The 72,089-nt window shown below is 34.0% G+C and overlaps 4 protein-coding genes across 4 annotated transcripts; all 4 read left to right on the top strand.

Annotated features, from left to right (window-relative positions):
- Positions 1 to 4,487: 4,487 nt before the first annotated feature.
- On the top strand, positions 4,488 to 6,111 carry LOC149260152 (bidirectional sugar transporter SWEET3b-like). Its single transcript, XM_089456970.1, has 7 exons — positions 4,488 to 4,524; positions 4,703 to 4,737; positions 4,901 to 5,125; positions 5,265 to 5,426; positions 5,548 to 5,670; positions 5,772 to 5,966; positions 6,052 to 6,111. Exons 1-7 carry the CDS (start codon positions 4,488 to 4,490, stop codon positions 6,109 to 6,111), a joined length of 837 nt encoding a protein of 278 aa, XP_089313096.1.
- A 9,727-nt stretch (positions 6,112 to 15,838) lies between these two features.
- LOC149260151 (bidirectional sugar transporter SWEET3b-like) lies at positions 15,839 to 17,450 on the top strand. Its single transcript, XM_089456961.1, has 7 exons — positions 15,839 to 15,875; positions 16,042 to 16,078; positions 16,242 to 16,464; positions 16,604 to 16,765; positions 16,887 to 17,009; positions 17,111 to 17,305; positions 17,391 to 17,450. The coding sequence occupies exons 1-7, from the start codon at positions 15,839 to 15,841 to the stop codon at positions 17,448 to 17,450; spliced, it is 837 nt and encodes a 278-aa protein (XP_089313087.1).
- Positions 17,451 to 26,826: 9,376 nt separating this feature from the next.
- Positions 26,827 to 28,302, top strand: LOC149260150 (bidirectional sugar transporter SWEET3b-like). Its single transcript, XM_089456952.1, has 6 exons — positions 26,827 to 26,863; positions 27,042 to 27,078; positions 27,242 to 27,464; positions 27,604 to 27,765; positions 27,887 to 28,009; positions 28,111 to 28,302. Exons 1-6 carry the CDS (start codon positions 26,827 to 26,829, stop codon positions 28,300 to 28,302), a joined length of 774 nt encoding a protein of 257 aa, XP_089313078.1.
- Positions 28,303 to 38,218: 9,916 nt separating this feature from the next.
- Positions 38,219 to 39,694, top strand: LOC149260149 (bidirectional sugar transporter SWEET3b-like). The gene is made up of 6 exons (XM_089456945.1): positions 38,219 to 38,255; positions 38,434 to 38,470; positions 38,634 to 38,856; positions 38,996 to 39,157; positions 39,279 to 39,401; positions 39,503 to 39,694. Exons 1-6 carry the CDS (start codon positions 38,219 to 38,221, stop codon positions 39,692 to 39,694), a joined length of 774 nt encoding a protein of 257 aa, XP_089313071.1.
- Positions 39,695 to 72,089: the final 32,395 nt, after the last annotated feature.

Here is a 72,089-nt window from a genome sequence, read left to right as displayed (position 1 = left end):
CTGAGGATAGTTTCTGTTTTCCGAAAGAGGTTGAACTGTAAGGCGCTGGAGTAAGGACCCGTGGAGAAAGGTGGTGGAAGACTCGTGCGTGTTCCCTGAGGAGAAGAACTAGAGAGTCAGACTTTTATTTCTAGAAAGCTGCGAGAATTTAAGAAGTAAGTTCTGTATACCCATAGCTTTCTGTATACCCATAGCTTTATCTTGTTTATCTGCTGAATTGCTCTGTTTGAACGGTCATCACAAGATGAAGATGCAGATCTCGGAGGAAGTTTAAATAAGATGATAGGTCAACCTAACGGTTAGAGGAAAACGACTATATTTGAGTGGGGAGCGAAATTTATATATATATAATATTATAAACCAACCAAAATTCTATTTACATTAAATTTCTTAAATAATTAATAAATAATAATTTAATTATTTGAAATAAATATTTAATATATTAATTAGCTTATTCATTCCTTATTTATTAATGTATTTATTTATTTGATTATCCAAATAGGAAATATTGTGTAAAATAAAATAAAATAAAAATATATAAATAACTAAACTAAACTAAATAAAATATAAATAAATAAATAATAAAGAGGATAAATAAATATATAAAAATAAAAAGTGAGGGTGTGCATTAAAAAGAATAAAAAAAAAATATAACCAATATAATATATATATATATAATATATATATATATATATATATATATATATATATACACACACACAAAATAAATAATAAAAGGGGATAAAAAAACAATAATAAAATGAAAACTATTTAAAATTATATAGAAAATAAAAAAGTCGGTGTTAAGAAAAAAACATATTATTAATAATAATAACAAATGTTAATAGTAATAATTGAAATTCATCACAAATACACAATATTACTAAAAAACAATAAAAATAAATAATAAGAGAGAGTGAATCCTCTATAAAACAAAAAGGGATAAAAAGCTCAGAAAAAGAGGGGAAAGAGTAAGAGGAGAGGGAAGAAATCCAACAGTTACTAATTTTCAAGTCATCATCCCTACTAACGTTATTAGAGGATCCCTCAATTCCAATGGCTTCCCTAAACTTGCATTGATGAAATGAGAAATTTTTGCGAAGAGCTTAACCTCCACAATGCATATGTGATGCTTGGTCTTCACTGCATGTTCCGCTAAAGCCCAGGATTTGGTCCTCCCAAGTTTGTTAGCAAAAACATGTTCTTTAACCCTTTGGTCAATAGACCAACCCATTTCTCCTATGTATGAGGACCCACACGAACATGTGATGACAGAAACACATTTCAAAATCCATAGGGTTCACCTGGTCTTTAACCGATTTTAGGGAGCCTCTAATGGTGTTGAGGGGTCTAAAGGTCGAGGGAACATTATGTTTCCTCAGGATTCTCACAATATTTTTTGTCGTCCCTTGGATGAAGCGGAGGTGAGCTCTTGAATGTCGATCAAATGTGTCAGTCTTAACCTTACGACCCTTACCATGTTTTACGAAAGCTTTAACAAACCTCTCTTCCTTGGGCTATTTTTAACAATTATAAATAATAAGTCAAAATTCGATAACTTCAATTCAAATTAAAAAATTAATTTCTATAACATGCAAATATTTACTATTATAATAATATTATTTACTATTTTAGGAAATTAAATTATTCAATTGTTTGAAAATAGAAAAATAAATAAACACAAAATTTCATGGAAACATTCTTTAAAATTTTATGAAAAGATTCTTTCAAATCTTTCAAATCACTCTAAATTGTTTTTTTAATATATTTCTAGGCTTTTATGAATCACATTTACAAAATTAAAGGGTTTATAATACTAATCCTATTAATATTATCAACATTTAATATATTAATCCTAGTGTTTAATATTCATGTTAGGGTTTACCATGAATATGTATAATATTAATATTCCCTCTAGTTTATAATATTAATACCTTGTGTTCTCAATATTAATCTCTTGAATTTTTAATATTAGACTATTGGATTTATTAATCTCTTAGATTTTCTATAATAATTGGTTAGATTGATAATATTAATCCTTTAGATTTAATATTATTACATGGGTTTATAATGCATTGGATTTATATTGATATAGATAATATTATCATATTATTATAATATAATAATTATTATTATAAATTGCAATTATAATTATTATAATTATTTCATTAATATTATAATATTATTTTATTATTATGGATATAATAATATAATTATTATTATTAAATTTATATCATTAATATCTATCAATATTTCAACCAAATTTATTAATATAATTGATATAATATATCAATTACATTTATCATAGTATGTATCACATGAAAAAGTGTATTGTTTGTGTAATAGCTTTTACGATTGTTCATGGAATAGCTTTTACTTTGTTAGTGGGTAACATGATGGTAACATAAAACTGATTCAGAATGAAATATAATATAATATACTATATATTACCATTGATATTATTTACATGTTTAAGGTGGACTCCTTAATTTCATAAGCATATACTTATATTATTCTTTATTATCCCATAACTATTTTCTCAAAATACGGGGGTGACGCAAATCAAATATTCTGGGCTATTACCCTACCCATTTCGCGAACTATGCTACCTCGCCTTCTTTCTCACTACCCTGAATCCCATGCCTACCTTGGAGAATAGAGAACTTAGTTATAATTTTTATAGCCACATAAGAGCTAAGTTAGTTATAATTCCCAGATAAGAGCTCACTTACTCTCTCACCACCTTAACTTGGATATAATTCCCAGATAAGAGCTCAATTACACTCTCGCGACCTTACCTTTTTCAATGACATCAGGGAACACAAACTATGTGATTTTAGAATTTTATATCCTTTCATGCTTTACATTTCATGTTGTTTGAGTGTTGCATGTACAATACTTAAAGGGTAATTAGATTTTATGATTTAGGAAAATTAGATTTTATGATTTAGGAAATGATGATTTTTATGATTAGGAATATTTGTTTTCGGGATAATGAGAGGACTACGTAAATTTTTAGGTTTATAATAACATGCTTTTTAATAGTTTTATGCTGAGTGTTTAAAATAACCCATTTTACTTGGTAGTTGTATATCACGAGTAAAATACATTTCAATGTTTTAGGCTATGTTCTAAAAAAATAATATGTAAACAATTTAATTTAAATGTAGCATAATGTTGAAACTAATTGGACGACATAGAAAATTTATAGTTATGATGATTTTAAATTTAAAGTGGATTAGTTTAAGATTTTAAGTCAAATTGATATTTCATCAAGAATGAGGAAGACATATATACTTAATTTGAGCTACATAAATTTTATTTCAAAAAATTTAAATGTAAACTAATTAAATTTTTTGATCTATATTTCTTATTTTTATCATCAATAAATTTTATTATTTACAATATAATATAGGGGATATCATACTACTCAAAACCTTAGTTTTATTGATTTCTATATTTTTAATTGGGATTATAAGCTTATAAGGTAAAAAACCATACATAAAGGCACCAAAATAATAAAAATGAATAGAAAACATTTTTAAACTCCCAATTGAATGAAAATAATGCTTATGCGTACCTAGGCAGAATGACGTAAAGAAAAGCCACGGGAAATTAAAAGGCAACAACCATCAAAGCATTCCTAAAGGCAGCACTCAGTGGCATTTCCAAACTAGAGCAAACCCTAGACAATAAACTAAAATCTGGGACACTAAACCCTAGACATTTGTAAAATTGTGGAGTTTGATATCATAAACTCTTGGCCACCAAAATTTTAGAGTTTCTAATTGTTTTTATGTGAAAAATGGATTTAGTATTATTGAAAACTTTGGGCGACCAAAATTTGGAGTTTGACATCAAAAATTCTTGGCCATGAAAATTTTGGAATTTGACATAAAAAATTCATGGCCACCTAAATTTTAAAGCTTTCTAATTGTGTTTTTGATAATGTAAATGGATTTAGTATCATCAAAAGTCATGAGCCACCAAAATCTTAGAGCTAGATATCAAAAACTTTGGGCGGCCAAAATTTCAGAGCTGGAAAACTCTAACCTATATTTACGAAAAAATTTGCCTAATTTTACCAAAATCATATGGAAATTTTCATAATTTTCTAGGTGGGAAAATTGGAAACCTAATTAGTCTAAACAAAACCGAACCAAACCAGATGAACCTAACCTAGTGGGATATCATAATCGATGCGGATCTATGTTTTCTTACCTTACTGTACTCGTATATTTACCCAGCATTTGTGATATTTTTATGCTACCATCTCGTCTTTTGCTCTGTTGTCGAATAGGTGAGAATATACGTGCAGGGACCCGCAGAGATCACGTTCCCGGAACCCTTCAACGAATGGAAGTAAAATTTACACCAGAGCTATAAGTATGCACCCCACACTATAGTATCTTCACCCCCTCGTTTTTCGCTTTTAAGTTTAACCATCCCGCAGACACAGAGTTTCGCGTTTCCAGAACATAGAAACGATGAATAACTTTGTACGTCTAGGGGCTGGCATTTTAGGTTCGTCAACGCTACCGTACTCCGCAATATTATGTTAGCTCTCTTTTTTCTGTTATTATAAACGTCATAGTTTTCAAGTTGGACGTATAGATTGAATGTTTAGATTCTAGTTCCTGTTAAACTGTAGCTGAACTATATAGTAACGTCAGCGTCTGGTTAATCTTACATGACTTTACAGGAAGTGCCATTGCTCTTCTTATGTACGGAGCATCAATGTAAGTGTAATAGTTATCACCGCATAACCCATATTATTAATTTCTGATATTATTTTAGTGTAATCGCCCTGAATAGTACTAGGTTGAAGCGAGTTATTCAAATGAGAAAGGCAGAGAGGCTCATGGTATTAATAAACGATGATAATATTTTAACCCTGAACAAAACCACATTCAAGAAGGTGATCAAAATGAGAAGTACGGAGAGTTTTTCAGGCTTTCCATACGCAATAGCGTTGTACAACTGCATTCTGTACACGTGGTATGGATCGCCTCTAATCAGCAATGGGTGGGAAAACATTGTTGTTATGGTTGTCAATGTTGTTGGCTTCCTACTTGAGTGCTGCTTTATTTGCATCTATCTCACTTTCGCTCCACCTAAACCCAAGGTATTATCTTGTCATATTTATTTGCTGCAAATAGTTTTGAGGTTCCATAAGACCTATTTTTGTCAATCAACATGACATAGATCCTTGGTATCATTTGGCAGTTCAAAATCAGTTAATGTTCAATGAATATTTCTTGCAGAGGAAAATGGTAGGAATGGTTATAGGCGTGTTGATGGTGTTTGGAACTATTGCAATAACTTCCTTTTTGGCTGTCCATGATCACAACAAAAGGAAGGCCGTTGTAGGAACTGCAGGATTAGTGGCAACTGCCATTCTCTACGCTTCTCCACTATCTGTAATTGTAAGCTTTACACTGCATTAGCTCTTTATAATGGCGCATCCATCGTTTAGATTTAGTTATTGTTACGTGTACAACATGGCATTTATTGTTAATATTTCTTACCGAGTTTCTTAAACTGCAGAGAACGGTAATTCAAACCAAGAGCGTGGAATTCATGCCCAGCTTCTATTTCTCCTTCTTTGCTTTCCTTGGGAGTGTGCTTTGGATGGTATATGGCGCTCTTAGCAAGGATATCATCATCATGGTAAGGTTACTACTTTATATCAGAGAATTCCTCTGGCGTATAGTGTTTCTTGTTCTCACTGATGTTATAAGCTACAACTGAATCATACTTTGTTTTTGCAGGCACCAAACTTTGTCGGTGTGCCATTAGGGTTGGCTCAGATGATTTTATTCTGTGTTTATCGAGCCAAAAAGAGCCAACGCGTTGAAAACGAAAAGATGGATGGAGGCAAACAACGGGACTTTATCAAAGAGAGGAGCGACGTGGAAAAACCAAAATGCCCCTTGGATGACCAAGATATCGAAATGCAGTTGAATGTATGACTTGGCCGAAGCCGACCAAACTCTTTATCCTCTGCGATAAAATTTGCATCGTATTTTCGTTATTTTACACACTTGCTAGTGTGCAGCCATATCGAATTACGACTCGGGCTTTCAGTCAGTGCATGATACCGAAGTGTGATAAGTTCATGTAAAATTCTGTGGACTCTATGATTTATTAAAACAGTCCAGTTTCCATTTCTGTCATTCAGCAATGTCCGTAAATCTTGTGCAGTGTCCGTAAATCTTGTGATATCTATATAGAAGAATGTAAAATTTAAATCTATTATCATAGAATTTAATTAAATTTTGAACCAGCGAAGCACAAAACATTTGGGGTATCCATATGCGTAAAGCGAAAGCAACTTTAGTGCAACTCTCAGCTTCGAATGCGATGCACGCCCAAACTCGAATTTCAAACAAATGGCTGACAAATGCATGACGAAATCATGACTGAAATATGCCAGACAGAATAATGGAAAGCGAAAAACAGTAGGCTTGATGTAACATATGCAAGAGGACAAATGCCCTCGGCTATAGAACTCAAATAAATTATTAGCTATCCTTAAACATTAAATAACTTTTTAAAAGAAGTGACATGTAAAGTTCATATAATTTTCACAACTGCAGTGTGTTGTTTTTTTTTGGAATTACAAATGTATTAATTATTTTTTTATATAGGTTTTGGTAGGTTATGTGGAGTTTAGAGTCTAAATATTAACAGTTAGTAAAGCATGTGAATTAATATTGGTATAAATATTATTAGCATTTAAAAAAAAATGATACATTGTCGAATTCAACAACATTGTTGTGTGTTATTATAGGGGTTTATGGTTACTAATTTAGTGTTTAATTACTATAGCAATTTAATTTCCTCCTATGGCTAAGGAATTTGAAGAATCTTTTATCTAAGAATGATGGATGTTCTTGTAGAGTTGTTACCCAACCATTGCACTTAAGAGCCTCTACCAAGAACCATAGTTGTAATAGTGGAGCCCCCATCTTAAGCTGTAGCTCCATCTTAAGTTGTAGTCACGAGCCTAGAGCCTCGATTGTAAGTTGCTTCCCTAAAGTGTTGTCATGGTGAGCTTGAGTCACAGTAGTCACTTCATCATCAATAAGAACTTTATGTGACTCAACTTAATGCTGGGAAGTGTTTCAAAAACCATTGTTGAATGGGCCATTTGCAGAGAAAACTCTACCACTTTGAGCAAGGGGCTACCATCATATGTAGGAAGGAAACAATGGAACAAAGCGAGCAATAGAGAGATAAACCGAATCAAGGGTTTGTAAACCCACACTACTACATGTGGGGGGTGTTTTCAGACAATATTTAAGACAATTTTCGAGTCAATTGTCTTAACTTGAGAAAAAAGGAAACTTGTGTATTGTCTTAATTATTGTGTTTAAGCGGGTTTCTCAAAATTATTGTCTTAAAAATTTGTCTCTATAAAGACAATATAGAACATATATTATTCTTGTCTCTATAAAGATAGAGACATTAGTGCCTCTTAAGAGACAGTTTCATTTGTCTCTATAGAGACACTTTCATTTTTGTCTATAGAGAGACTTTCATTTTTGTCTCTTTAGAGACAATTACATTTTTTTCTCTTCAAGGACAATAGCTGAGATTAAAAACATACTATTTCTATACAGACTCTAAGTCCATAATTCCAACTATTGTTTCTCTAGAGAGAATATGAAAAAATATTAAAAAAAAAAACAGAATCATTTTAAATTTTATTTTGAGGTGGTTTCAACATTTAATGTTCGCAAATAGTGATTTTAATTACTTGAAATCTCTGTTCTTTATGGAAAAAAAGGAATAAATTCCAATTTTTTTAAAGTTAACAATAAAGTCATTTTAAATATAAATGAAAAAACAATTTCCAAAACTTTACAGCTTTGGAAAGAAACCTTGAAAATCAGAAGGCAACGCACGTATATTTGTTGAAAATACATTCATGTCATTGAATTCGAACATGCAAGATCCTTAGTTGGAACTTCATTTCATAACATATTATGATGCAAAAAAAAATGTTCAGGATTTCTCCAATCTATAAGAGAGTTCACTCTCCAACATTTAAATCCCAAATCCCAAATCCTGAATCCCATTAAAAAAAATCAAAATTCACATTTCCTTAATTTCCTATCATCCCCTAAGGCCTAGTAGATTGTAGCATACAGTTTAATTATAGTTCCATGCTACCTGAATGCTTCTGCTTTTTCAGTTAAAATGATCATAAATTTCATAATCCATAAAATTATATTATGTTCTTAAGAATGCTTGCTTGGTTATTATCACTTCATCCTAGGAGACAAATGCATGGCAGAATGATGGCCACCCGACAGAATATTGGGAAAACAATGGGCTCGATGTCGTAGATGCAGAAGTTCAACTGCCCTCTCGCTATAGAAGACAAATACATTATTAATTATCCGTAAACATTTAATAACCTTTTAACATAGGTGACATGTAAAGTTCATATAATTTCCACCACTTAGGTTGCCCACACAAAAATTTACTATCTATTTTTAATGTCATTTAATTTGTCATGGGATATGTAAGGTACAATTATGAGGTGCACTTAACTTGCCTTAAACACTGCACAAGCAACCTTTCCTCCTCAAATTCTGAATCCATGTCGACTCCTACATCCCAACCATCATTTGAATTTTTACGTAAATTTAGATAAACAAATTCATATAGTGATATCTACATCGGGGGAACAAAAGGGTTTTTATAACAAAGGTGGTTTCAATTTCATCATGTACATGTGTATCTTCATTTTCTTCACCATGTTTTCTCTCTTCATCTCATACAAAATCATTATTTTCTTCGAAAATTTCTTTATTAAATTTGTTTATATTGTTTATGACAACTACACTCTTCATGTCTTACATTTATTATTCTACATCGATAGGCCCTTCCATGACTTCTTAAATTAATATTGCAATATCAAAATCCTCTAGTTCTTTTGTCACAACTGCAATCCTCTATTGATCGGTGTTGCTGACATTTTCACTTTATGTCCTTTGTAGAATATTTCAAGCTTCTTTGGATGTGGTTTTTGTAGCAATATTAGGAAGCATCCTCTCATCCAAGCCTTTTTGAATAAGAAACAATGATGTTTCATACTCCTTGTTCTCTTCAAGTTTCTACCTCTAACCTTGAGTCATGGCCTCATAGGCTACCTGGCTTGAGGGTTCTTCAAACCCATTCAAAAAAATTTCCCATAAATAATCTATTAGTATCTTAATTTCCCACAATTCATAATTTCTACCAAAGAAAATAGGAGGGGGTGGAAGATAAGGACCACTAAAAATATCCATTCTTTGATGAATATGATATTTTCCAATATTTATCATGGTCTTGAGCTTGCAAAAAACCTTCAAACAATTACAATTTATATGCAAAACAAATGAGAGTTGTAGATTCCACTCTAGCAAACAACTAGGGCTCACAATGCTCATCCTTTCGATATGGTGGCTTCCTCAAATACCAAATGTTTCTCATCGCCCCCTCAACAAAAGAGTCTATGAAAGTAACATAACTAGGAGTTTTTAATGGATATGGGTTTCCAAAGTCCTTGATTTGGTGTATCTCTCAAATGAATTTGAAAATGGTCCTCTATACTAGGGCGTTTTTAATGGAAATGGGTTTACAAACCATTGTTTTGGTTTACCTCTCTATTTCTTTCTTTGTTGCATTGCTGGCTTCCCACATATGATGGTAGCCCCTTGCTCAAAACGGTAGAGGTTTCTATGAAAATGGTTCATTCAACAGCTGTTGTTCAAACACCTATCAATATCAAGTTGAGTCACTTAAAAGTTTTTGTAAATGATAAAGTGACTATTGTGACGCAAGATCACAATGGAAACACTTAGGGAGTTGGCTTACAATCGAGGCTGTAGGCTCGTGACTACAATTTAAGATGGGGGCTCGAGTATTGCGACTATGGTTCTTGGTAGAGGATATTATCTGCAATGGTTGGGGTAGCAACTCTACAAGAGCGTGATTCATTCTTAGGTAGAGGATTCTTCAAATTCCCTAGCCTGGTACCATTATGGGAGAGATAGGAGAAAATTAAGTTGCTATAATAATTAAACACTAGATAAGTCACAACAACATCCTATAATAACACACTACAATGTTGTTGAATTCCACAATTTAGAAGAATCTTTAAAATGCTAATAATAATTATATCAACTTTAACTCACATGCTTTAATAACTATCACTTTATTTAGACTTGAAACACCACATAACCTACCAAAACCTATACAAAAGAAGCAATTAATACATTTCTAACTCCAACCAAAAACAACCTTGTACAATTGTGGAAATCATATGAACTTTACCTGTCACTTATGTTAAAAGGTTATTAAATGTTTAGGGATAGCTAATAATTTATTTGACTTCTATAGCTAGAGGGAACTTGAACTTTTGCATCTACGGCATCGAGCCCATTGTTTTCCCATTATTGTGTCGGGAAGCCATGATTTTCTAGAAGGAAGTTATTTTCATCTTCCACCTTCTTAGTATTGCAAATCTGGAAAATTTTATCATCCTAGGGAGTCTTGGGAGTAGACGATCGCTTGGTGTCACTCTGAAGTTCACGAGATTTATTTCTAATCCTAGCAATATTAATTTTACTCTTAGTGCTAGTCAACATAGAGAGATAATTTTGGTTATCAACGGTGGGGTTGATCACCTCCTTATAGTACCTTAGCTTCCTTTTATCCTCCATCTTCTTAACATCCCACATCTTGTCCCTAAAATTGGGGTTAATGGTATCTTTGATATTGTCCTTGCTTCCCATGATGATCTCCTCCTTAATCCCCCAAAGTTTTAGAAAATACTGAGCATCCTAATGCCACCCAAGCTTGGGGCACATGTGTGGGTTTTGCCTAATGTTAGAAGCAATTTTTGGGGGCCTCTTGGATTCCATATTGTGAAGATTCTTCTTATACATCAGATATGTAAACATAGTCGCACTTTCAATGGGGGACAGGCCAACTTCGATAAAGAGGATATGATACGGAGTATTTCCCTTGATGTTGAGGTTGTAGGTTATGAACTGCTTTTGGATCATCTCAATATTTCTCCACAACTCCCTAGGTATACTGCACACCCAAACTTCACATATCTATAAGATAACAGAGATGATGAGAGTATCAAAGAGGAACTTTTTTTACTTCAAATGAAAAGATCAACTGCCTTACAATTGTTTTCTAGCACATAATAAGCTTTGAAACCTCCAATAATTCTTTTCTCGATGCTATAATTTGAGTGGAGCTGATGAGGAAAGTTAATACCCAAATATTATAAGAAGAAACCTACTCAAGAAAATTGTTATCATAGACACAACTACCATGGGTGATGTTTTTACACTAGCCTTTAGTTGACTCGATTTTTTTCCTCTCTCCTCCTCCTAGCACAAGGCAAAACCACCCCCTCGTTCGACTTGCTGATGAGGGCCATACTTTAATATTTAGATTATTATTTTAAATAATATTATTATTTTAAATAATAATGATAATAATAATATTTTTATTAATATAAATTAATAATATTCATTCATTTGTTAATTCAAGAAAATTTTAGGAAAAAATCACATAGAGAGTATTTGGTAGGGTGGTCCATCTACAGGACAAGATGAAGATGCAGATCTCGGAGGAAGTTTAAATAAGATGATAGGTCAACCTAACGGTTAGAGGAAAACGACTATATTTGAGTGGGGAGCGAAATTTATATATATATAATATTATAAACCAACCAAAATTCTATTTACATTAAATTTCTTAAATAATTAATAAATAATAATTTAATTATTTGAAATAAATATTTAATATATTAATTAGCTTATTCATTCCTTATTTATTAATGTATTTATTTATTTGATTATCCAAATAGGAAATATTGTGTAAAATAAAATAAAATAAAAATAACTAAATAACTAAACTAAACTAAATAAAATATAAATAAATAAATAATAAAGAGGATAAATAAATATATAAAAATAAAAAGTGAGGTGTGCATTAAAAAGAATAAAAATAAAAATATAACCAATTATATATATATATATATATACACACACACAAAATAAATAATAAAAGGGGATAAAAAAACAATAATAAAATGAAAACTATTTAAAATTATATAGAAAATAAAAAAGACGGTGTTAAGAAAAAAACATATTATTAATAATAATAACAAATGTTAATAGTAATAATTGAAATTCATCACAAATACACAATATTACTAAAAAAACAATAAAAATAAATAATAAGAGAGAGCGAATCCTCTATAAAACAAAAAGGGATAAAAAGCTCAGAAAAAGAGGGGAAAGAGTAAGAGGAGAGGGCAGAAATCCAACAGTTACTAATTTTCAAGTCATCATCCCTACTAACGTTATTAGAGGATCCCTCAATTCCAATGGCTTCCCTAAACTTGCATTGATGAAATGAGAAATTTTTGCGAAGAGCTTAACCTCCACAATGCATATGTGATGCTTGGTCTTCACTGCATGTTCCGCTAAAGCCCAGGATTTGGTCCTCCCAAGTTTGTTAGCAAAAACATGTTCTTTAACCCTTTGGTCAATAGACCAACCCATTTCTCCTATGTATGAGGACCCACACGAACATGTGATGACAGAAACACATTTCAAAATCCATAGGGTTCACCTGGTCTTTAACCGATTTTAGGGAGCCTCTAATGGTGTTGAGGGGTCTAAAGGTCGAGGGAACATTATGTTTCCTCAGGATTCTCACAATATTTTTTGTCGTCCCTTGGATGAAGCGGAGGTGAGCTCTTGAATGTTGATCAAATGTGTCAGTCTTAACCTTACGACCCTTACCATCTTTGACGAAAGCTTTAACAAACCTCTCTTCCTTGGGCTATTTTTAACAATTATAAATAATAAGTCAAAATTCGATAACTTCAATTCAAATTAAAAAATTAATTTCTATAACATGCAAATATTTACTATTATAATAATATTATTTACTATTTTAGGAAATTAAATTATTGAATTGTTTGAAAATAGAAAAATAAATAAACACAAAATTTCATGGAAACATTCTTTAAAATTTTATGAAAAGATTCTTTCAAATCTTTCAAATCACTCTAAATTGTTTTTTTAATATATTTCTAGGCTTTTATGAATCATATTTACAAAATTAAAGGGTTTATAATACTAATCCTATTAATATTATCAACATTTAATATATTAATCCTAGTGTTTAATATTCATGTTAGGGTTTACCATGAATATGTATAATATTAATATTCCCTCTAGTTTATAATATTAATACCTTGTGTTCTCAATATTAATCTCTTGAATTTTTAATATTAGACTATTGGATTTATTAATCTCTTAGATTTTCTATAATAATTGGTTAGATTGATAATATTAATCCTTTAGATTTAATATTATTACATGGGTTTATAATGCATTGGATTTATATTGATATAGATAATATTATCATATTATTATAATATAATAATTATTATTATAAATTGCAATTATAATTATTATAATTATTTCATTAATATTATAATATTATTTTATTATTATGGATATAATAATATAATAATTATTATTAAATTTATATCATTAATATCTATCAATATTTCAACCAAATTTATTAATATAATTGATATAATATATCAATTACATTTATCATAGTATGTATCACATGAAAAATTGTATTGTTTGTGTAATAGCTTTTACGATTGTTCATGGAATAGCTTTTACTTTGTTAGTGGATAACATGATGGTAACATAAAACTGATTCAGAATGAAATATAATATAATATACTATATATTACCATTGATATTATTTACATGTTTAAGGTGGACTCCTTAATTTCATAAGCATATACTTATATTATTCTTTATTATCCCATAACTATTTTCTCAAAATAGGGGGTGACGCAAATCAAATATTCTGGGCTATTACCCTACCCATTTCGCGAACTATGCTACCTCGCCTTCTTTCTCACTACCTTGAATCCCATGCCTACCTTGGAGAATAGAGAACTTAGTTATAATTTTTATAGCCACATAAGAGCTAAGTTAGTTATAATTCCCAAATAAGAGCTCACTTACTCTCTCACCACCTTAACTTGGATATAATTCCCGGATAAGAGCTCAATTACACTCTCGCGACCTTACCTTTTTCAATGACATCAGGGAACACAAACTATGTGATTTTAGAATTTTATATCCTTTCATGCTTTACATTTCATGTTGTTTGAGTGTTGCATGTACAATACTTAAAGGGTAATTAGATTTTATGATTTAGGAAAATTAGATTTTATGATTTAGGAAATGATGATTTTTATGATTAGGAATATTTGTTTTCGGGATAATGAGAGGACTACGTAAATTTTTAGGTTTATAATAACATGCTTTTTAATAGTTTTATGCTGAGTGTTTAAAATAACCCATTTTACTTGGTAGTTGTATATCACGAGTAAAATACATTTCAATGTTTTAGGCTATGTTCTAAAAAATTAGTATGTAAACCATTTAATTTAAATGTAGCATAATGTTGAAACTAATTGGACGACATAGAAAATTTATAGTTATGATGATTTTAAATTTAAAGTGGATTAGTTTAAGATTTTAAGTCAAATTGATATTTCATCAAGAATGAGGAAGACATATATACTTAATTTGAGCTACATAAATTTTATTTCAAAAAATTTAAATGTAAACTAATTAAATTTTTTGATCTATATTTCTTATTTTTATCATCAATAAATTTTATTATTTACAATATAATATAGGGGATATCATACTACTCAAAACCTTAGTTTTATTGATTTCTATATTTTTAATTGGGATTATAAGCTTATAAGGTAAAAAACCATACATAAAGGCACCAAAATAATAAAAATGAATAGAAAACATTTTTAAACTCCCAATTGAATGAAAATAATGCTTATGCGTACCTAGGCAGAATGACGTAAAGAAAAGCCACGGGAAATTAAAAGGCAACAACCATCAAAGCATTCCTAAAGGCAGCACTGAGTGGCATTTCCAAACTAGAGCAAACCCTAGACAATAAACTAAAATCTGGGACACTAAACCCTAGACATTTGTAAAATTGTGGAGTTTGATATCATAAACTCTTGGCCACCAAAATTTTAGAGTGTTCTAATTGTTTTTATGTGAAAAATGGATTTAGTATTATTGAAAACTTTGGGCCACCAAAATTTTGGAGTTTGACATCAAAAATTCTTGGCCATGAAAATTTTGGAATTTGACATAAAAAATTCATGGCCACCTAAATTTTAAAGCTTTCTAATTGTGTTTTTGATAATGTAAATGGATTTAGTATCATCAAAAGTCATGAGCCACCAAAATCTTAGAGCTAGATATCAAAAACTATGGGCGGCCAAAATTTTAGAGCTCGAAAACTCTAACCTATATTTACAAAAAATTTTGCCTAATTTTACCAAAATCATATGGAAATTTTCATAATTTTCTAGGTGGGAAAATTGGAAACCTAATTAGTCTAAACAAAACCGAACCAAACCAGATGAACCTAACCTAGTGGGATATCATAATCGATGCGGATCTATGTTTTCTTACCTTACTGTACTCGTATATTTACCCAGCATTTGTGATATTTTTATGCTACCATCTCGTCTTTTGCTCTGTTGTCGAATAGGTGACAATATACGTGCAGGGACCCGCAGAGATCACGTTCCCGGAACCCTTCAACGAATGGAAGTAAAATTTACACCAGAGCTATAAGTATGCACCCCACACTATAGTATCTTCACCCCCTCGTTTTTCGCTTTTAAGTTTAACCATCCCGCAGACACAGAGTTTCGCGTTTCCAGAACATAGAAACGATGAATAACTTTGTACGTCTAGGGGCTGGCATTTTAGGTTCGTCAACGCTACCGTACTCCGCAATATTATGTTAGCTCTCTTTTTTCTGTTATTATAAACGTCATAGTTTTCAAGTTGGACGTATAGATTGAATGTTCCTGTTAAACTGTAGCTGAACTATATAGTAACGTCAGCGTCTGGTTAATCTTACATGACTTTACAGGAAGTGCCATTGCTCTTCTTATGTACGGAGCATCAATGTAAGTGTAATAGTTATCACCGCATAACCCATATTATTAATTTCTGATATTATTTTAGTGTAATCGCCCTGAATAGTACTAGGTTGAAGCGAGTTATTCAGATGAGAAAGGCAGAGAGGCTCATGGTATTAATAAACGATGATAATATTTTAACCCTGAACAGAACCACATTCAAGAAGGTGATCCAAATGAGAAGTACGGAGAGTTTTTCAGGCTTTCCATACGCAATAGCGTTGTACAACTGCATTCTGTACACGTGGTATGGATCGCCTCTAATCAGCAATGGGTGGGAAAACATTGTTGTTATGGTTGTCAATGCTGTTGGCTTCCTACTTGAGTGCTGCTTTATTTGCATCTATCTCACTTTCGCTCCACCTAAACCCAAGGTATTATCTTGTCATATTTATTTGCTGCAAATAGTTTTGAGGTTCCATAAGACCTATTTTTGTCAATCAACATGACATAGATCCTTGGTATCATTTGGCAGTTCAAAATCAGTTAATGTTCAATGAATATTTCTTGCAGAGGAAAATGGTAGGAATGGTTATAGGCGTGTTGATGGTGTTTGGAACTATTGCAATAACTTCCTTTTTGGCTGTCCATGATCACAACAAAAGGAAGGCCGTTGTAGGAACTGCAGGATTAGTGGCAACTGCCATTCTCTACGCTTCTCCACTATCTGTAATTGTAAGCTTTACACTGCATTAGCTCTTTATAATGGCGCATCCATCGTTTAGATTTAGTTATTGTTACGTGTACAACATGGCATTTATTGTTAATATTTCTTACCGAGTTTCTTAAACTGCAGAGAACGGTAATTCAAACCAAGAGCGTGGAATTCATGCCCAGCTTCTATTTCTCCTTCTTTGCTTTCCTTGGGAGTGTGCTTTGGATGGTATATGGCGCTCTTAGCAAGGATATCATCATCATGGTAAGGTTACTACTTTATATCAGAGAATTCCTCTGGCGTATAGTGTTTCTTGTTCTCACTGACGTTATAAGCTACAACTGAATCATACTTTGTTTTTGCAGGCACCAAACTTTGTCGGTGTGCCATTAGGGTTGGCTCAGATGATTTTATTCTGTGTTTATCGAGCCAAAAAGAGCCAACGCGTTGAAAACGAAAAGATGGATGGAGGCAAACAACGGGACTTTATCAAAGAGAGGAGCGACGTGGAAAAACCAAAATGCCCCTTGGATGACCAAGATATCGAAATGCAGTTGAATGTATGACTTGGCCGAAGCCGACCAAACTCTTTATCCTCTGCGATAAAATTTGCATCGTATTTTCGTTATTTTACACACTTGCTAGTGTGCAGCCATATCGAATTACGACTCGGGCTTTCAGTCAGTGCATGATACCGAAGTGTGATAAGTTCATGTAAAATTCTGTGGACTCTATGATTTATTAAAACAGTCCAGTTTCCATTTCTGTCATTCAGCAATGTCCGTAAATCTTGTGCAGTGTCCGTAAATCTTGTGATATCTATATAGAAGAATGTAAAATTTAAATCTATTATCATAGAATTTAATTAAATTTTGAACCAGCGAAGCACAAAACATTTGGGGTATCCATATGCGTAAAGCGAAAGCAACTTTAGTGCAACTCTCAGCTTCGAATGCGATGCACGCCCAAACTCGAATTTCAAACAAATGGCTGACAAATGCATGACGAAATCATGACTGAAATATGCCAGACAGAATAATGGAAAGCGAAAAACAGTAGGCTTGATGTAACATATGCAAGAGGACAAATGCCCTCGGCTATAGAACTCAAATAAATTATTAGCTATCCTTAAACATTAAATAACTTTTTAAAAGAAGTGACATGTAAAGTTCATATAATTTTCACAACTGCAGTATGTTGTTTTTTTTGGAATTACAAATGTATTAATTATTTTTTTATATAGGTTTTGGTAGGTTATGTGGAGTTTAGAGTCTAAATATTAACAGTTAGTAAAGCATGTGAATTAATATTGGTATAAATATTATTAGCATTTAAAAAAAAATGATACATTGTCGAATTCAACAACATTGTTGTGTGTTATTATAGGGGTTTATGGTTACTAATTTAGTGTTTAATTACTATAGCAATTTAATTTCCTCCTATGGCTAAGGAATTTGAAGAATCTTTTATCTAAGAATGATGGATGTTCTTGTAGAGTTGTTACCCAACCATTGCACTTAAGAGCCTCTACCAAGAACCATAGTTGTAATAGTGGAGCCCCCATCTTAAGCTGTAGCTCCATCTTAAGTTGTAGTCACGAGCCTAGAGCCTCGATTGTAAGTTGCTTCCCTAAAGTGTTGTCATGGTGAGCTTGAGTCACAGTAGTCACTTCATCATCAATAAGAACTTTATGTGACTCAACTTAATGCTGGGAAGTGTTTCAAAAACCATTGTTGAATGGGCCATTTGCAGAGAAAACTCTACCACTTTGAGCAAGGGGCTACCATCATATGTAGGAAGGAAACAATGGAACAAAGCGAGCAATAGAGAGATAAACCGAATCAAGGGTTTGTAAACCCACACTACTACATGTGGGGGGTGTTTTCAGACAATATTTAAGACAATTTTCGAGTCAATTGTCTTAACTTGAGAAAAAAGGAAACTTGTGTATTGTCTTAATTATTGTGTTTAAGCGGGTTTCTCAAAATTATTGTCTTAAAAATTTGTCTCTATAAAGACAATATAGAACATATATTATTCTTGTCTCTATAAAGATAGAGACATTAGTGCCTCTTAAGAGACAGTTTCATTTGTCTCTATAGAGACACTTTCATTTTTGTCTATAGAGAGACTTTCATTTTTGTCTCTTTAGAGACAATTACATTTTTTTCTCTTCAAGGACAATAGCTGAGATTAAAAACATACTATTTCTATACAGACTCTAAGTCCATAATTCCAACTATTGTTTCTCTAGAGAGAATATGAAAAAATATTAAAAAAAAAAACAGAATCATTTTAAATTTTATTTTGAGGTGGTTTCAACATTTAATGTTCGCAAATAGTGATTTTAATTACTTGAAATCTCTGTTCTTTATGGAAAAAAAAGGAATAAATTCCAATTTTTTTAAAGTTAACAATAAAGTCATTTTAAATATAAATGAAAAAACAATTTCCAAAACTTTACAGCTTTGGAAAGAAACCTTGAAAATCAGAAGGCAACGCACGTATATTTGTTGAAAATACATTCATGTCATTGAATTCGAACATGCAAGATCCTTAGTTGGAACTTCATTTCATAACATATTATGATGCAAAAAAAAATGTTCAGGATTTCTCCAATCTATAAGAGAGTTCACTCTCCAACATTTAAATCCCAAATCCCACATCCTGAATCCCATTAAAAAAAATCAAAATTCACATTTCCTTAATTTCCTATCATCCCCTAAGGCCTAGTAGATTGTAGCATACAGTTTAATTATAGTTCCATGCTACCTGAATGCTTCTGCTTTTTCAGTTAAAATGATCATAAATTTCATAATCCATAAAATTATATTATGTTCTTAAGAATGCTTGCTTGGTTATTATCACTTCATCCTAGGAGACAAATGCATGGCAGAATGATGGCCACCCGACAGAATATTGGGAAAACAATGGGCTCGATGTCGTAGATGCAGAAGTTCAACTGCCCTCTCGCTATAGAAGACAAATACATTATTAATTATCCGTAAACATTTAATAACCTTTTAACATAGGTGACATGTAAAGTTCATATAATTTCCACCACTTAGGTTGCCCACACAAAAATTTACTATCTATTTTTAATGTCATTTAATTTGTCATGGGATATGTAAGGTACAATTATGAGGTGCACTTAACTTGCCTTAAACACTGCACAAGCAACCTTTCCTCCTCAAATTCTGAATCCATGTCGACTCCTACATCCCAACCATCATTTGAATTTTTACGTAAATTTAGATAAACAAATTCATATAGTGATATCTACATCGGGGGAACAAAAGGGTTTTTATAACAAAGGTGGTTTCAATTTCATCATGTACATGTGTATCTTCATTTTCTTCACCATGTTTTCTCTCTTCATCTCATACAAAATCATTATTTTCTTCGAAAATTTCTTTATTAAATTTGTTTATATTGTTTATGACAACTACACTCTTCATGTCTTACATTTATTATTCTACATCGATAGGCCCTTCCATGACTTCTTAAATTAATATTGCAATATCAAAATCCTCTAGTTCTTTTGTCACAATAATCACTTCGTCAACAACTGCAATCCTCTATTGATCGGTGTTGCTGACATTTTCACTTTATGTCCTTTGTAGAATATTTCAAGCTTCTTTGGATGTGGTTTTTGTAGCAATATTAGGAAGCATCCTCTCATCCAAGCCTTTTTGAATAAGAAACAATGATGTTTCATACTCCTTGTTCTCTTCAAGTTTCTACCTCTAACCTTGAGTCATGGCCTCATAGGCTACCTGGCTTGAGGGTTCTTCAAACCCATTCAAAAAAATTTCCCATAAATAATCTATTAGTATCTTAATTTCCCACAATTCATAATTTCTACCAAAGAAAATAGGAGGGGGTGGAAGATAAGGACCACTAAAAATATCCATTCTTTGATGAATATGATATTTTCCAATATTTATCATGGTCTTGAGCTTGCAAAAAACCTTCAAACAATTACAATTTATATGCAAAACAAATGAGAGTTGTAGATTCCACTCTAGCAAACAACTAGGGCTCACAATGCTCATCCTTTCGATATGGTGGCTTCCTCAAATACCAAATGTTTCTCATCGCCCCCTCAACAAAAGAGTCTATGAAAGTAACATAACTAGGAGTTTTTAATGGATATGGGTTTCCAAAGTCCTTGATTTGGTGTATCTCTCAAATGAATTTGAAAATGGTCCTCTATACTAGGGCGTTTTTAATGGAAATGGGTTTACAAACCATTGTTTTGGTTTACCTCTCTATTTCTTTCTTTGTTGCATTGCTGGCTTCCCACATATGATGGTAGCCCCTTGCTCAAAACGGTAGAGGTTTCTATGAAAATGGTTCATTCAACAGCTGTTGTTCAAACACCTATCAATATCAAGTTGAGTCACTTAAAAGTTTTTGTAAATGATAAAGTGACTATTGTGACGCAAGATCACAATGGAAACACTTAGGGAGTTGGCTTACAATCGAGGCTGTAGGCTCGTGACTACAATTTAAGATGGGGGCTCGAGTATTGCGACTATGGTTCTTGGTAGAGGATATTATCTGCAATGGTTGGGGTAGCAACTCTACAAGAGCGTGATTCATTCTTAGGTAGAGGATTCTTCAAATTCCCTAGCCTGGTACCATTATGGGAGAGATAGGAGAAAATTAAGTTGCTATAATAATTAAACACTAGATAAGTCACAACAACATCCTATAATAACACACTACAATGTTGTTGAATTCCACAATTTAGAAGAATCTTTAAAATGCTAATAATAATTATATCAAAACCTATACAAAAGAAGCAATTAATACATTTCTAACTCCAACCAAAAACAACCTTGTACAATTGTGGAAATCATATGAACTTTACCTGTCACTTATGTTAAAAGGTTATTAAATGTTTAGGGATAGCTAATAATTTATTTGACTTCTATAGCTAGAGGGAACTTGAACTTTTGCATCTACGGCATCGAGCCCATTGTTTTCCCATTATTGTGTCGGGAAGCCATGATTTTCTAGAAGGAAGTTATTTTCATCTTCCACCTTCTTAGTATTGCAAATCTGGAAAATTTTATCATCCTAGGGAGTCTTGGGAGTAAACGATCGCTTGGTGTCACTCTGAAGTTCACGAGATTTATTTCTAATCCTAGCAATATTAATTTTACTCTTAGTGCTAGTCAACATAGAGAGATAATTTTGGTTATCAACGGTGGGGTTGATCACCTCCTTATAGTACCTTAGCTTCCTTTTATCCTCCATCTTCTTAACATCCCACATCTTGTCCCTAAAATTGGGGTTAATGGTATCTTTGATATTGTCCTTGCTTCCCATGATGATCTCCTCCTTAATCCCCCAAAGTTTTAGAAAATACTGAGCATCCTAATGCCACCCAAGCTTGGGGCACATGTGTGGGTTTTGCCTAATGTTAGAAGCAATTTTTGGGGGCCTCTTGGATTCCATATTGTGAAGATTCTTCTTATACATCAGATATGTAAACATAGTCGCACTTTCAATGGGGGACAGGCCAACTTCGATAAAGAGGATATGATACGGAGTATTTCCCTTGATGTTGAGGTTGTAGGTTATGAACTGCTTTTGGATCATCTCAATATTTCTCCACAACTCCCTAGGTATACTGCACACCCAAACTTCACATATCTATAAGATAACAGAGATGATGAGAGTATCAAAGAGGAACTTTTTTTACTTCAAATGAAAAGATCAATTGCCTTACAATTGTTTTCTAGCACATAATAAGCTTTGAAACCTCCAATAATTCTTTTCTCGATGCTATAATTTGAGTGGAGCTGATGAGGAAAGTTAATACCCAAATATTATAAGAAGAAACCTACTCAAGAAAATTGTTATCATAGACACAACTACCATGGGTGATGTTTTTACACTAGCCTTTAGTTGACTCGATTTTTTTTCCTCTCTCCTCCTCCTAGCACAAGGCAAAACCACCCCCTCGTTCGACTTGCTGATGAGGGCCATACTTTAATATTTAGATTATTATTTTAAATAATATTATTATTTTAAATAATAATGATAATAATAATATTTTTATTAATATAAATTAATAATATTCATTGATTTGTTAATTGAAGAAAATTTTAGGAAAAAATCACATAGAGAGTATTTGGTCAACGCGTTTCGAACCACCGAGGGTGGTCCATCTACAGGACAAGATGAAGATGCAGATCTCGGAGGAAGTTTAAATAAGATGAAAGGTCAACCTAACGGTTAGAGGAAAACGACTATATTTGAGTGGGGAGCGAAATTTATATATAATATATAATATTTTTTTTCTGGGTAAAAGTAACTTCTATATTAAGCAAGAAAAATATTTACATAATTTACAGCAACCAAGGGGGACAAGGCCACCCTCTAACAGAGACAACTGGGACAGACTATTTAACATTTTATAGAAAATAAAAATGACGGTGTTAAGAAAAAACATATTATTAATAATAAAAACAAATGTTAACGTAATAACTGAAATTCATCACAAATACACAATATTACTAAAAAAAACAAGATAAAAATAAATAATAAGAGAGAGCGAATCCTTATAAAACAAAAAGGGATAAAAAGCTCAGAAAAGAGGGGAAAGAGTAAGAGGAGAGGGCAGAAATCAACAGTTACTAATTTCAAGTCATCATCCCTACGAACCCGGATGAGCTGAATCCCTCAATTCCAATGGACTTCCCTAAACTTGCATTGATGAAATGAGATCACAAATTTTGCGAAGAGCTTAACCTCCACAATGCATATGTGATGGGTGCCCGTCTTCATGCATGTTCCGCTAAAGCCCAAGATTTGGTCCTCCCAAGTTTGTTAGCAAAGACATGTTCTTTAGCCCTTTGGTCAATAGACCAACCCATTGACCTATGTATGAGGACCCACTGGAACATGTGATGACAGAAACACATTTCAAAATCCATAGGGTTCACTTGGTCTTTAACCGATTTTAGGGAGCCTCTAATGGTGTTGAGGGGTCTAAAGGTCGAGGGAACATTATGTTTCCTCAGGATTCTCACAATATTTTTTGTCGTCCCTTGGATGAAGTGGAGGTGAGCTCTTGAATGTTGATCAAATGTGTCAGTCTTAACCTTACGACCCTTACCATCTTTGACGAAAGCTTTAACAAACCTCTCTTCCTTGGGCTATTTTTAACAATTATAAATAATAAGTCAAAATTCGATAACTTCAATTCAAATTAAAAAATTAATTTCTATAACATGCAAATATTTACTATTATAATAATATTATTTACTATTTTAGGAAATTAAATTATTGAATTGTTTGAAAATAGAAAAATAAATAAACACAAAATTTCATGGAAACATTCTTTAAAATTTTATGAAAAGATTCTTTCAAATCTTTCAAATCACTCTAAATTGTTTTTTTAATATATTTCTAGGCTTTTATGAATCATATTTACAAAATTAAAGGGTTTATAATACTAATCCTATTAATATTATCAACATTTAATATATTAATCCTAGTGTTTAATATTCATGTTAGGGTTTACCATGAATATGTATAATATTAATATTCCCTCTAGTTTATAATATTAATACCTTGTGTTCTCAATATTAATCTCTTGAATTTTTAATATTAGACTATTGGATTTATTAATCTCTTAGATTTTCTATAATAATTGGTTAGATTGATAATATTAATCCTTTAGATTTAATATTATTACATGGGTTTATAATGCATTGGATTTATATTGATATATATCATATTATTATAAATATAATAATTATTAATTATTACAATTATTTCATTAATATTATAATATTATTTTATTATTATGGATATAATAATATAATAATTATTATTAAATTTATATCATTAATATCTATCAATATTTCAACCAAATTTATTAATATAATTGATATAATATATCAATTACATTTATCATAGTATGTATCACATGAAAAATTGTATTGTTTGTGTAATAGCTTTTACTTTGTTAGTGGGTAACATGATGGTAACATAAAACTGATTCAGAATGAAATATAATATAATATACTATATATTACCATTGATATTATTTACATGTTTAAGGTGGACTCCTTAATTTCATAAGCATATACTTATATTATTCTTTATTATCCCATAACTATTTTCTCAAAATACGGGGGTGACGCAAATCAAATATTCTGGGCTATTACCCTACCCATTTCGCGAACTATGCTACCTCGCCTTCTTTCTCACTAACCTGAATCCCATGCCTACCTTGGAGAATAGAGAACTTAGTTATAATTTTTATAGCCACATAAGAGCTAAGTTAGTTATAATTCCCAATAAGAGCTCACTTACTCTCTCACCACCTTAACTTGGATATAATTCCCGGATAAGAGCTCAATTACACTCTCGCGACCTTACCTTTTTCAATGACATCAGGGAACACAAACTATGTGATTTTAGAATTTTATATCCTTTCATGCTTTACATTTCATGTTGTTTGAGTGTTGCATGTACAATACTTAAAGGGTAATTAGATTTTATGATTTAGGAAAATTAGATTTTATGATTTAGGAAATGATGATTTTTATGATTAGGAATATTTGTTTTCGGGATAATGAGAGGACTACGTAAATTTTTAGGTTTATAATAACATGCTTTTTAATAGTTTTATGCTGAGTGTTTAAAATAACCCATTTTACTTGGTAGTTGTATATCACGAGTAAAATACATTTCAATGTTTTAGGCTATGTTCTAAAAAATTAGTATGTAAACCATTTAATTTAAATGTAGCATAATGTTGAAACTAATTGGACGACATAGAAAATTTATAGTTATGATGATTTTAAATTTAAAGTGGATTAGTTTAAGATTTTAAGTCAAATTGATATTTCATCAAGAATGAGGAAGACATATATACTTAATTTGAGCTACATAAATTTTATTTCAAAAAATTTAAATGTAAACTAATTAAATTTTTTGATCTATATTTCTTATTTTTATCATCAATAAATTTTATTATTTAGGGGATATCATACTACTCAAAACCTTAGTTTTATTGATTTCTATATTTTTAATTGGGATTATAAGCTTATAAGGTAAAAAACCATACATAAAGGCACCAAAATAATAAAAATGAATAGAAAACATTCTTAAACTCCCAATTGAATGAAAATAATGCTTATGCGTACCTAGGCAGAATGACGTAAAGAAAAGCCACGGGAAATTAAAAGGCAACAACCATCAAAGCATTCCTAAAGGCAGCACTGAGTGGCATTTCCAAACTAGAGCAAACCCTAGACAATAAACTAAAATCTGGGACACTAAACCCTAGACATTTGTAAAATTGTGGAGTTTGATATCATAAACTCTTGGCCACCAAAATTTTGGAGTGTTCTAATTGTTTTTATGTGAAAAATGGATTTAGTATTATTGAAAACTTTGGGCCACCAAAATTTTGGAGTTTGACATCAAAAATTCTTGGCCATGAAAATTTTGGAATTTGACATAAAAAATTCATGGCCACCTAAATTTTAAAGCTTTCTAATTGTGTTTTTGATAATGTAAATGGATTTAGTATCATCAAAAGTCATGAGCCACCAAAATCTTAGAGCTAGATATCAAAAACTATGGGCGGCCAAAATTTTAGAGCTCGAAAACTCTAACCTATATTTACAAATTTTTTTCCTAATTTTACCAAAATCATATGGAAATTTTCATAATTTTCTAGGTGGGAAAATTGGAAACCTAATTAGTCTAAACAAAACCGAACCAAACCAGATGAACCTAACCTAGTGGGATATCATAATCGATGCGGATCTATGTTTTCTTACCTTACTGTACTCGTATATTTACCCAGCATTCGTGATATTTTTATGCTACCATCTCGTCTTTTGCTCTGTTGTCGAATAGGTGACAATATACGTGCAGGGACCCGCAGAGATCACGTTCCCGGAACCCTTCAACGAATGGAAGTAAAATTTACACCAGAGCTATAAGTATGCACCCGACACTATAGTATCTTCACCCCCTCGTTTTTCGCTTTTAAGTTTAACCATCCCGCAGACACAGAGTTTCGCGTTTCCAGAACATAGAAACGATGAATAACTTTGTACGTCTAGGGGCTGGCATTTTAGGTTCGTCAACGCTACCGTACTCCGCAATATTATGTTAGCTCTCTTTTTTCTGTTATTATAAACGTCATAGTTTTCAAGTTGGACGTATAGATTGAATGTTTAGATTCTAGTTCCTGTTAAACTGTAGCTGAACTATATAGTAACGTCAGCGTCTGGTTAATCTTACATGACTTTACAGGAAGTGCCATTGCTCTTCTTATGTACGGAGCATCAATGTAAGTGTAATAGTTATCACCGCATAACCCATATTATTAATTTCTGATATTATTTTAGTGTAATCGCCCTGAATAGTACTAGGTTGAAGCGAGTTATTCAGATTAGAAAGGCAGAGAGGCTCATGGTATTAATAAACGATGATAATATTTTAACCCTGAACAGAACCACATTCAAGAAGGTGATCCAAATGAGAAGTACGGAGAGTTTTTCAGGCTTTCCATACGCAATAGCGTTGTACAACTGCATTCTGTACACGTGGTATGGATCGCCTCTAATCAGCAATGGGTGGGAAAACATTGTTGTTATGGTTGTCAATGCTGTTGGCTTCCTACTTGAGTGCTGCTTTATTTGCATCTATCTCACTTTCGCTCCACCTAAACCCAAGGTATTATCTTGTCATATTTATTTGCTGCAAATAGTTTGGAGGTTCCATAAGACCTATTTTTGTCAATCAACATGACATAGATCCTTGGTATCATTTGGCAGTTCAAAATCAGTTAATGTTCAATGAATATTTCTTGCAGAGGAAAATGGTAGGAATGGTTATAGGCGTGTTGATGGTGTTTGGAACTATTGCAATAACTTCCTTTTTGGCTGTCCATGATCACAACAAAAGGAAGGCCGTTGTAGGAACTGCAGGATTAGTGGCAACTGCCATTCTCTACGCTTCTCCACTATCTGTAATTGTAAGCTTTACACTGCATTAGCTCTTTATAATGGCGCATCCATCGTTTAGATTTAGTTATTGTTACGTGTACAACATGGCATTTATTGTTAATATTTCTTACCGAGTTTCTTAAACTGCAGAGAACGGTAATTCAAACCAAGAGCGTGGAATTCATGCCCAGCTTCTATTTCTCCTTCTTTGCTTTCCTTGGGAGTGTGCTTTGGATGGTATATGGCGCTCTTAGCAAGGATATCATCATCATGGTAAGGTTACTACTTTATATCAGAGAATTCCTCTGGCGTATAGTGTTTCTTGTTCTCACTGACGTTATAAGCTACAACTGAATCATACTTTGTTTTTGCAGGCACCAAACTTTGTCGGTGTGCCATTAGGGTTGGCTCAGATGATTTTATTCTGTGTTTATCGAGGCAAAAAGAGCCAACGCGTTGAAAACGAAAGATGGATGGAGGCAAACAACGGGACTTTATCAAAGAGAGGAGCGACGTGGAAAAACCAAAATGCCCCTGGGATGACCAAGATATCGAAATGCAGTTGAATGTATGACTTGGCCGAAGCCGACCAAACTCTTTATCCTCTGCGATAAAATTTGCATCGTATTTTCGTTATTTTACACACTTGCTAGTGTGCAGCCATATCGAATTACGACTCGGGCTTTCAGTCAGTGCATGATACCGAAGTGTGATAAGTTCATGTAAAATTCTGTGGACTCTATGATTTATTAAAACAGTCCAGTTTCCATTTCTGTCATTCAGCAGTGTCCGTAAATCTTGTGCAGTGTCCGTAAATCTTGTGATATCTATATAGAAGAATGTAAAATTTAAATCTATTATCATAGAATTTAATTAAATTTTGAACCAGCGAAGCACAAAACATTTGGGGTATCCATATGCGTAAAGCGAAAGCAACTTTAGTGCAACTCTCAGCTTCGAATGCGATGCACGCCCAAACTCGAATTTCAAACAAATGGCTGACAAATGCATGACGAAATCATGACTGAAATATGCCAGACAGAATAATGGAAAGCGAAAAACAGTAGGCTTGATGTAACATATGCAAGAGGACAAATGCCCTCGGCTATAGAACTCAAATAAATTATTAGCTATCCTTAAACATTAAATAACTTTTTAAAAGAAGTGACATGTAAAGTTCATATAATTTTCACAACTGCAGTATGTTGTTTTTTTTTTGGAATTACAAATGTATTAATTATTTTTTTTATATAGGTTTTGGTAGGTTATGTGGAGTTTAGAGTCTAAATATTAACAGTTAGTAAAGCATGTGAATTAATATTGGTATAAATATTATTAGCATTTAAAAAAAATGATACATTGTCGAATTCAACAACATTGTTGTGTGTTATTATAGGGGTTTATGGTTACTAATTTAGTGTTTAATTACTATAGCAATTTAATTTCCTCCTATGGCTAAGGAATTTGAAGAATCTTTTATCTAAGAATGATGGATGTTCTTGTAGAGTTGTTACCCAACCATTGCACTTAAGAGCCTCTACCAAGAACCATAGTTGTAATAGTGGAGCCCCCATCTTAAGCTGTAGCTCCATCTTAAGTTGTAGTCACGAGACTAGAGCCTCGATTGTAAGTTGCTTCCCTAAAGTGTTGTCATGGTGAGCTTGAGTCACAGTAGTCACTTCATCATCAATAAGAACTTTATGTGACTCAACTTAATGCTGGGAAGTGTTTCAAAAACCATTGTTGAATGGGCCATTTGCAGAGAAAACTCTACCACTTTGAGCAAGGGGCTACCATCATATGTAGGAAGGAAACAATGGAACAAAGCGAGCAATAGAGAGATAAACCGAATCAAGGGTTTGTAAACCCACACTACTACATGTGGGGGGTGTTTTCAGACAATATTTAAGACAATTTTCGAGTCAATTGTCTTAACTTTAGAAAAAAGGAAACTTGTGTATTGTCTTAATTATTGTGTTTAAGCGGGTTTCTCAAAATTATAGTCTTAAAAATTTGTCTCTATAAAGACAATATAGAACATATATTATTCTTGTCTCTATAAAGATAGAGACATTAGTGCCTCTTAAGAGACAGTTTCATTTGTCTCTATAGAGACACTTTCATTTTTGTCTATAGAGAGACTTTCATTTTTGTCTCTTTAGAGACAATTACATTTTTTTCTCTTCAAGGACAATAGCTGAGATTAAAAACATACTATTTCTATACAGACTCTAAGTCCATAATTCCAACTATTGTTTCTCTAGAGAGAATATGAAAAAATATAAAAAAAAAAACAGAATCATTTTAAATTTTATTTTGAGGTGGTTTCAACATTTAATGTTCGCAAATAGTGATTTTAATTACTTGAAATCTCTGTTCTTTATGGAAAAAAAAAGGAATAAATTCCAATTTTTTTAAAGTTAACAATAAAGTCATTTTAAATATAACTGAAAAAACAATTCCCAAAACATTACAACTTTGGAAAGAAACCTTGAAAATCTGAAGGCAACGCACGTATATTTGTTGAAAATACATTCATGTCATTGAATTCGAACATGCAAGATCCTTAGTTGGAACTTCATTTCATAACATATTATGATGCAAAAAAAAATGTTCAGGATTTCTCCAATCTATAAGAGAGTTCACTCTCCAACATTTAAATCCCAAATCCCACATCCTGAATCCCTTTAAAAAAAATCTAAATTCACATTTCCTTAATTTCCTATCATCCCCTAAGGCCTAGTAGATTGTAGCATACTGTTTAATTATAGTTCCATGCTACCTGAATGCTTCTGCTTTTTCAGTTAAAATGATCATAAATTTCATAATCCATAAAATTATATTATGTTCTTAAGAATGCTTGCTTGGTTATTATCACTTCATCCTAGGAGACAAATGCATGCAATAATGATGGCCACCCGACATAATATTGGGAAAACAATGGGCTCGATGTCGTAGATGCAGAAGTTCAACTGCCCTCTCGCTATAGAATACAAATACATTATTAATTATCCGTAAACATTTAATAACCTTCTAACATAGGTGACATGTAAAGTTCATATAATTTCCACCACTTAGGTTGCCCACACAAAAATTTACTATCTATTTTTAATGTCATTTAATTTGTCATGGGATATGTAAGGTACAATTATGAGGTGCACTTAACTTGCCTTAAACACTGCACAAGCAACCTTTCCTCCTCAAATTCTGAATCCATGTCGACTCCTACATCCCAAACATCATTTGAATTTTTACGTAAATTTAGATAAACAAATTCATATAGTGATATCTACATCGGGGGAGAAAAAGGGTTTTTATAACAAAGGTGGTTTCAATTTCATCATGTACATGTGTATCTTCATTTTCTTCACCATGTTTTCTCTCTTCATCTCATACAAAATCATTATTTTCTTCGAAAATTTCTTTATTAAATTTGTTTATATTGTTTATGACAACTACACTCTTCATGTCTTACATTTATTATTCTACATCGATAGGACCTTCCATGACTTCTTAAATTAATATTGCAATATCAAAATCCTCTAGTTCTTTTGTCACAATAATCACTTCGTCAACAACTGCAATCCTCTCTTGATCGGTGTTGCTGACATTTTCACTTTATGTCCTTTGTAGAATATTTCAAGCTTCTTTGGATGTGGTTTTTGTAGCAATATTAGGAAGCATCCTCTCATCCAAGCCTTTTTGAATAAGAAACAATGATGTTTCATACTCCTTGTTCTCTTCAAGTTTCTACCTCTAACCTTGAGTCATGGCCTCATAGGCTACCTGGCTTGAGGGTTCTTCAAACCCATTCAAAAAAAATTCCCATAAATAATCTATTAGTATCTTAATTTCCCACAATTCATAATTTCTACCAAAGAAAATAGGAGGGGGTGGAAGATAAGGACCACTAAAAATATCCATTCTTTTATGAATATGATATTTTCCAATATTTATCATGGTCTTGAGCTTGCAAAAAACCTTCAAACAATTACAATTTATATGCAAAACAAATGAGAGTTGTAGAATCCACTCTAGCAAACAACTAGGGCTCACAATGCTCATCCTTTCGATATGGTGGCTTCCTCAAATACCAAATGTTTCTCATCGCCCCCTCAACAAAAGAGTCTATGAAAGTATCATAACTAGGAGTTTTTAATGGATATGGGTTTCCAAAGTCCTTGATTTGGTGTATCTCTCAAATGATTTTGAAAATGGTCCTCTATACTAGGGCGTTTTTAATGGAAATGGGTTTACAAACCATTGTTTTGGTTTACCTCTCTATTTCTTTCTTTGTTGCATTGCTGGCTTCCCACATATGATGGTAGCCCCTTGCTCAAAATGGTAGAGGTTTCTATGAAAATGGTTCATTCAACAGCTGTTGTTCAAACACCTATCAATATCAAGTTGAGTCACTTAAAAGTTTTTGTAAATGATAAAGTGACTATTGTGATGCAAGATCACAATGGAAACACTTAGGGAGTTGGCTTACAATCGAGGCTGTAGGCTCGTGACTACAATTTAAGATGGGGGCTCGAGTATTGCGACTATTGTTCTTGGTAGAGAATATTATCTGCAATGGTTGGGGTAGCAACTCTACAAGAGCGTGATTCATTCTTAGGTAGAGGATTCTTCAAAATTCCCTAGCCTGGTACCATTATGGGAGAGATAGGAGAAAATTAAGTTGCTATAATAATTAAACACTAGATAAGTCACAACAACATCCTATAATAACACACTACAATGTTGTTGAATTCCACAATTTAGAAGAATCTTTAAAATGCTAATAATAATTATATCAACTTTAACTCACATGCTTTAATAACTATCACTTTATTTAGACTTGAAACACCACATAACCTACCAAAACCTACACAAAAGAAGCAATTAATACATTTCTAACTCCAACCAAAAACAACCTTGTACAATTGTGGAAATCATATGAACTTTACCTGTCACTTATGTTAAAAGGTTATTAAATGTTTAGCGATAGCTAATAATTTATTTGACTTCTATAGCTAGAGGGAACTTGAACTTTTGCATCTACGGCATCGAGCCCATTGTTTTCCCATTATTGTGTCGGGAAGCCATGATTTTCTAGAAGGAAGTTATTTTCATCTTCCACCTTCTTAGTATTGCAAATCTGGAAAATTTTATCATCCTAGGGAGTCTTGGGAGTAGACGATCGCTTGGTGTCACTCTGAAGTTCACGAGATTTATTTCTAATCCTAGCAATATTAATTTTACTCTTAGTGCTAGTCAACATAGAGAGATAATTTTGGTTATCAACGGTGGGGTTGATCACCTCCTTATAGTACCTTAGCTTCCTTTTATCCTCCATCTTCTTAACATCCCACATCTTGTCCCTAAAATTGGGGTTAATGGTATCTTTGATATTGTCCTTGCTTCCCATGATGATCTCCTCCTTAATCCCCCAAAGTTTTAGAAAATACTGAGCATCCTAATGCCACCCAAGCTTGGGGCACATGTGTGGGTTTTGCCTAATGTTAGAAGCAATTTTTGGGGGCCTCTTGGATTCCATATTGTGAAGATTCTTCTTATACATCAGATATGTAAACATAGTCGCACTTTCAATGGGGGACAGGCCAACTTCGATAAAGAGGATATGATACGGAGTATTTCCCTGGATGTTGAGGTTGTAGGTTATGAACTGCTTTTGGATCATCTCAATATTTCTCCACAACTCCCTAGGTATACTGCACACCCAAACTTCACATATCTATAAGATAACAGAGATGATGAGAGTATCAAAGAGGAACTTTTTTTACTTCAAATGAAAAGATCAACTGCCTTACAATTGTTTTCTAGCACATAATAAGCTTTGAAACCTCCAATAATTCTTTTCTCGATGCTATAATTTGAGTGGAGCTGATGAGGAAAGTTAATACCCAAATATTATAAGAAGAAACCTACTCAAGAAAATTGTTATCATAGACACAACTACCATGGGTGATGTTTTTACACTAGCCTTTAGTTGACTCGATTTTTTTTCCTCTCTCCTCCTCCTAGCACAAGGCAAAACCACCCCCTCGTTCGACTTGTTGATGAGGGCCATACTTTAATATTTAGATTATTATTTTAAATAATATTATTATTTTAAATAATATTATTATTTTAAATAATAATGATAATAATAATATTTTTATTAATATAAATTAATAATATTCATTCATTTGTTAATTCAAGAAAATTTTAGGAAAAAATCACATAGAGAGTATTTGGTCAACGCGTTTCGAACCACCGAGGGTGGTCCATCTACAAGACAAGATGAAGATGCAGATCTCCGAGGAAGTTTAAATAAGATGATAGGTCAACCTAACGGTTAGAGGAAAACGACTATATTTGAGTGGGGAGCGAAATTTATATATATATAATATTATAAACCAACCAAAATTCTATTTACATTAAATTTCTTAAATAATTAATAAATAATAATTTAATTATTTGAAATAAATATTTAATATATTAATTAGCTTATTCATTCCTTATTTATTAATGTATTTATTTATTTGATTATCCAAATAGGAAATATTGTGTAAAATAAAATAAAATAAAATAAAAATATATAAATAACTAAATAACTAAACTAAAGTAAATAAAATATAAATAAATAAATAATAAAGAGGATAAATAAATATATAAAAATAAAAAGTGACGGTGTGCATTAAAAAGAATAAAAATAAAAATATAACCAATTATTAATATATATATATATATATATATATATATATATATATATATATATATATATATACACAAAATAAATAATAAAAGGGGATAAAAAAACAATAATAAAATGAAAACTATTTAAAATTATATAGAAAATAAAAAAGACGGTGTTAAGAAAAAAACATATTATTAATAATAATAACAAATGTTAATAGTAATAACTGAAATTCATCACAAATACACAATATTACTAAAAAAACAATAAAAATAAATAATAAGAGAGAGCGAATCCTCTATAAAACAAAAAGGGATAAAAAGCTCAGAAAAAGAGGGGAAAGAGTAAGAGGAGAGGGCAGAAATCCAACAGTTACTAATTTTCAAGTCATCATCCCTACTAACGTTATTAGAGGATCCCTCAATTCCAATGGCTTCCCTAAACTTGCATTGATGAAATGAGAAATTTTTGCGAAGAGCTTAACCTCCACAATGCATATGTGATGGTTGGTCTTCACTGCATGTTCCGCTAAAGCCCAAGATTTGGTCCTCCCAAGTTTGTTAGCAAAGACATGTTCTTTAGCCCTTTGGTCAATAGACCAACCCATTTCTCCTATGTATGAGGACCCACACGAACATGTGATGACAGAAACACATTTCAAAATCCATAGGGTTCACCTGGTCTTTAACCGATTTTAGGGAGCCTCTAATGGTGTTGAGGGGTCTAAAGGTCGAGGGAACATTATGTTTCCTCAGGATTCTCACAATATTTTTTGTCGTCCCTTGGATGAAGTGGAGGTGAGCTCTTGAATGTTGATCAAATGTGTCAGTCTTAACCTTACGACCCTTACCATCTTTGACGAAAGCTTTAACAAACCTCTCTTCCTTGGGCTATTTTTAACAATTATAAATAATAAGTCAAAATTCGATAACTTCAATTCAAATTAAAAAATTAATTTCTATAACATGCAAATATTTACTATTATAATAATATTATTTACTATTTTAGGAAATTAAATTATTGAATTGTTTGAAAATAGAAAAATAAATAAACACAAAATTTCATGGAAACATTCTTTAAAATTTTATGAAAAGATTCTTTCAAATCTTTCAAATCACTCTAAATTGTTTTTTTAATATATTTCTAGGCTTTTATGAATCATATTTACCAAATTAAAGGGTTTATAATACTAATCCTATTAATATTATCAACATTTAATATATTAATCCTAGTGTTTAATATTCATGTTAGGGTTTACCATGAATATGTATAATATTAATATTCCCTCTAGTTTATAATATTAATACCTTGTGTTCTCAATATTAATCTCTTGAATTTTTAATATTAGACTATTGGATTTATTAATCTCTTAGATTTTCTATAATAATTGGTTAGATTGATAATATTAATCCTTTAGATTTAATATTATTACATGGGTTTATAATGCATTGGATTTATATTGATATATATCATATTATTATAATATAATAATTATAATTATTACAATTATTTCATTAATATTATAATATTATTTTATTATTATGGATATAATAATATAATAATTATTATTAAATTTATATCATTAATATCTATCAATATTTCAACCAAATTTATTAATATAATTGATATAATATATCAATTACATTTATCATAGTATGTATCACATGAAAAATTGTATTGTTTGTGTAATAGCTTTTACTTTGTTAGTGGGTAACATGATGGTAACATAAAACTGATTCAGAATGAAATATAATATAATATACTATATATTACCATTGATATTATTTACATGTTTAAGGTGGACTCCTTAATTTCATAAGCATATACTTATATTATTCTTTACTATCCCATAACTATTTTCTCAAAATACGGGGGTGACGCAAATCAAATATTCTGGGCTATTACCCTACCCATTTCGCGAACTATGCTACCTCGCCTTCTTTCTCACTAACCTAAATCCCATGCCTACCTTGGAGAATAGAGAACTTAGTTATAATTTTTATAGCCACATAAGAGCTAAGTTAGTTATAATTCCCAAATAAGAGCTCACTTACTCTCTCACCACCTTAACTTGGATATAATTCCCGGATAAGAGCTCAATTACACTCTCGCGACCTTACCTTTTTCAATGACATCAGGGAACACAAACTATGTGATTTTAGAATTTTATATCCTTTCATGCTTTACATTTCATGTTGTTTGAGTGTTGCATGTACAATACTTAAAGGGTAATTAGATTTTATGATTTAGGAAAATTAGATTTTATGATTTAGGAAATGATGATTTTTATGATTAGGAATATTTGTTTTCGGGATAATGAGAGGACTACGTAAATTTTTAGGTTTATAATAACATGCTTTTTAATAGTTTTATGCTGAGTGTTTAAAATAACCCATTTTACTTGGTAGTTGTATATCACGAGTAAAATACATTTCAATGTTTTAGGCTATGTTCTAAAAAATTAGTATGTAAACCATTTAATTTAAATGTAGCATAATGTTGAAACTAATTGGACGACATAGAAAATTTATAGTTATGATGATTTTAAATTTAAAGTGGATTAGTTTAAGATTTTAAGTCAAATTGATATTTCATCAAGAATGAGGAAGACATATATACTTAATTTGAGCTACATAAATTTTATTTCAAAAAATTTAAATGTAAACTAATTAAATTTTTTGATCTATATTTCTTATTTTTATCATCAATAAATTTTATTATTTGGGATATCATACTACTCAAAACCTTAGTTTTATTGATTTCTATATTTTTAATTGGGATTATAAGCTTATAAGGTAAAAAACCATACATAAAGGCACCAAAATAATAAAAATGAATAGAAAACATTCTTAAACTCCCAATTGAATGAAAATAATGCTTATGCGTACCTAGGCAGAATGACGTAAAGAAAAGCCACGGGAAATTAAAAGGCAACAACCATCAAAGCATTCCTAAAGGCAGCACTGAGTGGCATTTCCAAACTAGAGCAAACCCTAGACAATAAACTAAAATCTGGGACACTAAACCCTAGACATTTGTAAAATTGTGGAGTTTGATATCATAAACTCTTGGCCACCAAAATTTTGGAGTGTTCTAATTGTTTTTATGTGAAAAATGGATTTAGTATTATTGAAAACTTTGGGCCACCAAAATTTTGGAGTTTGACATCAAAAATTCTTGGCCATGAAAATTTTGGAATTTGACATAAAAAATTCATGGCCACCTAAATTTTAAAGCTTTCTAATTGTGTTTTTGATAATGTAAATGGATTTAGTATCATCAAAAGTCATGAGCAACCAAAATCTTAGAGCTAGATATCAAAAACTATGGGCGGCCAAAATTTTAGAGCTCGAAAACTCTAACCTATATTTACAAATTTTTTTTCCTAATTTTACCAAAATCATATGGAAATTTTCATAATTTTCTAGGTGGGAAAATTGGAAACCTAATTAGTCTAAACAAAACCGAACCAAACCAGATGAACCTAACCTAGTGGGATATCATAATCGATGCGGATCTATGTTTTCTTACCTTACTGTACTCGTATATTTACCCAGCATTCGTGATATTTTTATGCTACCATCTCGTCTTTTGCTCTGTTGTCGAATAGGTGACAATATACGTGCAGGGACCCGCATAGATCACGTTCCCGGAACCCTTCAACGAATGGAAGTAAAATTTACACCAGAGCTATAAGTATGCACCCGACACTATAGTATCTTCACCCCCTCGTTTTTCGCTTTTAAGTTTAACCATCCCGCAGACACAGAGTTTCGCGTTTCCAGAACATAGAAACGATGAATAACTTTGTACGTCTAGGGGCTGGCATTTTAGGTTCGTCAACGCTACCGTACTCCGCAATATTATGTTAGCTCTCTTTTTTCTGTTATTATAAACGTCATAGCTTTCAAGTTGGACGTATAGATTGAATGTTTAGATTCTAGTTCCTTTTAAACTGTAGCTGAACTATATAGTAACGTCAGCGTCTGGTTAATCTTACATGACTTTACAGGAAGTGCCATTGCTCTTCTTATGTACGGAGCATCAATGTAAGTGTAATAGTTATCACCGCATAACCCATATTATTAATTTCTGATATTATTTTAGTGTAATCGCCCTGAATAGTACTAGGTTGAAGCGAGTTATTCAGATTAGAAAGGCAGAGAGGCTCATGGTATTAATAAACGATGATAATATTTTAACCCTGAACAGAACCACATTCAAGAAGGTGATCCAAATGAGAAGTACGGAGAGTTTTTCAGGCTTTCCATACGCAATAGCGTTGTACAACTGCATTCTGTACACGTGGTATGGATCGCCTCTAATCAGCAATGGGTGGGAAAACATTGTTGTTATGGTTGTCAATGCTGTTGGCTTCCTACTTGAGTGCTGCTTTATTTGCATCTATCTCACTTTCGCTCCACCTAAACCCAAGGTATTATCTTGTCATATTTATTTGCTGCAAATAGTTTGGAGGTTCCATAAGACCTATTTTTGTCAATCAACATGACATAGATCCTTGGTATCATTTGGCAGTTCAAAATCAGTTAATGTTCAATGAATATTTCTTGCAGAGGAAAATGGTAGGAATGGTTATAGGCGTGTTGATGGTGTTTGGAACTATTGCAATAACTTCCTTTTTGGCTGTCCATGATCACAACAAAAGGAAGGCCGTTGTAGGAACTGCAGGATTAGTGGCAACTGCCATTCTCTACGCTTCTCCACTATCTGTAATTGTAAGCTTTACACTGCATTAGCTCTTTATAATGGCGCATCCATCGTTTAGATTTAGTTATTGTTACGTGTACAACATGGCATTTATTGTTAATATTTCTTACCGAGTTTCTTAAACTGCAGAGAACGGTAATTCAAACCAAGAGCGTGGAATTCATGCCCAGCTTCTATTTCTCCTTCTTTGCTTTCCTTGGGAGTGTGCTTTGGATGGTATATGGCGCTCTTAGCAAGGATATCATCATCATGGTAAGGTTACTACTTTATATCAGAGAATTCCTCTGGCGTATAGTGTTTCTTGTTCTCACTGACGTTATAAGCTACAACTGAATCATACTTTGTTTTCGCAGGCACCAAACTTTGTCGGTGTGCCATTAGGGTTGGCTCAGATGATTTTATTTTGTGTTTATCGAGGCAAAAAGAGCCAACGCGTTGAAAACGAAAGATGGATGGAGGCAAACAACGGGACTTTATCAAAGAGAGGAGCGACGTGGAAAAACCAAAATGCCCCTGGGATGACCAAGATATCGAAATGCAGTTGAATGTATGACTTGGCCGAAGCCGACCAAACTCTTTATCCTCTGCGATAAAATTTGCATCGTATTTTCGTTATTTTACACACTTGCTAGTGTGCAGCCATATCGAATTACGACTCGGGCTTTCAGTCAGTGCATGATACCGAAGTGTGATAAGTTCATGTAAAATTCTGTGGACTCTATGATTTATTAAAACAGTCCAGTTTCCATTTCTGTCATTCAGCAGTGTCCGTAAATCTTGTGCAGTGTCCGTAAATCTTGTGATATCTATATAGAAGAATGTAAAATTTAAATCTATTATCATAGAATTTAATTAAATTTTAAACCAGCGAAGCACAAAACATTTGGGGTATCCATATGCGTAAAGCGAAAGCAACTTTAGTGCAACTCTCAGCTTCGAATGCGATGCACGCCCAAACTCGAATTTCAAACAAATGGCTGACAAATGCATGACGAAATCATGACTGAAATATGCCAGACAGAATAATGGAAAGCGAAAAACAGTAGGCTTGATGTAACATATCCAAGAGGACAAATGCCCTCGGCTATAGGACTCAAATAAATTATTAGCTATCCTTAAACATTAAATAACTTTTTAAAAGAAGTGACATGTAAAGTTCATATAATTTTCACAACTGCAGTATGTTGTTTTTTTTTTGGAATTACAAATGTATTAATTATTTTTTTTATATAGGTTTTGGTAGGTTATGTGGAGTTTAGAGTCTAAATATTAACAGTTAGTAAAGCATGTGAATTAATATTGGTATAAATATTATTAGCATTTAAAAAAAATGATACATTGTCGAATTCAACAACATTGTTGTGTGTTATTATAGGGGTTTATGGTTACTAATTTAGTGTTTAATTACTATAGCAATTTAATTTCCTCCTATGGCTAAGGAATTTGAAGAATCTTTTATCTAAGAATGATGGATGTTCTTGTAGAGTTGTTACCCAACCATTGCACTTAAGAGCCTCTACCAAGAACCATAGTTGTAATAGTGGAGCCCCCATCTTAAGCTGTAGCTCCATCTTAAGTTGTAGTCACGAGACTAGAGCCTCGATTGTAAGTTGCTTCCCTAAAGTGTTGTCATGGTGAGCTTGAGTCACAGTAGTCACTTCATCATCAATAAGAACTTTATGTGACTCAACTTAATGCTGGGAAGTGTTTCAAAAACCATTGTTGAATGGGCCATTTGCGGAGAAAACTCTACCACTTTGAGCAAGGGGCTACCATCATATGTAGGAAGGAAACAATGGAACAAAGCGAGCAATAGAGAGATAAACCGAATCAAGGGTTTGTAAACCCACACTACTACATGTGGGGGGTGTTTTCAGACAATATTTAAGACAATTTTCGAGTCAATTGTCTTAACTTTAGAAAAAAGGAAACTTGTGTATTGTCTTAATTATTGTGTTTAAGCGGGTTTCTCAAAATTATAGTCTTAAAATTTGTCTCTATAAAGACAATATAGAACATATATTATTCTTGTCTCTATAAAGATAGAGACATTAGTGCCTCTTAAGAGACAGTTTCATTTGTCTCTATAGAGACACTTTCATTTTTGTCTATAGAGAGACTTTCATTTTTGTCTCTTTAGAGACAATTACATTTTTTTCTCTTCAAGGACAATAGCTGAGATTAAAAACATACTATTTCTATACAGACTCTAAGTCCATAATTCCAACTCTTGTTTCTCTAGAGAGAATATGAAAAAATATAAAAAAAAAAAACAGAATCATTTTAAATTTTATTTTGAGGTGGTTTCAACATTTAATGTTCGCAAATAGTGATTTTAATTACTTGAAATCTCTGTTCTTTACGGAAAAAAAAAGGAATAAATTCCAATTTTTTTGGTAGAAAATCATGTAATATGGCTATGAAAACTAAATAATAACATATCTACACATGTAATCACAACTGGTATCAACTTTTGCGATTGAGAATCTAACACTAGCAATTGCATGAAGAAGCAAGAACAACGTTTTTGTGGCAGCAAGGACAGCTTGGTCTCAGCTCATGGTCCCGAGGAGGGAGAGGTGAGATCAAGGGTTGCTTGATGGCATTTTTTGAAGATCTTTTCTGTTACCAACCTATCAAATCAACCTGAACATGAAAATCTATTTCAATCATCAAAAATGGCCTAAGTAACAAAGCAATATGTTAATCTAAGTAGCAGAAATTATTCTAGGAGTGCAACAAAAACATATAAAAGTACACAAAAGGAGGTACTGGCACTTGGGTTGGGCCCAAACCCAAGAGCTACAACCTCCTAAGAAAAAGCTCAGAGCTGATGCAAAATGAAACTGATCTCCATTACTCAAAAAATAACCATGTCACAAAAATGTTTACAGCAAAAGCTCCAAAATGGGTTGGAAGGCAGAGCAGCACTAAAGTGCGAAAATAAAACTGTTCAAAAGCTAACCTACGAAGGCTGGAAACCTTCCTATTTATGCACTATGAGGACCTCCAACAACCCTCCTTAACTCAAGGGGCTTGGCTGCTCAAAACTGCAAGTAATCAGCCACTTCACAAAAGCTGCTCGGCTGCCCTTGGGGATCATCTTTGGTGGGCTGTTGAACTCCGAGCTGATGGTGGAGAACTTGAGGAAGGGGCCATTTAGTGCAGGAGACACCCTTCCTACAAATCCTCAGCCTTGTTCCCTCGTATTTGGTTGTCAATTGGCTCATAAATGCTTGACCTTGGTCCAAAAGATGTCCAAAAATCTGAAATAAGCACGTATTAGACTTCGTGGTCAAGTGACTATTCTCATTCATTCAATTAACATAAATATACTCAAAAGCATGCATAAACTATGAAGAATGGTGGATTAATGGAGAACAATAGGCAAAATGAGCCCAATAAGTTACCCATTTTTGAGGCTCATCAATAACCTCATATTCTAAAACACTACATTGCTTCTATTTTTGCATTACTTTTCATAAGGACATCTCTTTTGAAGATTCCCTGAAATGAAAGAGAGATACATCAACGTAAATAGTAGAGGGCAATTAAGGTTGAAGAGATGTTTGAAATGACTTGAATCATGGGAATATTTTGAACACAATCTCTATATTAACTAGCCATGACTTGAAAACATTAACTTCTCTCCTCGAGCTGCTAAACAATAATTGCTATGTCAACCCACTTGATATTTCATTAAATCTTTACGCCTAATTTTCTGCATTGCGACTTTCAAACGTTGCAACATAGCATTGTTCGTAGATAATGCAAAATGCGATTGCGAAACGTCGCAATATCGCATTTCACAATTTTTAAAGGGATAACATAATGGCATGCTTTATTAAATTGCGACTTGTGAAGTGAGATCACATATTCTTAGAGTGTCACAATCGGAAAATCATAGTGGAGACTTTATCACATATCACATTTCAGGATTTTCTATAGGATGTTATAATTGTCACAAGGAAAACTGCGAGATGCGATTTGCGATAAAATTTTTAAGTATGGGTTGCATTATAAAGGTTTAAGGCAAATTTTTAGAGTTAGTGCTTATTTTCAAAGGCTAAAAATTTAAAAGGGTCCCCATTTTTATGTCAAATACTAACTATTCATCCCTATAAATGGTGGGGTTGTTACAACACCTCCTAAGGGGGATGTGTGCAATTCCAAAAGAATCTTTTGCTTGAGTTGGGAATTATTACAAAGACATAAGCAATCTTTGTACCATAATGAATTATTTTTCCAGCTAAATGTATCAAATGTACTAGGATCTTGCTGCAACTTTTTAATGAGTTCCCACACCTCTTCATCATTCTTCAAGTCGTCCCTTGCTTCGTTTATCTAATCATGTTAGATAATAGAAATGACACAAAGAAATGCTTCCATATCCTCATTATTTCTTGAGAGTGCATCTGCAACAACATTTTTCTTCCCTTTTTTGTAGATGATTTTAAAGTCATAATCCAACATCTTTGTGACCCATTTTTGTTTCTCTTCTAAAGATGCTATTTGTTTCAAAAATTATTTAAGACTATTATGATCTATTTTTACCTTGAAATGTCTTCCCATTAGGTAAGGTATCCATTGCTTTAGTGCATGTTGTATTGCCAACATTTCCTTCTCTTAAATAGGTTTGTGTAAATAATTTACTTTGATTAGACGACTTTCAAAGTCAATTGGTCTTCCTTCTTGCATTAAAACAACAACAATTCCATTTCTTGAGGCATCACATTCCACAATAAAGGTTTTTGTGAAGTTAGGTGTAACTAAGACCGGTGCTTGGTACATTGTTTAAGATGTTCAAAGGCCTTAGTCACTTTTAGAGTCCAAGAAAATGCATCTTTCTTCAGTAGTATTCTTATAGGTGCTACTATTCTCCCATAATTCTCAACAAACTTGCGATAATACCCCGTCAACATGAAAAATTCTCGAAGATTCTTTATGGTTTGTGGGGATTTTCCATTCCTAAATCGCTTTAATTTTGTTAGGGTCTACCTTAACACCCTCATGAGATACAATATGACCCAAATATTGCACGTCTTGTACTCCAAAGAAACATTTGAAGTTTTTTGCATATAATTGTTTCTCCTCCAATAATTTGAGCACCCTGTCAACATGTTGAACATGGTCCTTCCAAGACTTGTTGTAGATTAGTATATCATCAAAAAATACCAACACAAATTTTCTAAGGGATTGGAAATGGAATTCATCAAACATTGAAATGTCGAAGGTGCATTAGTAAGGCCAAAAGAAATGACCAAAAATTCATAATGTCCCTCATGAGTTCTGAATGCTATTTTTGGAATGTCTTCAATCTTCATTATAATTTGATGATATCCTGAAAGAATATCCAACTTGGTGAAGTAAAAGACTCCCTGTAATTCATCCAACAATTCATCACTGGCAAGAATGGGAAATTTATCTTTAAAGGTGAGCTTGTTGAGCTCCCTATAATCTCGACACATACAAAATTGTTCATCCTTGTTGTGAACCAATATTATTGGAGCAGAGAAATAAATTTGATTAGGTTTAATTATACCAACCTCTAGCATTTCTGCAACCATATGTTCAATTTCACTCTTTTGGGCATAGAGATATCTGTAAGGTCTGATTTTTGGAGGAACACTTCCTGGCATCAAATGAATATCATGATCATGATCACGGATAGGTGGGAGGCCTTTGGGAGTCTTAAATTCCTTGGAATGATTGTCCAAGACTTTTGGAGATCTGGAGAAATAGATGATTCTGATGTTTGAACATCTAGTGATCATAATTTCTCAATTATGCCCCGTTGTTCTTTCTTCAAAACATTTGTCATGCTATTAGTGCTGATTATCTTTCCCGGTTTCCCTGTGATACCCCAATTTCTTTTTTTTAAGAAAAGTTCTTGGAAATTAAAATTTATTGTCCCAAAAGATTGTAACCATTGGACTCCTAGTACAATATCAGCACAACTCATTGGAATGGAAAACATATGACTATTCAATACATATTTCCCCATGGTTGGCTTGATATTATGGCACTTTCCATAGCATTTTATAGTTCCTCTATTTGTAACCATCACTTGACACTCTGGTGGTGGATATAAGAAAAAATTAAATTCCTTGACTATTTTACAATGAATAAAATTATGAGTACTACCTTAATCAATCAACACTATTACCTTTTTCTTCTTGATATATCCTTCTATCTTGAGAGTTTTAGGAGTGGTAATTCCTACCAATGCATTGCAATATATGGACATACTCATTTCTTCTTTATCTGGGGTTTATTCCTAGTGTATATCCTCCTCTTTTGATGTTTCTTGTTTCTTTTCTTCCTCGTCTTCACAATATATGTAGAATAATTTCTTCTTGGCAGACTTATGACCTTTAGTGTATTTTTTATCACAACTGTAACAAATCCCTTTTTCTCTTTTTTTCCTCCAATTGTTGTGGCATCAACCTTGTAGGTCGTGGAAGTCTAGGAGCAACAACACCTCCATATTTATAGTTGTGAGTGGTAGACTTCCTTGTTGCCATAATTTTTCTTTCAACTTTTATTGCCACCCTAAATGCCTTTTCCAATGAATAAGGTTCCCAAAGGTGAACCTTAAGTTGGATGTTATCCTTCAAATTCCCTATGAAGACATCCATCCTATGTTCCTCTAGAATATCAGTTACCTTGATATTTAATTTTTGGAAGTCCTCAGTGTGCTCTGCCATTGAACCCTTTTGTTTGAGATTTATCAAGTGGCTAAAGAAGGTGTTACTCTTTGTATCCTCATAATGTGCTATCATTTCCTTCGTAAAAATTGACCAAGTGACAAGTGGGTTATGAGAGCAAATCCATTGATACCATATAAACTAAATTGGTTCTAAATATAAATATACAATGTGTACCTTTTGTGTCTGTTGCACATCGTGGATATCAAAATATTGCTCCATCTGTAGTATCCATGTTATCGGATCCTTGCCATAAAACATTCTCATATCGATCTTTGGAATGTGGTGGTTCTTAAACCTAATATTGGAGTCTCTAAAATCATAATTCATATTATTTTTTTCCTCATCATGATTTTGATGGATTACCTTGTCACCACTGGGAATCCTTTCTTCTAGAAACTTTTCCAAACCTTCCTTCAACCCCTTTATCTTGACATTCATCATTTCTTCCATGTCTACTTTTAAGCCATCATTCAAAACTACCATGTCCCTTTTTATACCATCTATCTTAACTCCATGTCCCTTTTTATACCATCTATATTAACATTCATCATGGCTTCCAATTCATTTTTTGTTACTTTTTGCGAGAGTGAAAATTGTTGAACTTGGTCTCATAAATTTGATATATCATGTTGCATTTCTTCCTCTTCTTCATGCGTCATAGAAGATGTTTCTGGTTTCTTACTAGGTGTGTCCATTTTTTGTTTCAAGGAATTTTGGAATCAAACAATGATATCTATGCTTAACTATGCCCTATGAATCACTTCAAACTAGTTTTTCAAATGAAAGTTATGGAAAATTTAAAAAAATACACACCTTTTTCTTTCTTTTTAGGAGCTCGATATTGAAACTATTGTATCTCTATAATTTCGAATCTCCAACATTTGAAATTTCATTGTGTGGTTTCCATCTGAGTCTTCTTTCCAACCCTATAAGTCGAACTGAGATTGGATTCTTCAAGAAATATTTATGCCCAATCTCACATAAAGAATTGATTATATACTGGTTCAATAGAGCGAAATTTTATGGAGTTCCACATGTCACTATATTCTACCTCCGACTTTCAAAATGATACCCGAAATACTACTGTCCATGCAATTTCAGTCACTTTTTACAAAACTCAAATCTGATGCTTGGAGAGAAAGTTATGATGATTTTCCCTAGGTCACTTATTTGAGATGGAGTTTTGGAGCTTGCAAAACCCCTAACTTCCTTAGATCATATCTCCAAAAATATAGTGAACCAAGATCTGAAATTTCTTCAAAATGTTCACCAATATTTTGTAGCCATGTGGTATTAATTTCATCTTCTAAAGCCTCATAGAAAAAACGTTATAGAAAAAAATCTAAGATGACCTGTTTGAAGAAGCGAAACCCTAGAATCCAATGGACTGATACCAAATGTTATGCAACCAACTCACAAAAAAGATAGATCAACAACTTAAAAATTATCCTCTTTGAGGGTGAAACCTCCTTTACATTACATAAATGAACAATTCTTGGATGATACAAATTATAAGACCTCCTTGGCATATATAGTAGTCTAAGAGGTCACAATATAATTAGAGCCCACATAACAATAATATTGTAAGGGACCAACAATAAAAATAGTGGGCTTCTATGGGGCACAACAATAACAACATGGGGGATACATGGGCATAACAATAACAATAGGGGGATACACTAATAACAATAAGGGGAATACATTAGTATTATAGGGACCTAACAGACCCCATAAGATAATTTGTAGTGAAAATTGAAGAAAGTCACCCCAATAGAACCCACACGAATCAAAGGTTTCATACAAGAATTGTCAACAAGTTCCCCCATTTTCACATAATTTTGAACATAAAATTCAACATGGCCATCGAAAACATCAATTGGTGATACACTAGAGGGACAAAAAGTATGTCATTTCTAGTACTTGGGTCAATGTGTTGACACGAAATATGAACATCCACCAAAGTCGCTTTATGCTGCTCGTTCCCATTTTGATGGTCTAGCCACGACCCCCTTGCCAGTTGTTGAGTCTGTTGAGCCACCCCATACTGATGCTTATAATATGCTATCAGATGCCTGGTCTCATGATAACCAAAGAATCAAAACATAATTTTCCAATAATCAATCCATTGTTGAAAGGTAATATTTCCCTACACCAAGTAGAGCTTTGCTAGAATACCTCTTAAGTAACAATATCCACCAAAATCCAAGTTATAAATTTTTCCATCCCACATAGACTTCGATCCTCCAAAAATATGAATTTCCAATCACATTCTCGATAGCCATAAGGGTCGGTCTCATACATGGTTCCAAAGGGATCCCTATAAGTTTAATCTAGGCCAATTTTCACCATATAACTTCCCTGAGTGGTTTGAAACCCAAGAACCACCACTAAAGCGACAAATAGATTCGACCAAGCACCCATGGAAGTCCCATAATTCTATCCACATCTTCTAACTAGAGAAAATGAAAAAAAACCACCCATTCAAAAATAAACTAATCTTTAACTTGTAAGCGATATTGGAAGCCTAGTGGGAATCAACCCACTCCTACATCTGTGAGACATCCATACTAGATAATTCCCATTGCCCCGCAAGAGAAGGTTTTTGAAATCCCAAGACCCAATACCAATCCTTGAAGAAGACCACACCTCAATACCATCAACCACAGTAACATTTTGTAAACTTGGTCCATAAATAGAGCGAGTGTCGAAGAACATAGTGCTAGAATGTATACAAGAGAAAAGAGTTTCTTCCTCTACAATTGCCCAAATGAGGGCATATGTATCTTGGGAATATGGACCATGCATGGCATGTCCATCTATCACATGCAAACTGCTCTCGGGTGTCACCATCATAGATCAACCCACATGCAGAAAATCCACCTGTTACAACCACAATAAGTGAAAAATGTTCCAAGCAATAAATTGAAATGTTAACACCTGACAACATGCCAATTGTAACCTCCCACATCGAATCCAATGCAATTCCCACGTAGATCCAAAAATATGGAGAAACAAGGAAAAAAATCACATATACACCAACTATAACAATGAGAATAGTCAAAAACATTTGTCACCACCCCGAATAAGCACCAAACGTATAGAAAGTAGCATCGATGCTCAGCATATATAAATGCACTGGGCCGCATACATAACTAAAAGCACCGAGGCATTGAATGCAAAGAAAATCGGTGCGTACTTTATACTGCACCGATGCTAATATCTAGAAAAAGCCCTCGGGCATTCTTGTGAGGAACGACACTGGGGCATTCAAAAAATAATTGCACTCTCGGTCCTTTTATTTAAACTTGCAACGTCGATGCGTATTATTTTTATAGACACACTAGTGCGCTAGTTATATAAAAGGACCAATGTTGTTAGTTTTCATAATGCACCGGAGCTAGAACTAATATTTTGTAGGACCAAGGTGTTAGTTCTATGAAAGCACTGGTACGTTAAGAATTAAAATGCATCAGGGCATTAATTACAAACAATACCAATGCTCGAAGAAACAAATGCCTCAGTGTTATCGTTTTCCGAAAAGGAACTGGTCATGCAAAAAGATGTCATCACGACACTTTTCTATAGCATAACACATCGATGCGTTTTTATGTTATGGACACACCAGTCTTTTGTATGAGATTTTTTTTTTTTTGGAAACATTGACCTATGACATTGCAGTTATTGTAATTTTTAAATCCATTATTTATCGAAAAATCGACACATATCTTATAATAGTATTCATATAAAAATTAAAATTTGATTAGTGAATTTGTATATGAAGTTTGTATATTTATGTCTCTCTTGTTTTATGTGTTTATATTTCTACAATATTTTATGTGTTCCATTGCTCTGTAATATATAATTTTCATTGTTAGAAAATTATATATTACAGAGCAATGGAACTGTTATGAAACTAGCTCACAAAAAGATAGAAAAGAGAGATCAACACCTTAGAATTCAGCCTCTTCGAGGGGGCAACCTCCTTTACATTACACAAATGAGCAATTCTTGGATGATTCAAATGACAAAACCTCCTTTCTATATATAGGAGTCTAAGGAGTCACAATATAACCCAACCGACCTAACAATAATAATATAAAGCCACAAAAATAACAATAGAGGGATTCTATGGGGCACAATAATAACAATATGGGGACAATAGGGACACATCAATATTAATAAGGGATACAACTACAATAGTAATGGGGTAATCACTAGTATTATAGGGACCCAACATGCCCCTCTCCTTCAAAAAAGTGTTGTGCTCAACGCTTTAGTAGTTATGTATGCTTTTGTATAAAATTCTCATCCTCCCATGTGGAATCTTCAGCGGATAAGTTCTTCCACTTGATAAGATACTCTCAAATTGATCGACTTCATAACTGTCGAGTTCTTGTTTCTGTGACTGCTTCTGGTCCCAATATAATTTTTCCTTCCTCGTCAAGTTCTGGTAATATTGTTTGAACTGGGAGCTTGTCACCTATAACCTTCTTTAAACATGAACATGGAAAACTGGGTGCAATCGAGAAGCTGCAGGAAGCTCCAATTTGTATGCCATAGTACCAATCTTTTGCAACACCTTGTACGGACCATAATACTTTGGTGATAATTTATTATCCTTCTTAGCTTGCTTGAGGGACATTTTCTTATATGGTTGTAGCCGTAGGAATACCCAATCACCTACATCAAAACCTATTTCGTTGCGATGTTGATCTGCTTGTTGTTTCATTATATTCTGTGCCAACACGAGGTTATCCTTTAAGAGTTGGAGGACATGTTGTTGATGTTCGATGTGATGTTCCACTGCTTGAACCTTAGAATATTCTCTTAAATATGATGTGATGGATGGTGGCTGATATCCATAAAGTGAAATAAATGGGGTCATTTTTGTTGTTGTATGGAAGGAAGTGTTATACCACCATTCAGCCAGAGGCAGCCATTTGACCCATTGTGTTTGTTTATCAGATACAAAGCAACGAAGATATCCTTCCAAATATTTGTTTACTATCTCAGTTTTCCCATCAGATTGAGGATGATAAGATGAGCTATGAGCTAACTGAGTACCAAGACAAGAAAATAATTATGTCCAAAAATTTCCAGTGAAAATGGGATCTCTGTCACTTACAATAATCTTTGGGTTTCCATGTAGCTTTTGAATTGTTTCCATAAATGCAGTAGAAGCTGTACTAGCTTTAAATGGATGTGATAATGCAAAAAAGTGTGCATACTTGGTAAGTTTGTCAACTACCACCATGATGACACTCTTTCCCTCAGAATTGGGTAAACCTGTGATAAAATCCATTGAAACCTCCTCCCAACATTGGCTTGGAATGGATAAAGGTTGTAATAGACTCGGTGTCTTAATTGTTTCAACTTTATTTTGTTGGCAAACCAAACATTCCGCCACAAACTTTTGAATATCTGATTTAAGGCCCTCCCAAAAAAATTCCTTCTTAATCCCGTGGTAAGTTTTTAAAAATCTTGAGTGCCCTCCTAAGGGAGAAGTGTGCAATTCCATAAGAATTTTTTGTTTTAGTTGGGAATTCTTACAGAGGTATAAACGATTTTTGTACCATAACGAATCATTTTGCTAGCTAAATGTATCAGACGTACTGGAGTCTTGTTGTAACTTTCAAATAAGTGCCCACACTTCTTCATCATTATTCCATTCCTCCCTTGCTTCGTTTATCCAATCTAGTTGGATAATAGAAATGGCGCACAACAATGCTTCCACATCCTCATTTTTTCTTGAGAGTGCATATGCCACCACATTTTGCTTCCCTTTTTTGTAGATGATTTCAAAGTCATAACCCAACATCTTTGTGACCCACTTTTGTTTCTCTTCAGAGGATAATCTTTGTTCTAAAAAGTATTTAAGGCTATCATGATCTGTTTTTACCTTGAAGTGTCTTCCCATTAGGTAGGGTCGCCATTTCTTATGGAGTATTGCCAACATTTCCTTCTCATAAATAGCTTTGTGTAAAAGCTTTCCCTTGATTGGACGACTTTCGAATGCAATGGGTCTTTCATCTTGCATTAAAACAGCACCAATTCCCTTTCCTGAAGCATCACATTCCACAATAAAGTTTTTTGTGAAGTCTGGTGTAGCTAAGACTGGTGCTTGGCACATTTCCTCTTTAAGATGCTCGAAGGCCTTTGTTGCTTTTGGAGTCCATGAAAATGCATCTTTCTTCAATAATGTTGTTAGAGGTGCTGCTATTCTCCCATAATTCTTAACAAACTTGTGATAATACCCTGTCAACTCGAGAAATCTTCACAGATGCTTTATGGATGTGGGGATTTTCCATTCCTTAATGGCTTTAATTTTGTTAGGGTCTACCTTAACTCCTTCATGAGATACAATATGACCCAGATATTCCACCTCTTGTACTCCAAAGAAACATTTGGATCTTTTTGCATATAATTGTTTCTCCTCCAATAGTTGTAGCACCTTGTCAACATGTTCAACATGATCCTTCCAAGACTTGCTGTAGATTAGTATATCATCAAAAAATACTAACACAAATTTTCTAAGGAATGGTTTGAATATGGAATTCATCAAACCTTGAAATGTTGAAGGTGCATTGGTAAGGCCAAAAGGCATGACCAAAAAGTCATAATGACCCTCATGAGTTCTAAATGTTGTTTTCAGAATGTCTTCAATCTTCATTATGATTTGATGATATCCTGAACGAAGATCCAACTGGGTGAAGTAAATTGATCCATGCAATTCATCCAGTAATTCATCAATGACAGGAATGGAAAACTTATCTTTAATAGTGAGCTTGTTGAGCTCCCTATAATCTGGACACATGCGCCATGATCCATCCTTCTTGTGCACCAATACTACTGGAGCAGAGAAAGAACTTTGACTCGGTTGAATTATACCAGCCTCTAGCATTTCTGCAACCATATGTTCAATTTCACTCTTTTGGGCATAGGGATATCTGTACGGCCTTATGTTTGGAGGAACACTTCCTGGAATCAGATGAATAGCATGATAATGATCACGAATAGGTGGGAGACCTTTGGGAATCACAAATACCTTGGAATGATTGTCCAAGACTTTTTGGAGATTTGGAGAAATAGATGATTCCAATGTGGAAACATCTAGAGAACATAATTGTGCAATTACACCTCTTTGTTCCTTTTTTAGAAGCTTTGTCATACCGTTAGAGCTGATTATCTTTTCCGGTTTCCCTGCAATACCCCTTAATTCAACTTCCTTTCCTTCCACAGAAAATTTCATGAAAAGTTCTTGAAAATTAAAAGCTATTATACCCAAGGATTGTAGCCATTGGACTCCTTGTACAACATCATCACCTCCCATTAGAATGGAAAGCATTGGGCTAGTTAATACATATTCTCCCATCAATAGCTTGATATTATGGCACTTTCCAGAGCAATTTATTGTTCCTCCATTTGCAACCATCACTTGACACTCTGGTGCTGGATATAAGAAGCAATTCAATTCTTTTGCTACCTTACAATGAATAAAATTGTGGGTACTTCCTGAATCAATCAACACTATTACCGTTTTCTTCTTGATTTGTCCTTTTATCTTGATGGTTTGAGGAGTGGTAATTCCCACCAATGCATTAAAAGATATGGTCGGATTCATTTCTTCTTTATCTAGGCTTTGTTCTTAGAGTATATCCTCTTCTTTTGACCTTTCTTGCTCCTTTTCTTCTTCCTCTTCACAATCTATGTAGAATAATTTCTTATCAGCACACTTATGACCTTTATTGTATTTTCTATCACAACTGTAACAAAGCCCGTTTTCTCTTTTTCTTCCAATTGTTGTGGTGTCAACCTTATAGGTTGTGGAAGACTAGGGGCAACAACACTTCCATCTTTATAGTTGTGAGTGGTATGCTTCAGGTTGCCATAATTTTGCTTTCCATTTTTCTTGCTAACCTGAATGCCTTATCTAATGAATCAGGTTCCCAAAGGCGAACATCATGTTGTATATTATCCTTTAAAGTCCCTATGAACACATCAATCCTATGCTCCTCTGGAATATTTTTTACCCTTATGTTCAATTTTTGGAACTTCTCAATGTGCTCCATTATTGAACCCTTTTGTTTGAGACTTATCAATTGGCTAAAAAAAGTGTTGCTTTTTGTATCCTCATAATGTGCTGTCAATTCTTCCATAAAAATTGCCCAAGTGATAATTTGTTTACGAGAGAAAAGCCATTGATACCATACAAACTGATTTGGTTCCAAATATAAAGTTGCAATACGTAACTTTTGTGTGTTTTGCACAATATTGAGATCGAAAAATTGCTCCATCTGTAATATCCATGTTGCGGGATCCTTGCCATCATACTTCCTCATATCGATTTTTAGAATATGGTTGGTCTTTGATCCAACATTAGAGTCTATGGAATCATGATTAACATTTCTTTTGTTCTCATCATGAGTTTCCTTTACTACCCTTTCACCATTAGTGACCATTTCTTGTAGCAACTTATTCATATTTATCTTCAATTCTTCCATCTTATCATCCATGCCATCAATTTTAGCGTCCATGCCATTCATCTTAGCTTCCATGCCATCCATCTTAGCTTCTACGACTTTCTTTAAACAATCCATCTTAGCTTCTACACCTTTCTTTAAACCATCCATCTTAGCTTCTACATCTTTCCTTAAACCATCCATCTTAGATTCTGTTGCTTTTTGTGCAAGTGACACTTGTTGCACTTGGTCTCGTAATTTTGATATATCATGTTTCATTTCTTCCTCTTCTTCATGAGTCATGCTAGAGCTTTCAGGTTTCTTACTAGGTGTTTGCATTTTCTTTCCTCGGGGCATCAATTACCGATTCAAACTAATTTTTCCAACCAAGCTTATGCAAAAATTTTAAAAAACCTATACACTTTTTTCACTTTGTAGAAGCTTGATATTGAATCTGATGTATCTCTGCAATTTCAGATAATCCAGTTCTGAAATTGTGACCTGTAGTAGCACTCTATGTCCTCTTTCCAATGCCACCAGTCTGATCCAAATTGGATTCTCCAAGGAAGAGTTATGCACAATCTCCCAAGATGACCTAATTATAGACTAGTTCAGTATAGCGAACTTGTACGACATGCCACGAGTCATTGTTTCGACCTTTGGATCTAAAAAAGATATACAAGAAACTACAGTCCGTCCTCGTTCTGTAACTTCTTACGAAATTTCAATCCGATGCTCAGAGAGAAAGTTATGATGATTTTCCCCGGGACACCTATTTGGAATGTAATTCAGGAGTCTGCAAAAAGACCAACTTCCTCAGATCATATCTCCACAAATATAGCGTGAAAAACTCTAAAATTTGGACCCGGGATTCAGCGCGATTTCTTCTCAAATGGTTTTTTTTTACCTTTTGAAACGTTGCAGAAAAAAAGTTATAGCGAAAATGCCACAATGACCTGTTTGGAGTAGTGATACCCTAGAATCCAAAGCTCTGATACCAAATGTTATGAAACCAACTCACAAAAAGATGGAAAAGAGAGATCAACGCCTTAGAATTCAGCCTCTTTGAGGGGGAAACCTCCTTTACATTACACAAATGAGCAATTCTTGGATGATTAAAATGAAAAAACCTCCTTTCTATATATAGGAGTCTAAGGAGTCACAATATAACCCAGCCGACCTAACAATAATAATATAAAGGCACAAAAATAACAATAGAGGGATTCTATGGGGCACAATAATAACAATATGGGGACAATAGGGGTACAACAATATTAATAAGGGATACAACTACAATAGTAATGGGGTAATCACTATTATTATAGGGACCCAACACAAACACACAAAATATTGCAGAAATATAAACACAGAAAAAACATAAAACAAGAGAGACACAGATATATGTGGTTCACCCAGTTTGGGCTACATCCATGGAGAAACAACCAGTCCTTCTTTATTATATTATCCAGCAAACTGAAGACATACAACCTACAACAGATCTGATGTAACACCCTCTTCGCTCTCAATCTCCTCTCTCTTCCTCACTCAGAATACAGATCTACATAGATGCAATACAATTCCCTCATATATAGTGAGGGGTTTCCTTCTAGGGCAAAAAACCCTAAATTAAACATAACTTCTACCGTCAGATCATCCGCCTAATGAACAGCCCAGATTGACTAGAAATTACTAGACTTTTACAAGGCAATTTTACATCTATTTTTAGCTTCGGGGGTGCTGCCCCTGGAGCCCCTAACCGAGGGGGGTTAGCCCCCTCAGACCCCCACGGGGGGGGACAAGTCCTCCTTGCACCCCCCGCGTGGATAGGTATACAGTCTTCCTGGCGTATACATCCAGCTGAAACCTTTGAATACAAAAGATAATCAAGCTCCACACCCAACAATCTCCCACTTGGAGACTGATTATAGCAACTCCACCACTGCTTCATTTGCTAGAAAATGACTCCACTTTGGACCTGACTGTTTCTCATATTCTTCATCGTACTTGAAGACCAATTGAAACTGAGCAGATTCTCAGTTTCTCCCTAGTTACAACTTTTGTTAACATATCTGCAGGATTCTTGCTAGTGTGTATCTTTTCCAGCTTCAACTGTCCATCTTCCAATGTTGACTGTATGAAATGGTACTTGAACTGTATATGTTTAGTATTTGAATGAAATGCAGAGTTCTTTGCAAGATGTATGGCACTCTGGCTGTCACTATATAACTTGCCCAACTCCTGATTATTACCCAATTCATCCAGAAACCTTTGTAACCAAATTATTTATTTACTAGCCTCTGTAGTAGCAACATACTCTGCTTCTATTGTTGAAAATGCAACAACACTTTGGATTTTTGAAACCCAACTGGCAGCTATTCCACCTACAGTAGATACATATCCTGTAGTGCTCCTCCTGTTATCTCTGTCACCTGCCATATCTGCATCAACATATCCCTGTAGAGCAATGTTTGAACCACCAAAGCATAATTCTTGATTTGTGGTACCTCTCAAATAACTGAGAATCCACTTCACTTCCATCCAATGTACTTTTCCTGGATTGTTCATGTACCTACTTACAACTCCCACTACATGTGCAATATCAGGCCTTGTGCAGACCATTACATACATTAAGCTTCCAACTGCTGATGCATATGGAACTTTAGACATATGAGCCATTTCTTCTTGAGTCTTGGGACATGCCTACTTACTTAATTTGAAATGGCTAGCCAAAGGTATACCAACTGGTTTTGCATTCTGCATATTAATCCTTTTCAACACCTTTTCTATGTACTCACTTTGAGACAATGTCAATTTGCGATTCTTCGTGTCTCTAGTTATTCTCATACCAAGGATTTGTTTTGCAGCACCCAAATCCTTCATTACAAATGAGTTTTCCAATATTCTTTTGAGCACATTTATCTCCTACATGTTAGAACCTGCAACAAGCATGTCATCTACATACAATAACAATATAATATAGCTACCATCATTTTTCCTTTTGAGATAAACACAATGATCATAGTGACACCTAGTATAACCTTGTTCAAACATAAACTTGTCAAATTTTAGATACCACTGCCTTGGAGCCTGTTTTAAGCCATACAAGCTCTTCTTCAACCTGCACACTAGTTTCTCCTTCCCTTTTACCTCATATCCTTGTGGCTGCTGCATATATATCTCTTCCTCCAAATCCCCATGGAGAAAGGTTGTCTTTACATCTAACTGCTTAAGATGTAAATCTTCAGCAGCTACTAGACTTAAAATAGTTCTGATTGAAGTCATTTTTGCAACAGGAGAAAATATCTCATCAAAGTCTATACCATTTTTTTGTGAAAACCCTTTCACCATAAGTCTAGCTTTATACCTCTGTTTTCCTCCATCTTCTTCCTTTAGCCTGTAAACCCATTTATTCTGCAATGCTGTTTTACCTGCAGGCAACTTGACTAAGTCCCAAGTCTGGTTATGTGCTAAGGAGTCCATCTCTTCTTTCATGGCTTGCTCCCACTTCTTCCTGGTTTCTACCTGCACTGCTTCTTCATAACATTCTGGTTCACCAGAATCAGTCAACAATACATAATATAATGAAGGAGAGTATCGTTCAGGGGGTCTACTTATCCTGGTAGATCTTCTAACACCACTTTCCGGTGTTTGAGGTGCTTGTTGTTGTTGTGGTTGTTGTTCTAGTTGTTGATCATTATGATTTTCAGGCACCATCACTTTTCCTGTGATATCATCAAGCACTGCGTATTCTCTGTTTTCTTTTTCTTGTTTATTTTCCTGCAACTGATTCTTATACAAGACCTTTTCATTGAATATTACATCTTTGCTCCTAATGATTTTGTGATTTTCATAATCATATAAGCGATAAACAAAATCATTAACACCATATCCAATAAAGGTACATTTCTTTGATTTTTCCTCAAGCTTTGTTCTATTTTCTTTATTAATGTGGACAAAGGCTTCACAACCAAAAGTCTTTAAAAATGAGTAGTTTACCTTTTTACCTGTCCATACCTCCTCTGGAATACCACCATCCAAGGAACTTGAAGGCCCTCTATTTATTAGATAAACAACATTATCCACAACATCTGCCCAAAATTGTAAAGGCAATCCTGTATGCAATCTCATGCACCTTGCATGCTCCATGATTGTCCTGTTCATCCTTTGTGACACACCATTTTCTTGTGGTGTTCCTGGAACTGTCTTCTCTCTACGAATTCCATTCTCTGAATAGTACCTATCAAACTCTTTTCTGCAATATTCACCTCCATTATTTGATGTTAGACACTTCAACATTTTCCCTGTCTCATTTTCAACCAAAGCTTTCCATTTCTTGAAAGTATCAAATACATCAGATTTATTTCGAATAAAATAAATCCAGGTTTTTCTAGTTGCATAATCAATAAAAGTAACATAATAACGAGAGCCACCAAGAGATGATACCTGAGCAAGTCCCCATACATAAGTATGCACAAGCTCTAATTTTTCACTCTTCTTTTCTTTCCCAACTATAAGGAATCTGACTCTCTTCTATTTTCCATAAACACAATTCTCACAGAATTTTAAATCAACATGCTTCAAACCTGGCAACAAATTTCTTGAGTAAAGAATCTGCATCCCCTTCTCACTCATGTGCCCGAGCCTATGATGCCACAATACTGTATCTCCTCCTGTAGAGGTTAAAGCATTAATAGAATTAGAAATACCATTGCATAAATACAATGTACCAACTTTTTCTCCTTTCGCTATTACCAAGGATCCTTTAGTGACCTTCTAGGTTTTATCTGTGAAAGTACTTACGCAACCTTCACCTCCCAATTTCCCTGTAGAAATTAGATTTTTCTTCAGATCTGGAACATGCCTTACCTCCTTCAATAGCCATTGATTTCCATTTTGTTGTTTTAAGAAAACTGTACCCATTCCAACAATTTTACAGGGTTTATCATCACCCAATCGAACCTGTCCAAAATCTCCTTGAACATAATCATGAAAATGTTTCTTATCAGGTGTGGCATGGAATGAGGCCCCTGAACCTACCACCCAGGCATCAATAATATTTTCTAATGAAAGAATCAAAGCATCTTGCAACACATCACCTGTCACATTCCCTTCATGATTAGTTTCTTGCTGCGTGTCTCCTTATTTTCCCTTCCAAGACTTGTAGTCTTTCTTCAGGTGTCCTTTCTTCCCGCATTTCCAGCACACTATCTCCAATCTAGACTTGGATTTGCCTTTTCTTGACTTACTGCGATATCTTAGGCTCTTTCCTCTTTCCATTTTTCTTCCCCTAGTCTCTGCAGTCAAAGCATTACCTGATGTCTCACCGAAGCTTTTCTGTCGCATTTCTTCGCTAAGGATTGCACTGACAACATCATCAAAATTTAAAGTACTAGATCCAAAGATAGAGTTACTAATGGCCATAACTAAACCATTCGAACTTTTTGGCAATGAGCACAGAAAGAACAGAGCCCTAACTTCATCATCAAAATTTACCCATAGAGAACTTAACTGACTTGTAACTGTATTAAAATAATTTAAATGATCAGTAACAGATCCACCCTCTAACATCTTCATATTAAATAAACGCTTCATAAGAAATACCTTATTTGACACCGAGGGTTTTTCATATAGTTTGGCTAATGCCGACATTAAACCCTGTGTTGTCATTTCCTTTGAAATATTGAACGCTACCAACGCCGCTAGGCACAAGTGTATTGTTCCAAGTGCCTTTCTGTCGAGAATATCCCATTCTGTGTCTATCATACTTGTCGACTTCTTTGTCTTTCCGCTCAATGGTAGGTACAAATCTCTCTGATACAGATATTCTTCCATCTGCATCTTCCACAGCTGGTAGTTTTGGCCATTAAATTTTTCGACCCTAAACCTACCATTTTCCACCATTGCTCCCACTCGAACCAGGAACCCTTCTCTCCTGTGAGTTTATCAGCCAAATAGAACTTCAGCTCTGATACCAGTTGTTAGAAAATTATATATTACATAGCAATGGAACACATAAAATATTGCAGAAATATAAACACAGAAAACACATAAAACAAGAGAGACACATAAATACGTGGTTCACCCAGTTTGGGCTACATCCATGGAGAAACAGCCAGTCCTTCTTTATTATATTATCCAACAAATTGAAGAGATACAACCTACAGTAGATCCGTTGTAACACCCTCTTCGCTCTCAATCTCCTCTCTCTTCCTCACTCAGAATACAGATCTACATAGATGCAATACAATTCCCTCATATATAGTGAGGGGTTGCCTTCTAGGGCAAAAAACCATAAATTAAACATAACTTCTACCGTCAGATCATCCGCCTAATGAACGGCCCAGATTGACTAGAAATTACTAGACTTTTACAAGGAAATTTTACATCTATTTTTAGCTTCAGGGGCACTGCCCCCGAACCCTCATCGGGGGACTGCTGGCCCTCGGACCCCCTAACCCTCATCGGGGGACTGCTGGCCCTCGGACCCCCTAACCGAGGGGGGTTAGCCCCCCCAGACCCCTGCGGGGCCGACAAGTCCCCCTCGCACCCCCCCGCATGGAGGGGTGTACAGTCTTCCTGGTGTATACATCCGGCTGAAACCTTTGAATACATAAGATAATCAGGCTCCACACCCAACAATCTCCCACTTGGGGACTGATTATAGCAACTCCATCGTTGCTTCATTTTCTAGACAATGACTCCACTTTGGACCTGGTTGTTTCTCATCTTCTTCATCATACTTGAAAACCAATTGAAACTGAGTAGATTCTGTGTTTCTCCCTAGTTACAACTTTTGTTAGCATATATGCAGGATTCTGGCTAGTGTGTATCTTTTCCAACTTCAACTGTCCATCTTCCAATGTTGACCATATGAAATGGTACTTGAGTTGTATATGTTTAGTCTTTGAATGAAATGCAGAGTTCTTTGCAAGATGTATGGCACTCTGGCTGTCACTGTATAACTTGCCCAACTCCTACTTCTTACCCAATTCATTCAGAAACCTTTGTAACCAAATCATTTCTTTACTAGCCTCTGTAGCAGCAACATACTCTGCTTTTGTTGTTGAAAGTGAAACAACACTTTTGATTTTTGAAACCTAACTGACAGCTATTCCACCTACAGTAAATACATATCCTGTAGTGCTCCTCCTGTTATCTCTGTCAACTTGCCATATTTACATCAACATATCCCTGTAGAGCAATGTTTGGACCACCAAAGCATAATGCTTGATTTGTGGTACCTCTCAAATACCTGAGAATCCACTTCACTGCCATCCAATGTTCTTTTCCTGGATTGTTCATGCACCTGCTTACAACTCCCACTGCATGTGCAATATCAGGCCTTGTGCAGACCATTGCATACATTAAGCTTCCAACTACTGATGCATATGGAACTTTAAACATATGAGCCATTTCTTCCTGAGTCTTGGGACACGCCTCCTTACTTAATTTGAAATGGCTAGCCAAAGGTATACCAACTGGTTTTGCATTCTGCATATTAAACCTTTTCAACACCTTTTCTATGTACTCACTTTGAGACAATGTTAATTTGTGGTTCTTCCTGTCTCTAGTTATTCTAATACCAAGGATTTGTTTTGTAGCACCCAAACCCTTCATTGCAAATGAGTTTGCCAATTTTCTTTTGAGCACATTTATCTCCTGCATGTTAGAACCTGCAACAAGCATGTCATCTACATACAATAACAATATAATATAGCTTCCATCATTTTGCCTTTTGAGATAAACACAATGATCAGAGTGACACCTAGTATAACCTTGTTCAGACATAAACATGTCAAATTTTAGATACCACTGCCTTGGAGCCTATTTTAAGCCATACAAGCTCTTCTTCAACCTGCACACTAGTTTCTCCTTCCCTTTGACCTCATATCCTTTTGGCTGCTGCATATATATCTCTTCCTCCAAATCCCCATGGAGAAAGATTGTCTTTACATCTAACTGCTCAAGATGTAAATCATCAGCAGCTACTAGACTTAAAATAGTTTTGATTGATGTCATTTTCACGATAGGAGAAGATATCTCATCAAAGTCTATACCCTTTTTTTGTGCAAACCCTTTCACCATAAGTCTAGCTTTATACCTCTGTTTTCCTCCATCTTCTTCCTTCAGCCTGTAAACCCATTTATTCTGCAATGTTACTTTACCTGCAGGCAGCTTGACTAAGTCCCAAGTTTGGTTATGTGCTAAAGAGTCCATCTCTTCTTTCATGGCTTGCTCCCACTTCTTCCTGGTTTCTACATGCACTGCTTCATCATAACATTCTGGTTCACCAGAATCAGTCAACAATACATAATATAATGAAGGAGAGTATCATTCAGGGGGTCTACTTATCTTTGTAGATCCTCTAACACCACTTTCCGGTGTTTGAGGTGCTTGTTGCTATTGTGGTTGTTTTTCTAACTGTTGATCATTATGATTTTCCGGCACCATCACTTTTCTGTGATATCATCAAGCACTATGTATTATTTGTTTTCTTTTTCTTGTTTCTTTTCCTGCAAATGATTCTTATACAAGACCTTTTCATTGAATATTACATCTCTGCTCCTAATGATTTTGTGATTTTCATAATCATACAAGCGATAACCAAAATCATTAACACCATATCCAATAAAGTTATATTTCCTTGATTTTGCCTCAAACTTTGTTCTATTTTCTTTATTAATGTGGATAAAGGCTTCACAACCAAAAGTCTTTAAAAATGAGTAGTTTACCTTTTTACCTGTCCCTGCCTCCTCTGGAATACCACCATCCAAGGAACTTGAAGGCCCTCTGCTTATTATATAAACAACAGTATCTACAACATCTGCCCAAAATTGTAAAGGCAATCCTACATGCAATCTCATGCACCTTGCACGCTCCATGTTTGTCTTGTTCATACTTTCTGACACCCCATTTTCTTGTGGTGTTCCTGGAACTATCTTCTCTCTGTGAATTCCATTCTCTGAACAATACCTATCAAACTCTTTGCTGCAATATTCACCTCCATTATCTGATCTGAGACACTTCAACCTTTTCCCTGTCTCATTTTCAACCAAAGATTTCCATTTCTTGAAAGTATCAAATACATCAAATTTATTTCAAATACAATAAATATAGGTTTTTCTGGTTGCATAACCAATAAAAGTAGCATAATAACGAGAGCCACTGAGAGATGATACCTGAGCAGTCCCCATACATCAGTATGCACAAGCTCTAATTTTTCACTCTTCTTTTCTTTCCCAACTCTAAGGAATCTGACTCTCTTCTATTTTCCATAAACACAATTCTCACAGAATTTTAAATCAACATGCTTCAAACCTGGCAACAGATTTCTTGAGTGAATAATCTGCATCCCCTTCTCACTCATGTGCCCGAGCCTTTGATGCCACAATGCCATATCTTCTCCTGAAGAGGTTAAAGCATTAACACAATTAGAAATACCATTGCATAAATACAATGTACCAACCTTTCCTCCTTTCGCTATTACCAAGGATCCTTTAGTGACCTTCTAGGTTTTATCTGTGAAAGTACTTATGCAACCTTCACCTCCCAACTGCCCTGTAGAAATCAATTTTTTCTTCAGATCTGGAACATGCCTTACCTCCTTCAATAGCCATCGATTTCCATTTTGTTGTTTTATGAAAACTGTACCCATTCCAATGATTTTACAGGGTTTATCATCACCTAGTCGAACCTGTCTAAAATCTCCTTGAACATAATCATGAAAATGTTTCCTATCAGGTGTGGCATGGAATGAGGCCCCTGAATCTACCACCCAGACATCAATAATATTTTCTAATGAAAGAATCAAAGCATCTTGCAACACATCACCTGTCACATTCGCTTCATGATTAGTTTCTTGTTGCGCGTCTCCTTCTTTTCCCTTCCATGAATTGTAGTCTTTCTTCAGGTGTCCTTTCTTCCCGCATTTCCAGCACACTATCCCTAATCTAGACTTGGATCTGCCTTTTCTTGACTTACTGCGATATCCTGGGCTCTTTCCTCTTTCCATTTTTCTTCCCCTAGTCTCTGCAGTCAAAGCATTACCTGATATCTCACCAGAGCTTTTCCGTCGCATTTCCTCGCTAAGGATTGCACCAACAACATCATCAAACTTTAAAGTACTAGATCTAGAGACAAAGTTACTAATGGCCATAACTAAACCATTCCAACTTTCTGGAAATGAGCACAGAAATAACAGAGCCCTAATTTCATCATCAAAATTTACCCCTAGAGAACTTAACTGACTTGTAACTGTATTAAAATCATTTAAATGATTAGCAACAGATCCACCCTCTGACATGTTCATATTAAATAAACGCTTCATAAGAAATACCTTATTTGACGCCGAGGGTTTTTCATATAGTTTGGCTAATGCCGACATTAAACCCTGTGTTGTCGTTTCCTTTGAAATATTGAACGCTATCGACACCGCTAGGCACAGCCGTATTGTTCCAAGTGCCTTTCTGTCGAGAATATCCCATTCTGTGTCTGTCATACTCGTCGAATTCTTTGTCTTTCCGCTCAATGGTAGGTACAGATCTCTCTGATACAGATAATCTTCCATCTGCATCTTCCACAACTGGTAGTTTTGGCCGTTAAATTTTTCGACCCTAAACCTACCATCTTCCACCATTGCTCCCACTCGAACCAGGAACCCTTCTCTCCTGTGAGTTTATCAGCCAAATAGACCTTCGACTCTGATACCAATTGTTAGAAAATTATATATTATAGAGCAGTGGAACACATAAAATATTGCAGAACTATAAACACAGAAAACACATAAAACAAGGGAGACACAGATATACGTGGTTCACCCAGTTTGGGCTACATCCACGGAGAAACAACCAGTCCTTATTTATTATATTATTTAGCAAACTAAAGAGATACAACCTACAACAGATCTGCGGTAACACCCTCTTTGCTCTCAATCTCCTCTCTCTTCCTCACTCAGAATACAAATCTACATAGATGCAATATAATTCCCTCATATATAGTGAGGGGTTGCCTTCTAGGGAAAAAAACCCTAAATTAAACATAACTTCTGCCGTCAGATGATCTGCCTAATGAATGGCCCAGATTGACTAGAAATTACTAGACTTTTACAAGGCAATTTTAAATCTATTTTTAGCTTCGGGGGTGCTACCCCTGAACCTCCGCTGAGGGACCGCTGGCCCCCAGACCCCCCAACTGAGGGGGGTTAGCCCCCCCGGACCCCCGCGGGGGGGACAAGTTCCCCTCGCATCCCCCCGCGTGGAGGGGTGTATAGTCTTCCTGGGGTATACATCCGGCTAAAACCTTTGAATACAAAAGATAATCAGGCTCCACATCCAACATGAAAAAATTTGGGCGGTCAGAGGTTTTAGCGGAATTTATTTTGCGATGTGTTTCATGGAACAAGTAGCACTGATGCTCAACATATATAAATGCACTGGGCTGCATACATAACTAAAAGCATTGAGGCGTTGAATGCAAATTAAATCGGTGCGTACTTTATACTGCACTGATGCTAATATCTAGAAAAAACCCTGGGGCATTCTTGTGAGGAACAACACTGGGGCATGCAAAAAATAATTTCACTCTTGGTCCTTTTATTTAAACTTGCAATGTCGATGCGTATTATTTGTATAGACACACTAGTGCGCTAGTTATATAAAAGGACCGATGTTGTTAGTTTTCATAATGCACCGGAGCTAGAAATAATATTTTGTAGGACCACGGTGTTAGTTCTATGAAAGCACTGGTACGCTAAGAATTACAATGCATCAGGGTGTTAATTGTAAACAATACCAATTCTTGAAGAAATAAACGCCCCGGTGCTATCGTTTTCTGAAAAGGAACTGGTCATGCAAAAAGATGTCATCACGACACTTTTCTATAGCATAACACATCGATGTGTTTTTATGTTATGGACACACTAGTCTTTTGTATGAGATTTTTTTTTTTTTTGGAAACATTGACCTATGACATTGTAGTTATTGCAATTTTTAAATCCATTATTTATCGAAAAATCGACACATATCTTATAATAGTATTCATATAAATAATAAAATTTGATTAGTGAATTTGTATATGATGTTTGGATTAATTTTTTATATTATCATATTTTACATCTCTTTATTATAATATTTAATCAATGGTGTAACATTTCACAATGACATTGGATAACACAATAGAATAAGTTAAAATGTATTTTATTATATATCAATAAAATGCTCTTTGTCATATAAAATGGGATTGTTATTAGTAACCTTTTGTATTTCAATTGGGACACTATGTTCATTACATTAAACAAAATGTCTGATTTTTACAGACAATTATTTCAAAAACTATAAAAAGTTGCATTGATATCCAAATAGATCGTCATTCTTCATTGAAACTATTGTCAGCGCTCAAGCTACTTCCATGGTTTGGGCTATTTGGAGGAATATTTTCTTGATTGCATCAATTGTTTTCATCTTCTTGATCTTGTTCCATATGAAAATATAAAAATAGTGTACTGAGCGTATCTACATTGGTGAGAATAATTAAATTTGAAATAAACAATATACATCAATGTAAATCGAATAGCACTGTACCATAGCATAAAAGTGACTGATAAAATTTGCATATGGTTTCAAAACCAAGTTTCATGCCTTGTTGCAACAAGTCTTCTACTGGCACAGTTCCATACTTTATTTCCTGTATGTTTTAAATCCCATTATAAATCATATATTTAATATAAATATTTTTTTGTTCTATTAATTATAAACTCAAAGAAGTACAACAACATAGATACTTTCAAATTCCACAATTAATTTTTGATATGCTAACATATACTCACAACCAATATTTAACGCAATCTCAATCAATTCTTCTGATTGCTCTTTTTTGTATGTTAACACTTATTTGAAGACAAGGATGGTTGTTGTAAAACAACTTAAAATATACAAAAGTAAAACCTTGAGTTGTTATAAGGAAATATTAAGAATTACTCACAAACTTTGAAATCAACCATTTTCTTCCTTGTCATCATGTTTTATGTGTTGAATGAGTTCCATTTTGTTTTCTTCTTTGCAAGAAAATACTTGAAAATTAATATTTAATGCTACATTATTTTTTTTATATGTGCAAAGTCAATCATGATTACATATATTTGAAGCACATTGTGGTTGAGATGGGTCCTATTGTGATGTAATTGAGTCCATTTCTTTGACCATTTCCTTGTACACTCTTTTGGACATTCCTACTAGTATATTTTGGATATCAACTCGTTGATCATTTGGGATTTTCATAATCTTCCTGAAAAAAAGTAATAAACTATTTTTATATTGATATATTAAAACTATATATAACAAAATGGATATTAATAAATGAATGGTTTGTAGTAATATATACATATAGTTATAGAAAATCATTTAGGAATATTACGCTTTGAATGATTCTTTTTTGTTGTTGTATTTTTTTGCTATTGTAAGTCTAACATGTTTCGTTGACCATTGCTCTAGAAATGCTTCATGTAATTTAGATATAATTTGATTCTTAGAATCATTGGATTGATTGTTGTATTGTAAGTGGAAAGTGCATCTATACGTTCGCTCCACTAGATCCCTCATAGTTTTATAAAAAACATTCCCTTTTGATTAACCTTCAGCACCACTCCAGATGAGCTAAGGACCAATTCATCATCATTTACATGTTTTGTAATTTTTCTTTACTTAGAACAACATTGATATTTTCCTTCATTGTTTCTCCCTGTAGAACATTAAACATATATAAATTAATAGATTGTTTGAAACATGTTATCTAATATTCTTAAGTATATTATATATGAAAATTAAAAAAAAAACTCATATTGAATAATATTTTTCATTCACCTGATTCATCATTTTGCAAATTTTCTATTAGGATTTTATGCTCTTCTATACTTAGATTAGAAATAATCTTATCGACTTTCTTTATTTTGTGGCTCTTTTGACACACACTAACAAATACATATTAGTTAAACTTACATATACTTCAAACATATTAATTTTGTAAAGAATTTACAAAGAACTTGCCTTCTCTGCTTTTTTTGATGTCCTATCATTGTGTTGATCAATATTTTTGTTAATTGACACCTTATGAAACATTTTTTATCAATATAAAACCTATACCATTCAATACACAAGCCATTACATATTTTTTTAAATAAATCAAATAATTTTCATTCAATAAATGCACATATGCATTTATCCCATTAAACACATTGGGAGTTTAATTGTTCAACGCCATGAAGGAAAATTAATTTTAAATTATAATGGTGTGATTTTTAATGCTAAACGAACCGTAATGATTTAACAATGCTAGTTGGAAGAGGCGCGTCAATGCATTATATTACACCGAAAGTGAAGATGAACATATTGGACAAAACTGACAATGTTATAATATATTGGTGTGTTATACTACACAGGATGTGTTGGTGCATTATATTACATAGGGCGCACCACGAAACATATACCCATTTTTTAAAAACAGATAGAGCCGATGGGGTTTGGATCTAAGTCAATAAGTGATTCCCCTACTTTAAATGTCAAATGCCCTATATATAGTAAGTACACAAACCCATTAAATCTAAAATGCCTAAAATGAAAAATCCTAATTCTGAAATGGTAGAGGAAGTTAAACCCTAAGGTGAAATTTTGTACAAAGAAGCAAGGGTTTAAGGTAAGTATTGAATTTTTTTCGTTTTTTCTTTCTGAATTTTAATTAATTTTAAAGAGGAACAAATATCGTAAAGAGTTTTACTAGTAAAACCAATATTAAATTTTTTATTACACAGGGTTTTTAATTCTTTTATTTTTTTTGAATTGTGAATAAATCTAACATGAATTATAAAAAAAATTAAGAGTAAAATTAAAAAAAAATTGCTATCTAGGGTTTTGAGTGAATCACCATACATTTCAAATTATCATCTTTCTGCGGGTCCAAAATATTTTGTTGCTCCACAGTGCTCCCAGTATGTCTCTCTTGCAAATGATATCTCTTTTAATTAAACCCTAACATAAATTGTAAAAAAAAATATTAGTAAAATAAACAATAAAATTTAAAACTTTTACTATACATGGTTTTGAGTGAATCACCATACCTTTCAGTTTTTGATCTTCTGAATAATTCTGCTGCTCCAAAATATTATGTTGTTGTACAGTGCTCTTGGTATGTCTCTCTTACAAATCACTCCCTTGAAATGTTGGGGAAAATAATGAAATAATGAATAACTTTTTACTCTTTAAAATAATTTATGAAATTAGATTTCAAAATATCAATTACCGTTTGTTTTCTAATTAAAAAAAATTAAAAATCATATATATATATATATTTTAAATTTATCTAAACATCGGTAGTTTGATAGTCAAGCGCATTGATGTGTTTATAAGAAAAAGGGACTGACATCTCCGGGGCGCCAAATTTTTTCAATGCATTGACATGATATAATTATCTCTTATTTTTGAAATCCCGAAACAATGTGATTAATATTTTTAATGCAACGATGCCATTTTTATTTAAAAGCATCAGTGCTATAATTGTTATAAGAGCATCGAGACAGTTGAATTTGTTGTTTTTTTGTCTTTTTAAAATCCGGAAACAGGGATGTACTAGTGTTATTTTCTTTTAAATGCATCGGTGCTTTTTTATACAAGAGCACCGATATGATAACATATGTTTTTGGAATGTCGAAAACTGGTATGGGTATTATTAGAACGCCCCGATGCTAGTATTATTTAAACACATTAGTGCACTTTGTTCTAATAAGCGCACTGGTCGGGTTTAAAAGTTATCTGTATTTTTATTAATTTTTGTTAAGCTTGGTAGGACCATTCCATTTTCTATTAAACAAAGGCAAACTTACACCACATAGATTGATGAGGTGGCATCAACTTGCCCCGAAGGGAAACCAAGTCCATTAGCCACCTATCTGCATTGTAAGCCATCCAAAAACAATATAGTCTTAATCTCTTTAGCCAAGCTAGCTATGTCTCTGTTTCATGTCCATACACTACATATCTATCTAAACTGATATTTGCATAACAGAAATTAAAAGCTATCCGCATAAAACAAAAATATGCATAGGTAAGAGTCTATCCCTTATGCTCCTCCGAGGTAGATTCAACAGGTGTTGAGTCCTTGGCTGATGCCCTAGGCATCTCATTCAGTTCCAGTATGCAAGGAATGTGGCGGTCAATTCTATCTAGCCTGATGTCTTATTTATGAAGCTGGAATAGGATTTTATGCAAATCCTACTTGTAACTCGGCATACCTTGGAGTGTCACTGCCATTCCCACAGAAATCTGTTCCATTGCTTTGCCTAATAAACTCTTCATTAACCAATAGAGGTAAAGAGTTTGTTTGAACTGTGTAATTCTTCCTCGGGTGTTGCCCGGATCCGAGACTAAAGTCCTCTAATTGTCCATGTCTTCCTTTGTCTCACTACCTTGTTTTATTTCCTCCTCCCACTCTTCTAACAGTTTCCAGATTCCTTCATCCGTCCCCTCATGGTAAGCCTCCGTCGCTTCAGTGATAAGGTGTTCTACCAACTTCCTACCCCTTCGAGGTTCTGACGTAATTAGCTCTTTACCTTTCCTAGGTGTCAGGCGTCTCTTTCCATGACCGCATCCCCTCGTAGGTCGAGCCATGTCCAGATTTCTTGAACCCTGGTGACAATAACAGTTTGTTAAACCAAAACAAAGCATTGCAGTTTGGGACCTTTTCTGAATTGTTTTTCCAACACTATGTGCTACCCCCTGCTTCTCCTCTCCTCTTTCTCTCTCGGCCTCAGAGCTGGGGTGGTCCATAGACCGAGCCCGACAATGGGGTGGTCCATAGACTGAACCCGTTGTCGTTCCACCTTTCCAAGCCCCATAACTTCCATTCACATGTAGGTCAACCTTCCCTTGCCTGAGCCATTCATGTAGTCCCCGCCTCCTCCTTATAGTTTTCCAGGAAGAAATTGAGTCCCTTTCTCCCTCTACCCAGGGAGTAATAGCATTGCCTCTCAGTTTTGCCCCTTTATCTTTCCAATCGGGGTCTCTGGCCTTGCCATCGTCCCGAGAGGAATTTCGGTTAACCCAGCACTTGCTTTGATTGTAGCTATAATGTCTGCTTCCCATGCAACTTATCGACTGCTCCCCCCTTCGCCCTTCTTCCATTTCATTGCCCTCACCCATTTTCTTGCAACAATGAACCTCGCCCCAAGTGTGGTTTAAGGAGCCCGATATTTCCAAACCCAATAGCATGAGATTATCCCCCCAGTGACCGTAGGCACTACCTAACTGGAAAAGGATATAGACGCAGAACCAAGAAATTGCCAACAATTTCCTTCCCCATTGCCACCAGCAGTTCTCTACCCCCCAGGACTTCCTCCTATTTACCCTCTTCTTACCCCAACAAAACCCCAACCATAACATAATTACAGTGGAGGATAGAGATCAAATAACATACCCGGATTCAATTGGCATTCGTCGTCAATCTTTGAGTCACAAGTTCCGTCTCCCTCCTGAGCCACTGCAACACCATCTTCTTCCACAAGCATACACTCTAACAATGCTTGCGTGCCTACCTTGCCTTCCTTTATTCCTCACCTCACCTCATGTCCTGCCACCTTGCCTACCAACCTAGCATGCATTCATGCCAAGGGTCGTCGCACCCATTTCCTTGAGCATGTGGGGGGCGGTGTTACTATTTTCAGAGGTACCGATTATTAATAAGATCAGGTTGTCCCAACTGTCAGCACGCATCCTGATTGGGGTAAAATT

The sequence above is a fragment of the Pinus tabuliformis genome, chromosome 6, assembly GCF_031772625.1.
Source record: "Pinus tabuliformis cultivar Carrire ecotype Pingquan chromosome 6, CPIR1, whole genome shotgun sequence".
NCBI lineage: Eukaryota > Viridiplantae > Streptophyta > Pinopsida > Pinales > Pinaceae > Pinus > Pinus tabuliformis.
Note: the sequence above shows the minus strand (reverse complement) of the source record. Positions and strands in the feature narration are given on the sequence as shown.

What these genes read in the sequence shown, in the direction of transcription:
- LOC149260152 (XM_089456970.1), top strand. Translation starts at nt 4,488, where the DNA reads ATGAATAACTTTGTACGTCTAGGGGCTGGCATTTTAG. An exon ending in TTCTTATGTACGGAGCATCA is followed by an intron (nt 4,738 to 4,900) that starts ATGTAAGTGTAA and finishes TTAACCCTGAAC; the next exon opens with AAAACCACATTCAAGAAGGT. An exon ending in TCGCTCCACCTAAACCCAAG is followed by an intron (nt 5,126 to 5,264) that starts GTATTATCTTGT and finishes TATTTCTTGCAG; the next exon opens with AGGAAAATGGTAGGAATGGT.
- LOC149260151 (XM_089456961.1), top strand. Translation starts at nt 15,839, where the DNA reads ATGAATAACTTTGTACGTCTAGGGGCTGGCATTTTAG. An exon ending in TCGCTCCACCTAAACCCAAG is followed by an intron (nt 16,465 to 16,603) that starts GTATTATCTTGT and finishes TATTTCTTGCAG; the next exon opens with AGGAAAATGGTAGGAATGGT. An exon ending in CTTCTCCACTATCTGTAATT is followed by an intron (nt 16,766 to 16,886) that starts GTAAGCTTTACA and finishes CTTAAACTGCAG; the next exon opens with AGAACGGTAATTCAAACCAA.
- LOC149260150 (XM_089456952.1), top strand. Translation starts at nt 26,827, where the DNA reads ATGAATAACTTTGTACGTCTAGGGGCTGGCATTTTAG. An exon ending in TCTAGGGGCTGGCATTTTAG is followed by an intron (nt 26,864 to 27,041) that starts GTTCGTCAACGC and finishes ATGACTTTACAG; the next exon opens with GAAGTGCCATTGCTCTTCTT. An exon ending in TCGCTCCACCTAAACCCAAG is followed by an intron (nt 27,465 to 27,603) that starts GTATTATCTTGT and finishes TATTTCTTGCAG; the next exon opens with AGGAAAATGGTAGGAATGGT.
- LOC149260149 (XM_089456945.1), top strand. Translation starts at nt 38,219, where the DNA reads ATGAATAACTTTGTACGTCTAGGGGCTGGCATTTTAG. An exon ending in TCGCTCCACCTAAACCCAAG is followed by an intron (nt 38,857 to 38,995) that starts GTATTATCTTGT and finishes TATTTCTTGCAG; the next exon opens with AGGAAAATGGTAGGAATGGT. An exon ending in CTTCTCCACTATCTGTAATT is followed by an intron (nt 39,158 to 39,278) that starts GTAAGCTTTACA and finishes CTTAAACTGCAG; the next exon opens with AGAACGGTAATTCAAACCAA.